We start from the raw sequence: 68,696 nt of genomic DNA, 5'->3' as shown, positions 1-68,696 counted from the left end.
CCCCAGGCCCTGCCCCTCCCCTCCAGCCTAACACCACATCCAAGGCCCCCCACAGCCCAGGAAGCCGTGCCCACCCTGCCCCCGGGCCTGAGCCCGCAGCTCGGCCTCATGAGCTGGGCAACGAGGGGCTCTCTCCCAGCTCTGAGCTTCTCATCTGTGGAAGGACCCGGGGCCACCCGCTCCCCACTCCCCCTCCCTTTTGGTCTGGGTTGGCCGGACCAAGGCCGGGTGCGTCAAGTTCAAGTGTGGGGCCCCATCACTGTGTTTGTCATCTTTCGAGAGATCACTTGCCTTCACCGGACACCCACGGGAGTGGGCACCCTGCGGGCTCTCCTCATAAAGAGCAGGTGCCCTCGCCCTGCCAGGCACGCACTTGCACGTACACGCTTGCACACGTAGACGTGCACACACACGCTTGTAGGGACGGGCACGCACGTGCACACACGCACAGCAGAGCTCATTAGGAGACGGGGGACAGGTCTAATCCCTGAATTTACACAAGACCGCCCCCGTTAGACTCAGGATTGGAGCCGGTGCTACTGAATGACCGGGGAAGTGGCACTCGACCCTCGGCTGGGGGCTTCCTGGGGAGTGGGCTCTGCTGTAATTGGCTCCTCCTCCCTTGCACCCGGGGCCTGCCGGGCTGCCTTCCCCTGGGGGCGGGCTGGGGTGCGTGCTCCCATCACCCCTCCCCGCACCCCCCCAGCAAGTAGGAGCGGAGCTCTCGCCTTCTCTGCACCCACCTGCGCCTGCCTGGCCTTCGCGGGGCTCGGCGAGCTGAGTGGACACTGTTCGCGGCCCCGTTACTGATGGCCCTCGCCGCCAGATCGTCCCCTCCACGGGGCCGGGACGGGTCTGCCTGGTCACGGCCATTTCCCCCGGGGCCCGGAAGGACATCTGTATTTGCCAAATGAAAGGTCACCATTGCTTAGAAGGGGAAAGCGAAGCCCAGAGACAAGAGCCAGCCTCACAGGCTACGGGCAGCAGGGGCAGCAGCGGGACAGGCCACGCAGGGACCACGCTGGACAAGACAGCGCTGGCTTCCAGCCACCCCTGTCCAGCTTTCTGTGGCCCGAGACCGTGTCCCAGCCCAGCCAGGTGTCTGGCCGGACACCCCCAGACTCTGCCCCCCGAGAACTGAGCTGGCAACTGCGCCAATGTGGCCCTCGCTGTCGCTTCAGTCCAGGGCACAGAGCTCGGGTTGTCCCACGCCTGCCCCCAGCTCCCCACAGAGCCTCGCTCCGCCCCAGGCAGGGCCACGGGACCCAGCGCTGCGGGGCTGGAGCCGCGAAGTGGCCCAGGAACCACGTGGAGAGCCAGGCCTGCCCACCCGCTGGCTCACCGCCTCCCGTCCCAGCTACACCGCACCCCACGCCGGGAGCCCTTGGCACGCGCAGGGCCGGGGCGGGGAGGGAGCGGCTGTCTCTCCCCGCCCCCGCCCCCAGCCTGGCAGCAGTACCCCATCAGCCCTAAGTCCTCGTCTGCACCTCCCTCCTCCTGTCGGTATGGACAGGGCGCTTATAGAACACCTGCAGGGAGCCGTCTCTGCCTGCCTCGGGCTCCAGCCCTCCTGGACAGCAGCAAGGTGTCCACCATCTGTCCCCTAAAGACGAATATGTGACAGAGACAGAGACAGACAGAGGGACAAGTGGGGAAACCGGGGGGAGGGCACCGGCTTCCGTGAGACCCTCCCTGGAAACGTCCCAGCAGGAGGGGAGGGTCCCCAGGCCCCAGGGACAGTCTTGCTGACCCCCACACAGGTCAGACCCCCTTCAGCTTTCCAGTGACTCCCAGCTCAGGACATCAACCGTCGCCCAGCTGGGCCTCAGGGCAGGTTTCAGAGCCGCTGCCACCACCAGGAGGCTGCAAGAGGCATGTGCCCAGAGCCGGCTTCCTCACCCATAGAACGCACAGGATCACCCCCATAAAATGGGCTCCGCGGACCACCGAGAAGTTTCACCACAGAGCGCAGAGCTCCCCACACACAGGACCGGCGCGCCCGCCATCACCTCCTGCTCTGAGAGGATGTGGGTGCCACGGTGAGTCACGGGGCCCAGGACCTTCCAGCCCCACCCCAAGGGGAAGCACATGTGGCCGGCCTTCCCCCCACGAAGGGGACGTCCCAGCTCAGGGACACTCCAGGATGCCCCACGATGGTCTGTCCTTGTTCACTGCCCCAACACACTTGGTCCAGGCACCACGGTGCCCTCCCAGGAGTGCCTCCCGGGCCCTCGGCTGAGCTGGGACCGTCTCTGGGTCCTCCTGGCCCCTGGCTTTCCTCTCTTTGGGCCACAGCACTGGACCATAATGGCCAGTGTGACCCCACAGCTTAGGGCCAAACTGGGCACGATTGTGTTGGAAGAGATAATGGGCGGGAGGAAGGGTGGATGAAAGGGGGTGGGGAGGAATAGATGGTTGGAGGACCAATGGATGGGTCAGTGGACACACGGAAGGAAAGGTAGGCTCTGGATGGATGGATGGATGAGGGAAGGAAGGAAGGATGGAAAGAAGGAAGGATGTCCAGGCGGGAGGGACAGCTGGACACACTAACCACGCAGTTCCCTCCCAGGGACAGCGTGACCGGGAGCCGTCTTCACAGGCTCCTTGCTGCTCCGGCCCCCGCGAGACAGAGCTGCAGAGGGACCCCACAATACCCCGCCCTCCTAAGCTGTCCTCTGAGGCCAGCTTCAGTGTCCCTCTCCTCCTGTCCACGGCCCCGTGGGCTGGAACAAAGGGCCCCAGGGGGAACCGCCACCCCCCACGTACCATGTCCCGGGGCCATCACCCTGACCCACTGTGGGTGGCGCAGACCCAGAGGCCCCCTAAACAGCTGAGCCTCCTGCAGCGTCCGCTCCCTCTGATTGCTTCGGCCTGAGCGTACATGGGAATTCTCAGCTGGCTGAACAAGCACCGTGGGCAGACGCAGGGGCCTGGTGCGCTGGAGCCAGGGGGTGAGGTGTGGGGAGCTGCCCAAGGGATAGAAGCCAGCAGTCTCCACTGGGAGGCCAGTGAGGGAAACGAGGGCAGGGGCGACTAGGCACGCGGCCACCTCCAAGCACCTTCCCTGATTCTCCTAGCTAAGAGTAGCCTCTCCCTCCTCTTTCTAGAACTTTCTCTGACCCCTTGATCATGCCTCACTCTCCCCTTCTGCCAGCATCATCTGTGCCTGCATCTTGTACCCCTGGAGCCCAAGCACCCCGGCTTCCTTGTCTCACAGCCGCCCCAGGGTCCAGCCGTAGGACGTCTTGCCCGTCGCCTGTCTGCAGGGGGGACAGTGCCGGTGTGTCCCAAACTGGGAGGTGTCCCTGTGCTTTCACTCAGCACACATGCACACTCCAGGCACAAATGCGTCCCCATCAAGGAATTAGCCAGACTCGAAGCGACCTCCTAAAGACTCCAACAGGCTGGTCTGACGGACACGGGAGCCGCCGAGACCCCGGCGGTCTGCCCCTTGGGGCGGGGACACCAAGCGTCCCCGGATGGCATCAGGAAGGGCCAGGCCGGCCCTGGGCCGTGGTGGATGCAAACGAGGCCCCTCTCGGTCGGGTGGGGCCCCCCAGCTGCCGTCGGTCACCTGGCTCACTGGCACCGGCCGGCGGGGGCACAGCAGGAAGGCCCCCCCCATAAATCCCACACCTGCCCAGCTGCCGTGGCCGCCGCACCTGCCGCCCGCCCGGAAGGAGCCAGCTGTGCCAACAGCCCGGCACGAGGCAGCGGGCGGGCGGGGCAGGCACACGTCTCAGCCTCAGGGGTCCTGCGGAGGTCGCCAAGTGAGGGTCCAAGAAGGCTGTCTCCTGCCAGCCCCCGTGCGGCCCAGGGCTCCCGGAGAACACTCTAAGTCAGCCTGCAGCCGCCGGCGGTGGGGTGCAGCGGAGGAAGCCGGCTTCGAGGACAAACCCCAGCCACAGCCGGCTCCTGGCTCTTCCTGGGGAAGAAGGTAGGAATGACTCAGGCACCTCCAGGGCGGAGCGGGGCTGGAGGCCAAGGCGGCCGGGGCCGGCGCTGAGGCCGGGCACGCTCCAGTGGGGACCTGTGTCCGGTGAGGAGACCACCAAGCCCGGCGAGCAGCGCCAGGCCTGCTCCCCCTCGATACGTTCCTGCACAGCGCAAGCCCCGGCCTTCCTCGACACTCACGTCCTGGGGGCCCACAGCGCCCAGCCGCCCAGGTGAAGGGGCTCAGGCCTCCTGCTTCTCCGAGGGCGGCCCCACTCCAGAGGGTCAGTGTTTCCGGGCCCCCCCAGAAACACCGTGCGCTTGGGGTGCAGCAGCTGAGGCACGGGGAGGGGGCTCCTGAGACGTGGCTCAGGGGCAGCGGGGTGCAGGGCCCCATGGCCAGAGGGGGGCCCTCCCGCCACACCTACCCAGCTTCCCAGCCCTCGGTGCCCGTCTACGTAGCACAGCTTGGCGGGGGGGGGGGGGGCGAGCCCGGACCCACCTCTGGGGTCTGCAGGGGAGGGGGCCGGGCCAGGACCCGGACGGCCCCTCCTGCCTTTAGCACCTATAGCCACAGCCTCGGCAGCCCCCCGCTGGACCACTCAGGTTCCCAAACGCCATGGGAGAAACCGCAGCCCTGGCACATCCAGGTGGAGGTCGTGGTCCCTCAAGTGCCCAGCTTCTGCCCAGGCCTCCTGGCGCCTCAGGGACCCCCAAGCCCTGGCCACGCCTATGCTGCACGGTGGTGGTTTCGTGGCTGCCCAGGGCGGCGCTTGGGCTCAGGCTCAGGCTGGAGGCGTAGCCGAGGAGCCTGGGGGACTCTTCCGAGGGCAAAGGCCCAGGAACCCCACACACCCCGCTGCCGCCTTCCCAAGGGGGGCTGTAATTGGAGGCTCCAAGGACAGACAGACCCTGCTGCCGGGACACAAAGCAACCGCCGGCTGATCCCCCCACAAAGATCAGGTGCGGCTTGGGCGCCCTAATCCTCGTCCCTTTCCCCAGAGGGTGCCCAGGTGCCCGGGCCAGGCCAGGCCTCCACTAAGAGGCTCTAATTGGTAGGCCCAGAACACGGCCCGTCTCCAGGGCCGCTCACACGGGCGCAGGTGGACGGGGGAGTGTGAGTCGGGGACCAGGGCTTCCCGCCCCTGCCCTGAAGCAGGAGGGTCTGCATGGGCGCTCGGGGCCCTCAAGTCCACCTGTGCACTCAGACCCTGACAGCCTCACCCTCGGTTCCAGAGTGGGGGGCAGTCAGCAGCCCATGGGGCCCCACGGGGGGTTCATGAGTCTCCTGTCTCCCCAGGGCAGGCGTGGGTGTTGGCAGCTCAGCAGACGCCCTGAGCACTGGGCGTCCACCGAGGCCCCCTCCTGCCCTGGGGCGGCTGCACGAGACTGCAGAAGGGTCTCTGTCCCAGACTCCACTGGGGGGAAGCAGGAGAGGACGGGGCACCCAAAAAGAGAGGCCCCAGCCCAGGCTCCGAGGGGCGCCTGCCCCCTGCTTCTCCCGCCCCAGCTCCCCAAGGGGCACCCAGCCCTCAGTTTCCCAGGCAGAAGCCCAGGACGCCCAGACCCCCTCTTCCCACAGGGCCCAGCCACCTCGATAAGGGTCCCCAGTCTGTCCCTCAACCTCATGCTCCGTCTAGGGCCCCGGCCACGCGTCCCTGCTGCCTCCACGCCGCACTGTGACCCCCAAGCCCTTCCTCCTGAGGCTGTAGTTCATATTCTTTTTGTTTTTGTTTTTGTTTTTGCGGTACGCGGGCCTCTCACTGCTGCGGCCCCTCCCGCCACGGAGCACAGGCTCCGGACGCGCAGGCTCAGCGGCCATGGCTCACGGGCCCAGCCGCTCCGCGGCATGTGGGATCTTCCCGGACCGGGGCACGAACCCGTGTCCCCTGCATCGGCAGGCGGACTCTCAACCACTGCGCCACCAGGGAAGCCCAATATTCTTGAAGGTGATCTGAGCCGTTCCCCGAATCTCCATCCTCACCACGGCCCCGCTCAGTTCTCCCACTTGGATCCACTGCTGCCCCACTGGAGCACCCAGCCTCCTCCACTGTCCCGGGGGACACCCCCCCACCTCCTCACAGCATCAGCACCAGCGGCCACGCTGCAGGCCCCAGCAGGGCCACCCACCCAGCTCAACAGCACGCAGGACCTCTCGCAGCACACGTGGCTGCACTCCCGGCTCAGGTACCCTGCTTGCCAGGGTGCACCAGGGGCAGAGCCCTGGATGGGTGCTCAGGGCCAGCCCTGACCCCAACCCTTCGTGTGAGCCGCACGAGTCCCCTCCCTCGAGGGTCTCCACACGGGACGGGGGCTGATGGCTAAACACGCCCAAGCGCCCACGGGCTCGTGGGCAGCGCCGCTGGCGCTCCTCCCAGTAAGGTGCCCCCAGAGGTAACTGATGGCCCTGGTGCAGACGGAGGGGGCCGGGTGGAGCGTGAGGTAGTTCACTATCCATCACGCCCCTCGCTAACCCCAGACAGCCCCCGACTCAGCCAGACAAAGGCGACACGTTCCCTCCACACGTGTAATTTATCCTCCATTAACGCTCGCGACAACCTGACAAATTAAATCTCTTTTAAATGTAATCTGTCTCTAATAGTTAGCAGAAGGGGGAAAGCCCTACCTGGTTTTGAATATTTAAACCTCCATATAAAATTTTAAACCCCAGGAGCGCGCGTGCATTAAGGAACCTGATGTTATCTTTAGGGAAGAGGGCTGCCCGCCCCACACGCTCCCCGATGCAAATGTCCCATTTTTATCTGTGGCTTACAGGCATGTCACAAATAGGATTAGAAAACCATTTTGCGAAATGGAAACGAACAGGATTTAATGGAAAAACCAAAAGATGGTCCAAGACCATTTTTCCTTGATGTTATTTCTGGCCAGGAGATTCCCCCAAATAACCTCCCAGGTTGCACCCCCAGGACACCCAGTAGAACAAAAGCCAGACAGAGCTAAAGGACCCGTAAGAGGGGGCGCGGTGAAGGGCAGGCCACCAGCCAGCCCGGAAGCCCTCACGGGAGGCCTCCCCCAGCGAAATTCACTTACCGGCCTCGCTGCCGCTTGATTGCCTGAAACGAGCTAATCCTCACCCTGGAAGTCCATCCTGGGGTCGTCTGGGGACCGTCCTCCGAGCCCCAGGCCCAGGAATGACCCAGCTGGGCATGCTGACCTGCAGGCTGGCCACTCGCCGAGCGGGGCTTCTGGCATGGGGGCCGCCCTGTCTGCCCGGCCCTCTGCCCACCTCCCTGGCACCCCGCAGGCCGGTCACACCCGACAGATGGTCCACTGGTCCCTCGCCCCCTTCCTCCTAAAGGAGACAGGGAGTTCTGGAGTCTTTGTTATGGCTCCACGGGAACCCACGGCCTGGCTCTCCCAGGCCCACCACCCCCGCCGCCCCTCGTCCTGACCCCCAGACCCTTGCTCCACAGGCCTGCTGCCTGGGGCCGTCCACCTCCACAAGGGATGGAGGTGGAGCTGGGAAGGAGGGGTTAGAGCATAAGGCGGGCGGGGTGGGGATGTGTCACAGGCTCTCAGGGGCTGCTTCACCCAGTCTACCCCCAGCCCCCCCACAATGGCTCAGGCTGGGACAATAAATTCCTGCTGTTTAAGCCCCCCAGGCCCTGGTACGGAGTGCCGTGCAGCAGCTAAGCAACTCCAAGGTCGGGGAAGGACGGGGAATGGTGGGAGAGCAGGCTGGGTGGCCGAAGTGGTAGGGAGCTACGGAAGGTGTGTGAGCAGCGCAGGCCACGATCAGAGCGGTGCCTCGGGGAGCTCATTCTGAAGGAGCAGAACAGACAGAGGGCTGGGGGATGGCCCCCCGCTCTGCCTGCCCCCCACATACCCACCGCGCAGGCCCGTGGGGTTCGGGTTCTGCTCAGATATGTAGCCCAAGGCCATCCCCTGGGAGCAAGTGGCCACTCTCCAGAAGGCCCTCCCCCTGCCCACAGCCAGAGGGGCAGGGCCAGCTGAGTCCCTCTGGGCGGCCTGGGAGGCAAGAAGCTTCCGAGTCCAGGTGGCCTTTGCACACCTAAAATGAACTCTTCCTCAAGTACCGGTATTTGTCCCCCACCCAACAACAGACGGAGGCAGAGGGTGGGACCATTGGAGGGTTCCCCCCTCCCCAATCCCAGGCCATCGCTGGGCAGCCTGAGCCTTGTTCCCCTGCCACCTCCCTTCATGAGGGGAGACAGGACATTTTCGCCCTTAGGACAAGGCGGGCACATGCTGAACCCCAGCCCACGTGGGCTGTTGTTCGCTGAGTGATTCAATCAGTGGAGGAAAGCTGGAGTTGTGGAGCACACCCCTCCCTCCCTCTGGCAACCGCGCACAGATGCGCTCCAAATGCAAATGTTCCGGTTAGGTGCCAGGGCTTCGCTGTAGGGTTTCAAGTCTCTTGGTTGGAAATAAGGACTGTGTGTGCCCACCGTTCAGCTTAAACACAGCCAGGGACACACCTTTTGTGCAATGTCCTTGCAGTGACCTTCAGCATTCGGGGGCCTGGGATGCCCTGATGAGCGGATGTGCCAGGCTCCTGCCAGCTGTCCCCCCAACCCAGTCACCACACCTGCCCCTAGCAGCGCCCCTCCCCCGCACCGTGTGCCCACCTGCTGCGTCAGGGGTTTGCCGGAACTGGGCTTAAACTGCGAGTCTCAGGGCTGAGCCGGTCCAGCTTCCTCTGCTCAGGCCCGGGATAAGTGAAAATGTTACTGGGTATGAGAAAGGAAACCTTATTCTTCAAGTCACATTTTTAGGTGCAATCCCTTCACTTTCTTACATTTTTTTCATGTTTCAAAACAGCTCAAGGTCATCGTAGAAAATCCGAACAACACAGAAAAGGCCAGATGTGCTGTCCCAGGATAAACCTGCAGGTCTAAACCAGCGTCATCCCCCCAGCCGGCCCCCGCGGTCATTGCTCCCCTGGGACTCAGAGTTTGGGGCAGCCAGAGCCCCCCCTCCCGGCACCTTGCTCCTGTCCCCTTCTGTCGCTCTTCTATGAACAACTCCTAAAGGGTACGTGCCAGGGCACCGTAAACACAGACAGGACACGAGTTCCCTACAGCCGCCGTGCGGGCGGAGGGCCGGGCCCGGCTCCGTCCCGGGCTGACTCCGCGGGGTGACCCTGCCCTGGGTCCGCACACCGCCAGCCCCGAAGCCAGAGGCCGCAGAGACCGCTCGCCCAGTGCTGAGGCTGGCGACACAGAGGGCAGTGGGGGACCCCTCCGTGTCCCCACCACACCAGGCCACCAGACCAGGGCCTCACGCAGCGGCGGCTGAAGCAGAGGTGGAGGAAGGCCACGCCCATGCCCCGGCGCAGCACATCCCCAAAGCCCCCTGCACACCTCCCCTCGGGTCGGCACCGCTGGTGGCCAGCGTGTCCCCACCCGGAGCTGACTCTGCCCGGGAATGACGCTGGTCCGAGCCGCCGGCAGTGGGGCGCAGACGGCCAGGAGCCCACACTCCCCACCTCGGGGCTCCACTCCAGCCCCCGCCCGCGGTTGCTGATCTGGAAAAGCGTGGCTCTGTCGGGCCCAGTGTTTATATACTTAGCGTTGCACACACAGTTCTCAGCCTGGGTGGCTTATGGCGTGCCGCTCACGGGACCCCCAGGACGCCCACCCGGGCCCCCGGCCCCACAGAGGCCTGAGCTCCCCGCCCGCCCTCCAGGAGGAGTGGCCCCTTCCTCCACCATCCAGCAGCTTCCACAGCCCGAGTGTCCCAGACCCCTGGCTTTCACCGTGAGTTCAGGGTCCAGCGTTCTCTGTGCCCCTGTGCTTGACGTGTCCCGGGCAAAGTTCAGAGACTGGAGAAGTGCGGGCGCTTCCTCTGCCCCAGGACCCCGTGGACCTTCCCCACAGTTCAGGCCGTCATCACTCACTCGCTCACCCATCCACTCACTCACCCCACAGCAGCAACAGGGACCCACCCCAAGGATGCCCCTCCCCATGAGGGTTCTGGGGGGCAGGGTGAGCCCTAGCCTCCCCTCGGCTCCGCCCACCGAGGGCCCGCTCATCAGGCTGTCTCCAGCGAGGGCCCCCGCCTGTGCGGGAGGGTGCAGAGGAGGGCTCCCCAGGAAAGCCCGCAGCCTAAGAGCCCTGCCAACTGCAGCTCATTATCGATTTGATGAGTGCTAACAGCTTTCCCGGGCAGCCTCTGCAGGGCCAGATCCAGGAGCAATTAACTGTAATTATCCCCGGTCCCCGCGCCCCCAGCCCGCCCCCAGCCCACCCCCAGGCCCATGAAGGAGAAGTCGAGGCTGGGCTGCGTCACGTCCCCCAGGCAGCAGCAGGGGCCTGGTCCGCAGCCTGGCTCCCTCGGCAGCCCAGCCGGTCTGTGGGGGGGACAGGGGGGAGGGAGCCAGCTTCTAGAAGGCTCAGGCTAGCTCCCCCCTCCGCCCTTCGCACAGCCCCCTGCCGGCTCCACCCAGACCCCACCCACGGAGCACACGCGGTGCCGGCTCCTGCCCCACGCCCACCAGCGCTTCCTGTGTCTCAGGGTCCTTCCACGCCCTCCATGACCTCGCACTACCTGGAGGGAGGGGGACCTGTTCGCCTCTCAAGGAGAATCTGAGGTTGAGGGGCAGCTCCAGGGTGGGGTGGAGCTGGAAGCCGAGCCCTGGCCAAGGTGGCATCAGGCCCGGCCAGGGCTGACCTAGAGGTAGGTCTCTGACTCCCACCCTGCCCCGACCCAAGCGAGAGCTTCTGCCGCCCTGGCACCGCTCGGGGGCCGTGGGGGTGGAGGGGGGTCAAGAAGAGAGGCGCCCGGTGACCCCGGCTTCCCGGCCTGGACCACGGGTAAACGGTGACCACTCCACTGGCACCGGGATCCCAGGAAAGGGGGGGGCAGGCCGGGGGGAGCAATGGTCTTCTTTGGGGTGTGTCGAAACAGATGGGTGTCCAGGGGACACAGGCAAAGGGCAGCTGGACACCTGACCTGGAGTTTAAACAGCAGGACCAGCTGGAGGTGGAGGTGTGGACAGAGGGCACGGCTGAGGCTGTCCTGGCCATGGCGGGCCACAGCGCTGTGTGGGGCCGCACAGGTGGGTGAGGGCAGCAGCAGGGACAGCCAAGGGGACAGTCCGGGGCTGGCCGTACGGGGCTGCGGAAGCTGCTTCCCAGGCAGCCCAGGGCCCGCCCGCCTGTGCTGTCCGCAGAGTGCCCAGGGGTGTGCGGAGATGCCCCCACGTGTCCTGCTTCCCCTCAGACTGAGGGCCGAGGGCAGGGACGCAGGAGACACTGGGGTGGGGCACAGGCTGAGTGAGTGGTGGGGTGGGCAGCCAGGCCCCTGGGGACGGGGTGGGACCGTCCCCTTGGTCTCCTGTGCAGAAGCAGCTGACGAGGCTGGAGGCTGGGAGAAGCCGGCTGGACCCAGACACCAAGGCTGGTCAGAGGACCAAGCTGGCCACAAGGATACTGGCATGAGCTGAACTGTGTCCCCCAAGCTCCCATGCAAAGCCGACCCCCGGCACCCCAGAATGTGACGGCATTTGGAGACAGGGCCTTGAAAGGGGGATTAGGTGAAAACGAGGCCCTTAGGGCAGGGCCTAAACCAGTCTGACTGGTTATAAGAGGAGATTGGATGCACGGGGAAACGCCGGGGGTTCGCAGGCGCACGGACGGGACGTGAGGACAAAGCAGGAAGACAGCCATCTGCAAGCCACAGAGACAGGCCTCGGGAGAAGCCAGCCCTGCCGACACCTTGATCTCACACTTCCAGCCTCCAGGACTGCGAGAGGATGAATGTCTGTTACCCAAGTCACCCGGGCTGGGTACTTGGTTCCAGCGGCCCTGAGAAGGCGAACACAGATGTTTTATACTGAGACACAAAGCTGAGGCCGAGGCGGGGCAGAGGGCAGACAGGTGACCGCTCTCAGCCCCTCTCCAGGGCCACCGGGACCCCAGCCCCAGGCCCTGAGCCTGAATGGCCCCCTCCCTTCCCTCACCTCCTGAAAGCCACCCAGGTCCAGCCCTCCTCCTCAGAGTCTCCCCAAGGACCTCACTGTCACTGCTCTGTGTCCCGCCCACCCCACAGCCCCAGAGCCCCTCGGGGAGGAGAAGGTAACCCCTGGAGCCCCCAGCCCAGACCGGCCTCCACAAGCTGGGGACCAAATCCCCTCCGTTCCCTGACCCACCCCGAAGCAGACTTTTACCAAAGACAGTCAATAAATTATTCAGTTTGCAAAATGCCATTATGTGTGAGTTTACTTAATTGAATAGAATAATTTATGGCAAAACCTGGGGAAAGAAAGATCAATGAGGAATGGCACGGAAGAACGATTGAGTTTCAGGGAAGGCAATTTGATTTTTATCCCTCATTATAATAATGTTAAGGGTCAGAATCAATATTTGCCCGTGGCCAGACCATGAGTTTTCCCTGGAGGTGGCGAGAAGGTGGGCCGGTGCCTCAGTGATTAACACCTCCTCGTCTGCGCCACAAATAACGGCGGGCTTTGGGTCCAGACGCCTGCTGCCCGCAGATTCGCGGGTGCTCGTAAAAGACAATTTAGGAGCCAGTCTGTTCGCGATACGTGTGTAACACCCCCCGACATGATTCAGGACGCAGCTCCTCGCCGGCTTCACAGCAAATCACCCAGAGGTGGATGGCGTGAAGTTTCAGCGCTTTTCCTCGGTGCCCCGCCTCGGTCGTCACGATGCCCTCAGCCAGGGCCAGGACGGGCTCAGCCTGCGTCTGGGCCACGACCGCCCGAGCGCCTGCACCCCTGCACTAGGCCAACCCGTCCTGGAGGGCAGCTCAGGGGGACCCTCGTGCCGGCCACGAGAGGCACAGGCCAGAGGCTCTGCCACCTGCCCCCTGTGGGAACCCCAAGGGCGTCACCTCTGCTGGGAACCTAAGTGCCCTCTCCTGGAAAGCAGAAACGGGCATCCCTGGGTCTGCACAAATGATTGTTCCTGATGCTGCTTCCCCCCGCACTGAAAAGGGGTTCCTGATCTGACGTATTGAACCCAGACACCTGCCCCATGCCTGTCCACAGGCGCGTGTGTCGACGCACACACGGCCCACGCCCTCTGCAGGAAACCTCTGGCTTCAGTCCTGCAGGTCCAGGGAGCAGCAGCGAGTTCCGAGGCCTACAGGAGTGGCTCCCTGAGCCACAGACCCCAGGGCTTCCTGCCTCTTGGCTCTGGAGGCCCCCGAGCCCCCAGTGGCCCTTCTGTGGCACCCCCACCACACACACCCATGCGGTCAGCTCCAGGGAGCCCGGGCCGGTGTGCGCAGAGGTCCTGGATTGCTTTCCCCAGTTTATAGAGGAGAAAACTGAAGCTCAGGGGGGTCGAGGGACTTGCCAGGGGCTTGCCACACCCGGGTGGCAGAGCCCTCCCTCTTCAGACCATCTGACCACTTCTAGGGACTGGCCTCGCACAGGGCTCCGCAGCGGGGACAGGGTGAGACAGACCCGGCACCACGGCCCAGCATGACGACATACATGCTTCACAAATGGCTCATGAAAGTCCTGAAAACCTAGCAGCTCTCGCTGGCCAAGAGGAGCCGGCTCCCAGCATGGTCCCTGCCTCCATACCTGCCTGACATAAATGAATGAATGAATGAATGAACGGACGAATTCTGTGTCTCAGCCCAAAGCTTCCTTCTGGAGCTGCCTGTGGGTTCCCTGGACTGTCTAAAGCATTTCAGACTAAACAGGTTCCCAAAGCAATGTGGGCAACCCTGTAGTCCCGGGGCTCCCACCTCACCAGCCTCCTAAACCAGAAGGACTGCGGATGAGGCCGTGGCCAGAGGCCCAGCACGCCAAACACCAGCAGTGTGCTGGGTCCAGCTCCCCATCCGCTGGTGGAGGGTCTACGGAGAGACCTGGAGCTGCAGGGCAGGGATGCTGCGAGGCTGAACGAGGTCTCGGGTGCTCAGTGGACCGCAGGGAGGTGGACAGCACTTTGCTTTCCTCCCGAGGCCCCATCTCAGCCTGGCCACCCCGGATGGGCCTCCCCTCCCCCGGCAGCCAAGACAGCAGTGGAACTGAACTGCCCGCCTCACCATAAACATCCTCTGCAATTACACCTAGCATCCTTTCTGCCAGGAGGACACTCACCCCTGCCTGTCTAGTCCTCTCTGCCTTCCAGGATCTCACTAAGTGTCTCCTCTTCCAGGAAGCCTTCCCTGACTACCCCTGCCCCAGGACCTCCCTTCATCTGAGCCCCCCCACATACGTTCTCTGACTTCTCTCCTGGCCTAGATCGCCTCCCAGACTGTAGGTCGCTTGCTGGACCGTATGTCCTGCTTCTAGGACCTACGGGAGCTCAGCCTGAGCGCGGTGGGACAGGCGCCTCTCCCCAAAGGCACAGCATCACTCCCGTGTTGATTGGGTTTGTGGGGCGGAAGCTGGGTCTCTGTGGAAGGTGCCCCCACCACCCTAGCCTTAGCCCGACCTTGACCGCTCACCGTACAGGGTATGGCGTCCCCCTCGGCCACAGAGCTCCCTGGGGCTGAGCTGAGCAACAGAGGACTCCATGCAAATATTTGTTTCGAGAAAGAGCAGGAGAGCCTCAGGTGCGTCCATGAGGAGCACATCAGACGGGCGGCGAAATCCACTGCGGGACTGCTCGGCTCGACCACGCTGGGAAGCAACTCGGCAAACAAAGCAATGAGCAAAAGCAGACTAGAAAGAGCAGCCCAGATTTCACGGGAGATACGTTGTCCTTGTGAGTGAGATGCTGAGTTGCGAGTACAGAGTACCTTCTGGCCTGTCACCGGGAGACCCCCCGCCCTTCCTCCCTCCCCAGGATGGAGACACCTGGGTCTCTCCCGGTCATGCCTGAGAGCCGAGGGTCAGGACGGGTGTGGCCATGGGGTTGGGTTGGAGGCCTCAGGGGGCAGTGGGGAGCCCAGGTCACCCCAGGTTCTGGGAGGAGAATGGAGTTCCCACAGTGGGGCGGAGGGCAGGGTGAGGGGTGGGTTTGAGGGAAGAGAAAGCACTGGTTTGGATCCCGCAGGTCTGGGGAGTCCAAGGGGCACAGGGCAGAGGCCAGGGGTGGGGGTAGGGGCGACAGAGTCACAGATCTGGGGACATGAAGCCACAGGGCGGAGCAAGGTGGTCCTGGGGGAGAGGGGAGAGGGAGGAGGGCCACCAAAAGGACAGAGCAAGGACACCCACAGGGTGGGGCGGCTGAGGAGCATCCCGGGAGGAGGCAAAGCACGGAGGGGAGGGGCCCAGATGCCAGGAGTGACACCATGGGGCACCTTCCTCTGCAGCCCGTCTGGGACCTCGGCTGGGGAAGGGGAGGCTGGCCGGCCCTGAGCAAGGGGCCCAACCCCTCCTGCCTTGCCCTGGGGTGACATCTGCTAGCAGGGCTGGGTCTCACCCTAGGCCCCGCTCCTGGGCTGTGGGTCCATTTGCAAGTCTAATTGCCCCACTCCGCTCTGCCTTTCACACCCCATATATTGGCACTGGAGCCAGAGCCGAGATGCCTGCCTGGGTGAGCTGTGTCTCTAAGCTCACAAGTATGGCGGCCCCTCCTCACCCGGCTTACAGCACAGGAGCCAGGAGGGAGAGCCCCCAAGGGGCAGGCAGGAAGGTGTGGGGAGAGCGCCTAGGCCAGGCTGGGGCCCAGGGGCCTTCCTGGAGGAGGGGGCTGGGAACACGCAAGGACAGGGCTCTCTCCCCACTCTGCTTCCCCACCTCCCGCAGCTCACGTTGGGGCCAACCTCCACCCTGCCTCCCCCCTTCCCCGTCACAGCGCCCCCGCAGAGCGGGGAGCAGGTGGGGCCTCACTCCCCCAGGGCTAGGAATTGAGAACTTCAAGGTGGCCACAGCTGGACATGAGCACAGTGGGGACCCCGAGAGTGGCTCTGGGACTGCATAGGTCTCAGCCCTGCCCCCTCCCCTCCATCCTGCCCGCTCCATCCTGACTCCAGCCCCAGAAGCTTCCCGGCCCCTCCCTCACTGCCCCCTTCCGAGCCCCACACCTGCTGCCTCCATGGGGACCCCTGGCCCACTGCCTTTGGGGATGCCCTTGGGGTCTGGGTCAGTCTGCCCAGGACTCTAGACTGGGAGGCCAGGGGCCCCTGGAGGCCCACCTGCCCCTTGTATGGCCAGCTGGGGCCAACAGAAGCTTCAAACAGAAAATCCTTGTACCAAACTCCAGCTTCCTTCAAGGGAAACTCCAAAGCAGCCCAAAGACCTGAGCTAGACCCTCAGATCCCCAGACCCTCAGATTCCTAAATCGTCCCACCCTCAGATCACAGACCCTGAGACACCTAGAGCCTCATTGCCCTAGAGCCCCAGACCCCCAGGCCCCCAGGCCCCCAGGCCCCATACCTGCAGGCCCTGAGACCCTCAGACCCTCAGACCCCCAGACCCCCAGGCCCCCAGGCCCCCAGTCCCCCATACCTGTGGGCCCTGAGACCCTCAGACCCCAGACCCCAGACCCCCAGGCCCCCAGGCCCCCAGGCCCCCATACCTGCGGGCCCTGAGACCCTCAGACCCCAGACCCCAGACCCCAGACCGTCACAGGCACAGAGTGCCCCCACAGCCAGAGGCAGGAAGGTCTCACTACCCCAGGCGCCACTGAGGAGCAGCTGGAACTGGAGTTGACAGTTTGAGCAGAGGTCACAGTGAAGGCCTGGAGTAGATGAAAACCTTCAGGAAGTTTCCATCAGCCACCCAAAGGGACGGCCCTCACCTGTGCCTCACTCAGATCTCACATACACCTTCCTCCCTGCAAGGCAGGCTGTCCTCCCTGCAAGGCAGCACTGGGCGAGGGGACACAGGGCGCCTGCCAGTTGGGGGGCAGAAGACACTGCCCTGCTGCCCAAGGCCCTGTTTCAGGAGGGGGTGCTGATGGGGGCTGAGAGGGAGGCATGGAGGCCAGAGCCTCTCAGAGAGCATGGCCGGTGGAGCCTGGCTCTGAGGTGGGGGGGGGGCAGCCTGAGCCAGCAGCCCCCAGACCCACCCCCTCCTCCCGCTGCCCCATTTCTGGTGCCTGGGGACAGAAAGGGGGCCTCCTGGGGAGAAGCCACCTTGTGATCTAAGTGCCAGGACCGGGCCTGGAAGCCAGACACATGGGTCCTGACTCACGGCACCCAGGGAGGGCCGGCCAGGGAGGACTGGGGCCGGTGACCATGGCTTGTGACGACACTAAATGGGCCGGGGACAGAGCCCACCATGAGGGACAGAGGGAGGGCAAGAGGAAGCCGACAAGGGCAGGGGGACAGACAGGACAGGAAAGGGAGCTGATGGAGACCTTCGGCCTGGGCCCAGTCCTGGCCCCTCTAACTGCCCGGGAGACCTTGGCACGAGCCCACGCCCCTCGCCTCAGTTGTCCTCCCCTTGCTGAATGAGGCTGTCCAGACTCTGCCGTTTGGAGCTGACAGCTGGCCCCCCGCCTCCACCAGACCCCGGGAAAAGAGCAGGAACTACAGGAACTGGGGGGCAGCCCTCTCTGGAGCCAGACCCCTCTCTGCCGTGGAGCCACAGGGGCTCTGGAGATGAACATTTCTGGAGAAACAAACCCAGAGAAAGGATGAGGAAGTAATCATTTTTTAAAGGTGCGTGCCCCGCAAACGGCATCTACCCGACCCGCCAGGTGGCCGCCCTCACCCTGGACGGTCCCGGGGCCCAAGCACCACCACCCACACCCATCTCCTGCAGCCTCCCGGACCCCCGCTCCTCCCAGCCCCGCGGCCCCAGCCCCTGGGGGGCTCCAAAAGGGAGGGGTTCCCCTACAGAGCTTCATCACCTCAGCTTTGACTGCCAGGAGCCTGGACCCCCGCCTGCCCCCAGGGGAGACGGAGGGAGGGCTTCTCATCCCACCTGGCCCAGGACCAGCTCAGCTGCTGTCAGCCAGCGTGGCTAACTGGGTGGGGTTCTTAAATGACACTTAAAGACCCCTATGCAACCCAGCGGGGAGGCTGATGAGGGGGCAGCTGGTCCACTGGCCTCCGCAGACCAAGGTGCGCACTGGGCCCTGCTCTCTCAACCCCAGCGTCAGCCAACGGCACCTGCCCAGCCCGGCTGCAGCACAGAGCCCCGCCCTCCTCCCGGCAGCAGCTCAGGGGCCCTCCTGCTGCCCTGTTGGTCCAGAATCTGGACTCTTCACCCCAACAGCCCCAGGCAACACCCAGCCTGCCCATCCTCCGCCCGAGTGTCACATGCTCACTGCTTGGAAGGTCACCACTCCTGCCACTGAGCCCCTGAGCCGGCCGGCCGGCTGGCCCTCCAGGACCGGGGCAGGTGGGGAAAGGGGCCGAGAGCAGGGCTCCTGGTGGGAAAGACGCCCCCAGCATCGGGATTCCAAGAACTTTGACGTGACAAGCACAGAGCATTGGGGCCAAACTCCCACGCGTGTGTGCGCTCCTGCGTGTGTGTGTGTGCGTGTACGTGTGCCCGTGGCGCCGAGTAATAACTCTGTCCTTCCGGGGGAGGCGTGCTTCCCACCAAACTCATGCTCTTCCTCAGCTTATTAACAAATCGCATGGCCTGACACGCGTTTCCCCCGGGACTAAATCTCGCCATCCGATCAGCATAATGTGAAATAAGTGAACCCGCGATGCTCCAGCCGCGCTCGGCCAGCGGCCGCCTCCCCGCCTGCCACCCGCCCGCCCCGGCCCTGGGCCCTGCCCAGGACTGGCTGAGTCTGGACCTTCCCCCGAGGGCTCAGAGCCGTGCCAGATTCCCAGCCCTCACTGCCTGTCACGGCCCATGGAGGGGCCTGGGGTCCCCGGGACTGTGCCCAGGACCTCCCGGTTCCCCTCACACATCTGCCAGCCCTGGGAAACTGCCCCCCACCCCGGCCCCTGCGTGAAGCTAACTGGGGGTCTTCAGGGCAGGCCCTCGGGGTCACCGTGGTGTTTATAGGGAAACAGTGAACTGTGGGTAGAAGGGCCCCCCTCGGCTCACACAGGGATGGAACATGAGGCCAGCCTTGCCCTCCCAGGCCAGGCAGGGGCACCAGCCCGCTTGTCCCCCTGCCACCGCTTCCCGGATTCCCGATTCCCTTCTGGCTGATGGAGGAGAAGATGCTTTTCTCTCCAAGGAGAGAGAGAAGAGCACGGCAGGGGGCCAGCAGGGAGATGGGACCGTGAGATGCACCCCCCGCCCCGGTGCCTGGGTCTCAGAGGAGGGGTCACCTGCCAGGCCGCCCAGCTCACAGCCATCTGCTTTGCTGCTCTGAGACAACCCCACCCCAGACCTGGGGACCAGGAGGCGTGATTTCGGGGCCTCCGTCAGGCTGGGGTTTCCAGGCCCAAAGGACTCGAGAACAGGAGTCCCCAGCCGGAGCTCACCAGGCCCTGGGGCACCTCAGCATCCCCCCAGCGTGACACAGCCGAGGTCAGTCCATCCTTGGGAGATCCCAGGCCTCCCACTGCCCGGTGCACCCCTCTGAGTGGACCAGTGCAGGGTCCGGAGGCTTGAGAGACACGTGAACATCTAGGCTCACGTCCCTGAAAGGGTCGGTCCTGCCCAGCCTCCAGAAAAGCCGGGAAACCGCCAGAAGGCCCCAGAAACCCGAGCCCAGAAGCGGATGCAGGGAGCAGAGATGCCAGCCCACAGCTGCTGAGTGTGGCCCTGAAGCCCAGGCAGGGCCGGGAGGTGCCTGACCTCGAAGGATAGGCCCTGGGTCACCGAATGCTCCCTCGGTCCCCCGCACTGCCACCCCGAGGGACGGTCTGCTTATCCTCTGCACTTTCCCAGTGGCGAGACTGAGGCTCAGAGAGGTGAGGTCACTCCCCGGCCCAGCATCACACAGCAGGAAGTGCAGGAACCAGGCCACAGACCTGGCTCTGTCCTGCTCCAGAAACGGAACTGGGGCAACACTGCGCTTCCTGGCTGTGGGAGGGATGCCCGCCAGCATGTGCGTGAGACCAGCCTTCTGTGACAGGCTCAGCAGATGAGTGGATGAGCCCGGATCCCCGCCGAGGAAAGTCAGCAGATGAGTGTGCTGGCTGAGCCCGGATCCCTGCCCAGGAAAGTCAGCAGATGAGTATGTTGGCTGAGCCCGGATCCCCGCCCAGGAAAGTCGGGCTCAGCCAGAGAGCCACCGGCAGACCATCCCTTACAGAGGCAAGAGCAGGGTCCCCCTGTCTGCAGGGCGGTTTAGGGACCAGGACCCCAGAAATGGGCCCCACATGTAGGCAGCAGGTGGTCTTGAAGTCAGGAGTGGCCAGCAGGCCTGGGAGTCAGCGATCGTCCCTGCAGCCCGTCCAGGCAACGGCCACCCAGGTACCCAGAGAGGCCGAGGTTCTTGTCGGGGTTGGAGGCTGGGGGCTTGGTGGGAGCTCAAGGAGGGGTGGGTGAGACAGGCATGGAGATCCAAACGCGTCCTGCTAGGACAGTCACTGACGCGTGGTGACCAGCAGGGACCGGCAGGTGACGTTCACAGCTCAGCGGGCCCCCAGGCGGGTCAGTGTCCCATCCCAGGGCTGCCGCTGCACACGCCCTCGGGAGACCCGCAGGGCCCTCATCAGAGGCTGACCCTTACGCTGGACCCCCACCCTGCTTCTGGAGCGGCCCCCTCGCTCCATGGGCTGCCCCTCCCCCTCCGCTCCACTCATCCCGTAGGAGCCCCAGAGCTCGGCGGGTCACTTCTGGGCAAATGGAATCACCCGAAGATGAGTGGCGAGAAGTGGAGCCGGGACCTTTGCTCCTGGGAAGGAGGCAGCAGGTTCCCCGGGGGCTGGAGCGATGCGGGAACCCCCTGGGGGAGCCTGGCTTCCGGGGCGTGCTGCGCACCCTGGGTGGAGGGGGGCGGGACCGTGAGTCAGCCCTGCACCGATGTTAGAACAACAGAGGCGGGCGCTTGCTGACACGGGCGAAGAATTGTGCACGTGGAGCCCCCGTGACCCTCACTATGGCCTTGTTGCCCTGTTTGGGAGACGGTGAAGCCCCAGGTGCAGAGCTGGGATTCGCACCCAGGCTTGGTGCCTTGGGAAGCGCAGTGCAGGACGGCCTCCTCACGTCTCCAGGCTCCAGGCCACCACCCACAGACCCCTCCTGCCCCCGCGCCCAGAAAGCCCCGGTTCCCTGCGGCAGGACCTGGGTCTCCACCTTCTGTCCCCCTTGGCTCGGCCCAGCCCAGGGCTGGGCGCACAGGGCGTGGGAAGTCCCCACAAGATTCCTTCCTGAAGCCAAACTGCAAGGACGTGGAGCGAGCACCAGCCTCTTCTCGACCTCAGTCTGGGGCCCAGATGGTGGCTGAGCCGGGCCCGGCTCAGGGGACACAGTGTGGCTGGTGGATGGGCAGGCGAGGCCGGCTCAGCTGTAGGTCCTCCCCGTCCAGTCCCGAGTTCTCAGCCGGGGCTCATCCTGCCTCGTAAAGATGCCGGCGAGCCCTGGGCAGCACAGCTCAGCCCCGGGCACTGGGCTTAGAGCGTCACCCCTCTGCCAGGCAGATCAGCCTCCCCAGGTGGCCACCGAGGCTGCAAGAAATACGGCCCCATGTCTCAGGTGCTGGAGAAACGGGAGAGATTTATTCCAAACCAAAGAGGTCTGTGTCCGCTGTCTGGGCGTCTCAGACACAGCCTGGCAGTGGCTCCTTCCACTGGAGGGGAAATCAAGGCACAGGAGGGGGACCTGCCTGGGACCCACAGTGCCACATCTGTCTCAGGCCCCATACCCAGGGGTCCATTCTGGGGGTGCTCGGGGCACCAGCTGCCCCCAGGTTGGGAGTTTTCTCTCAGTGGAGCATCTAGGTCGTCTTCAGAGGACATTTGAAACCATTTATTAACCTGGACCATGTTTTCCCAAATAGCTGAGAAAAGCAGGAGCCAGTGGGGGAGAGGCTGCCTTTCTCCAGATTGGGGGTGTGGGCAAACGGCTGTCCCTGGAGATGGCTGGAGGCGGTGGGCAGACCAGATGGCCAATGGCAGGAGGCCTGGCTGCCCAGGGGGTGGGCGGCACGTCCCAGCTGACCTCACATTCCCCAAGTGATGAGAGCGTGAAGTCGGGTATAGGGTGACCTCACCCTGGAGCCACCCTATGGGTTCTCAGGGACGTCACTGCCCCTTCTCCAGCCCCGGGGCCGGGCCGGGTGGCCAGGTCACACCAGCTATTAGACCAGCATCGTCGGCACTGAGGCTGCAGCCCCAAGCCCTCCAGCCAGCAGGCCGCCTCCTGCGTCAGCCACTGAGTCCACTGTGAGGCCCAGAGCCTGGCACCTGGCCTTGGAGGAGACGGACCCCACCTTGGGCAACCCCCAAGGATGCCATCACCACTCCCAGATCTCCAGGGTTGCTCAAAGGTGGGGCCTGGGTGCCTCCCCGGCACAGTCCCTGTCCCCTGGAGCTCCCCTCCGCTCAGGAAGCCCCAGGAGGGGACCTAGGCTAACTGCTCTCCCAACCTGGGCACTCAGAGACTGCAGCGCCCCCAGGGCCTCAGCCCTCACAGCTGTCATCTCAGGGGCTCGGGGTCTCCCAGTGCTGGAGAGCCAGGCCCACAGGCACAGAATGTTCAGTGGGCGGCTGGTGAGGATGCTGTGGCCACCGACACAGAGTCAGCAGAAAGGCCAAGCCGGCGGGCCGGGGCGGGGAGGGGGCCCCGAATTCGCCACGGGATGGCTGGTGGGCTGCCCATTCCAGACTGGGCCACCTGGGGAGGGCACAAGGGCCTCCATGCAACCATCGAGGACTTTAAAAATGACTCCGGCCAAATGCAAGGGCTCCCAGTGGATTTGAGTAACAAAATTAAGTAGTATTGGATTATAACCCAAAGTATAAAATAGATACCCGCAAGTCCACACCAGTAGACGCGAGTGATGGTGCAATAACAGCTCGCGTGTGTAGGATAATTAACAGCTCGCTTGTGTAGGATAATTCCAAGTCGTTTGCGTAGGTGCCACCGCCCTTTCACAGTGTTACCCTGGGTGGGACCCGGGACCAGAAAAAGGACATTAGGGAAAATCTGAACAAAGAATGGACTTCAGTTAATAATAATTATCATTATAACAAATGTACAACACCACACTAACGTAAGATGTTAATATTAGAGGAACCTGGGTATGGGGTATACGGGAACTCTCTGTACTATCTTCTGAGTTTTTCTATAAATCTAAGATAAAGTTTATTTTCGAAAGGTGATTCTGAAACAAATACAAGATAGCAGGAGGCTAAGGTTTGGTGCAGCTGGGTGGTGGGTACATAATGAAACTCTGTGCTTGTCTCTGTGGGGGTTGTTTCTCCAGGTAAAGGGGGGGAGGGGAGGGTGGGGAGGGGAGGGGAGGGGAAGGAGGAAGACATACATTCATGAAGGCCTCCAGGCCTGGCTACCAGGCCCGCCTTTGTTTGGAAGGCTGAGCAGAGCATCGGTGGTTTTTAATCTGAGATGAAGTAACCTGGTCAGAGGAAGTTTGAGAAGGACCCTCTGGCTGCCCAAGGCTGGAGTGGGGCGCAGAGGCGGGTGGCCCCCGGGCAGGGCGGCAGGCACAGAGGGAGCGCCCACAGGGCAGGCTCCAGGTACAGCGCCTGCGGAGGCCCCGCCCCAGCTCCCACCCCCTCCCAGAAGACCCCTCCCCGAGACCTCCAACGTCCCTGTGAGCCCACCTGCCCCTGTGCCAGGCCACGCAGGACTCGGGAGGGGGAGAGGCAATGCCCCTTGGCCCTTTGCCCGTCTGGTAGGGAGATAGGCCCTGGGCCTGGGCCTTCCTGTCCCCAGCCTCAAGGGGCTGGGGGGCACAGGCCTTCCAGGGTCCCCAGCCCTGAGTTCCGAGTGGGGAGGGGCCTCCCTGAGCTCTTGGCGGCTCCATCCCCACCCCCACCCCCCACTCTACAGACCTGACCACAGGAAGCCTGGCTTCTTGGCCAGCCCAGGGAATTCCTTCCCGGCCCCCTCCCAGCCTCCTGGGCTTCCTGTGTGGAAACGGACCCTGGATCCCGCCTTGGTAAACACAATATCATCGGGGAGAAGTCACCCTCCGCGCTTCCTGTTTGCTGGGCGCAGACTCCAGGGCTGAGCCCCGGCCCCCGGGGGCTCCGGGCACCCTGCTGGGGCAAGTAGCGGGGTCTCCACCCGTGAGACAAACCCTCCCCCACCCAGGGCTGCAGGGAGATCCACTGGAGGCCTCGAACTCCCCCGGGACCATGGGGCCAGGGACCCCAAGACAGGCGGTGCATGCACCCGTGGATGGTACCGTGCACCAGGAGGCCGGCCAGGGCTTTGGGCACTGGGGGGAGACCCAGGGGTGGGACAGACGCCCAGCCATGAGCACCCAAACGGTGGCATAAACAGAGGCGGGAACCAAGGCCGCTACCCTCCGCTGCCCCTGCCCTAGACCTCAGGAGAGCGCCAGGTGCCCCCCAAGGGGCAGGCAGGCGGCAGGTCACTGCTATTTATTTAGGACCCACCACTCCACCCCTGCCAGGCCACAGGGCTCAGGCCCAGTGGGAGCCCCACGGGGGCGGCTGACGTGACCTCACCCCCATTTCCCAGGGAGGACACGGGTCAGGAGGGGACAAGGCCGCACACCTGGCGTCACTGGGGCCGGAGCTCAGGAGACAGATGGCCTCACGGGCAGAGAAGGGCCCGAGGCAGGCAAGAAGCCTGCTGCAGCCCGGGCTCCAGAAGGCCTTGGGCAGTCTGCCAGGCTCCCACACCTCTGCTGCCACTGCTCTGATCCCTCCCGCCACCGTCCCCACTGCTGTCACCCTCCCCAGGGCCACGGCTTGGGCGACCACAGGAGGAGGCCCAGAGGACTGAACGCTCGCTCTCGAAGATCCAGACTCTTCTCCTGTCACCTGAAGCCCTGGGCGGGGGTCAGCACGCCCCCTGGTCCAGATGAGGCCCAGGAAGGAGTGGGCAAATCTCCCCCGGGGGCCGCGGGCCAGGTGCTCAGTTCCCGCCCCGCCATTCCACCCACCCTCCCTGGCTCAGGCCTTTTCCCAGCCACCGCTGGGCCTGGTAAGCCCCCCACCCCTGGCCACCCAGCCCAGCCCGACCCCCCCCACAAGCCCCACCTCCCCTCGTGGCCTCCTGGTGCCCAGGGCTGGGGCGGGGGGCGGGCGGAGCAGGCCTGAACTCTGAACTCACAGAGTGAGTCAGGCGGGCACCTCGGAGGCCGCAAAGGACCTCATCTGGGTGGGCTCACTCCCCTGTCCCAAGCGGCCCAGGCAGCCCTCTGCTTCCACCCCAGACCCGGCTGATCCCGGGCCTCCACCGGGAGCGCCCCTCCTCCTCCCCTCTCAGGAGGAGGGACCTGCCCACTCTGGGTGTCGGCTTCCGCAGATGTTGAATGAGAAGGACGCCCACAGACCCCTGCCCACAGCATGACAGGGGGCGGCCCGGGCTTTGCTCACAGAGCTGGGTCCCGCGCCGCTGCAGCTTTCCCATCCGTAAAATGGGCATTCTCGTCCTCACAGCTGCTCCCCTGCTGGCTTCCCAGCCTGTAATGACAGGGCCGAGGGCTTTAATGGTCCCGATGAAACGCCGCCCAGGCTCCCAGGCTAGCCCCAGGACAGGGGCTCCCGTCCAACAGAGCAGGCGCTGCCCTCCCGAGCCTACCCTGGCCTGTGGGAAGAGGGCTCCGCTGGCCCCAAAGGTCAACTGCCCCCGGCTGGGCCCGCTCCACAGAGACCCCCCACCCAGGACAGGTGCCGGGGTGGGGGCCCAGGAGGATCAAGGGCAGGAGGGGCCTCCTCGGTGAGAAGCAGGCTCTGGGCCCCTCAGTGACTGGGGGTCAGGTAGGGGAGCAGGGGTTTCTGCGCGGCACAAAGGGACCCACCCAGCGTGCCCCACGCACCATCCCATCCCCCACACAGCCCAGGTGAGATGCTGCAGGGCATGCTGGGAGCAAGAGCACAGCCCTCAGAATGGATCCCGGGCTCACAGGCCAGCCCTGGTCCCTGAGCATGGAGCCCTGACCCACCCAGACCCCAGCCACGCCCTGGTCCCTCAGGATGGAAGGGCCACCGGGCCGGCACCTCCACACAAGAAGGTCAGACCCTGGATCACCGGATCCACAGACCAGGGGGTCTTCTCAGCCCCTCCCTTCAGACAACAGGTCCTGAAAGGATGTACCTCCCCATCCCCCCCCCAAGTCCCACCACACCTGTCCCAACCCCCCAGAACCCCCCAAATTCAGTGACAGAGAAGAAGCCTTGGGAGGCATCAGGCTGGCCTCAGAACAGAGAGGGAGAGCCTGCAGGGTGGGGTGGGGGGTCCAGGGTCCCGGTGCCTCTCGGCCGACGTGCAACCCCGATCCCAGGGGCCCCAAACGCCATCGACAGCAGCGAGCAAGGAGGCAACCCCGGGGCGGGGCCCCGGGGGCCACACGGCCACACAAAGCACCGGCCCGGGGAGGGTTCAGGGACGCAGCTTGCAGACTGTTAGGTGCTCTCGCTCTCGGAGCTGCTCTATCCCAGAGGGACGCTCCCTGAGGCGAGCCCTCGTTCACGTGTCCGCTCGTTCGTTCATCCAGCATGGGCCGCCGGGGCCCCACTGGGGTTCAGCCCTGTGCCCGACGAGGGGGTGCAGCCATGACTCAGACCCCACCACGCCCCCAAGGGGCCCCGTCGAGGCCGGGAGACGGGCGTGACGTGCCGGGTGGATGCAGCCCCGGGCAGCCAGGCCACCAAACAGGGGCCCCGACACTCGCAGCCCGGAGGAGAAGTCCCAGGCGTCCGTAGGGGTTTGCGAGAGGCCCGGCTGGCTGGGAGGGGCCTCGAGGTGCCCGCGTGGCTGCCTGCAGTGGGGACACCCAGATGGGGCGGGGGCGGCAGCCAGGGGGCAGCCAGGGCCATCGGGTAGGGCGGCCTGAGCACAGCAGAGAGGGGCAGAGTGGGGAGGGCGGCTGTGCTGGGCGGGGACCCCCTCCAGCTCAGGGGGTCCCGAACCTTGACGTGCCCGTGGAGTGTCTGCTCGTCTACCTCCTGGAAAGGCAGGTGGGGTCTCCCGCGGGGTCACCATGGCCGCTGCCAGGATTTCCCCAGCTAACATAAGCTCTGGGAAGGGGGCCAGGAGCCCACCAGAAAATGCTGCTTCCCATCAGCCCAGCCCCTGCCCCTGGCTCCCTGCCTCAGGGCCCCGAGAGCCGGGCAACTCAAGACGGAGTGGCTGGGGAGGGGGACAGAGAGGAGATGGGGGCTTGCATCCCAGCCTGCAGGAGAACCTCCTCCCGGCCAGTGCCTTCTCGCCTACAACGCTGGTCCCTGCATGGGGATGCTGTAGGGTTTGTGGGCAGAGGGAGGGTCTTCTGCTGACCCCGAAGCCCTCTGATCCCGTGGACACATCCCTCCAACGTTCCGCAGCCCCCTCGCCCCAGGACCCTCAGAGGACTGCACGCCCAGTGAACTCAGGAGCTGCGTGAACAATGGGTGCATCTTTTATTCACAAATAAAAGCTGTAGCAAGATATTATCTACACATTTGTACAAAGGTTTGGACAACCCTAGAAAACACATGACGATCAGAAAACAGAACCCGCAGTGACGGGAGCGTCCCACTCGCCGGCGGGCTCACCCCTGGTCTACATTTGGCAAGAAGTGGCTCTGAGGACCCCCGCCCTGCTTGGGGACCCCCAGAAAGAGCCCGGCCGGAGTGACACCTTCCATAGAAAACCAAAAAAAATAGACCATTTGTCTTCAAATTCCAACTGCAAATACCTCAGTTATAGGCAAAACGATATAAAAATACGAACCTAACAGAACCTTTACAAAACCCTCCCCCTCCCCCTCCCATTTTTGTGTGTGTTGGTTTGTTTTTTGCTTGTGGTTTTGGTAAGAATTCCTGCCGTGGAAGAAGGCGCCAGGTGCCTTCAGCTCAACCCTTGGGCGCCGCCCTCCCGGTGACCTCAGAACAGAGCAGGTCCTGGGGAGAGGAGGGTCGGCCATCCCCGCCTGGAAGACCCCACCGGCTCGATTTGCGCAGAGAACACACGCAGGCCGAGGGTCTGGAGACCACCAAGGCGGGCTCTGCTGAGAGGAAACAGCTAGGAAAGAAAAGCAACCCTGAATCCTAACCCGGAGCCCGGCGAGCCCGGGGCTGTCTTGCTACATGGAACTGCCTGGCTGTAAAGAAGGCGCGATCAGATCAGTCGGGCCGGCGGCCCCAGCGCACCGTCTGCTGGTGTCTCGAGTCCTTAGCACCAAACGCGAAAAGGAGAGAAATCCAGTCCAAGGTTAAAGGCACTTGCGTTGCTGTCTGGGGGCGATAGTCTTCCCGTGTCCTGCTCACTCGCTCCTCCGTCCACGTGCTCGGCCGGCCCCTCCCCTGCCTCACGCTCCATCGCCTCCAAGACCCGCGGGTCCCCACTGGACCCTCCGCATCCTCGTCCCTCCAACCCCCGCCACATCCTCGCTCCGTCCCACGTCCCGTCCTCGAGCCCCCGACACCCCCACCCCCTCCCCCGTGTCCCAGTGCCCAGCCTCAGACGTCCACCTCCTGCGGCCCCGGGGCAGCGGTGGCGGCGGCGACGCTGATGTCGAAGCAGGTGACCATCATGACGCGGGCCTTGCACAGGTTCACGCACTGCTCCAGGGCGGCCGTGGCGCGCTCCAGGGCCGCCAGGTACTCGGCCGACTCGGGCTCCAGCTCCGGGTCCACCTCGACTAGGGATGGACGGCAGACCGCAGGTCAGGCCGGGGTCCCCGCAAGGCCCAGGAAATGCTTCTCTCCCTCCCAGCCTCTGGGTCCCCACCTGGGACGGGGTGAAGTGGCTGGACTGGGGGTGCAGGGGGGGCGCAGAGCCTGGGGTCCTGCACCTGCGCCCCCCGGGGTGTGGGGGGATGAACGGGGAGACTCACACTGCTCCAGCCAGCGGCCGGGCTCCACCATCAGCCGGCCCTGGGTCTCAGCCAGCTCCTCGCGGAGCGCCTCACGCTTCGCCCACACCTCCTGCAGCCGCTGCTGCCGACGCTCGGCCAGCCGCAACTTCGCACTGACGCACACCGGGCCCTGGGCGGCGGGGACGGCGGCGGGTGGGCTCAGGCACGGAGGACGGCCTGCTCCCAGGGGCTCCGTGAGCCTCGTTCCACCCCCCGGGCCCGAGCAGGCAGACAGCAGGGCCTCAAAGGCAGGCAGAGGGTAGGACCTGGGCCCCTCCTGCCCGAGGGAGCTCACGCCACGTGCTCCCAAAGCAGCCCGTGCCTGTCTGGAACCCGGGCCCAGGACGAGCGGGCACGGCGGTGGGAAGCACGCCCACACCTCGGCGTAATTCCAGGGCACGAGAGCGGTGGCCTCAGGACCCCTCCAGCCCCCCACTCGGCCCACAAGGGCCATCGGGAGATGCCAGGGGTTCAGGGGCGAGCGGGGCCTTTCCTACCTTCTCTGCATTCTGGGAGGGCTGTGGACAAGAGAGCAAGATGAGGTCAGTGGGCTGCCCTGTCACACCCCAGGGGCCCACCCTGCCCTCCCAGGACCGCCTGCCCCCGGACTGCCCCAGCCCCGACCTCGGCCGGGTCCTCCCTCGGGGGCAGGCAGTGCCGCTGCAGGCGCTCCACGTCATCAATCTCGTACACCTTGATCTCAAAGGGTTCCTTCAGCGAGCCAGCCAGGGGCAGTGGCAGGTCCACCCACTGGCCGGGGAGGCTGGGCTTGCGGCCCAGGGCAGCAGCGTCGGGCAGTGGGGCCGGGATCAGCCGTCGCCGCTGCAGACCTGCAACAGAGAGCCGGGCGCTGGGTGAGCAGAGGCCGGACCCCAGCCCTCAGCCCAGGACCAAGAGGGGCGCCTGGCTGTGGTTCTGACAGGCAGAGCCCACGGGGGCCCTCCCAGTCCTGAAATGCTCAGCCTACACCGGCCGGAAACCCGGCTGCCCCTGCCTGCCCGGTGGGAGAGATGGGCTCCTGTCCCCCAGGCCCCCCCAGCCGGCCTGGGACGGCCACACCCTCCCTGCTGGACAGCAGCCTCAGGGTCACACCCGCCAGCCCTGGAGGCAGCTCTCTGACAGCCTAAGGGGCCACGCTGCTTCCTAATGGCAACCGTCTCTACCACACCGCCTCCGGACAGGCTCCCAAGCCAGGCCCATGCTTGTGGCACCAGCCACATCTCCCAGCACACCCCTCCCTGCTCCCCACACCGGCCTCCTGCTTTCCCAGCCCACCTTCAGCCAGGGCGTGCCTCCCCTGCCCTCCCGGAGGACAGCAGCCAGTGGCCAAACCCCCCAGCCACACACAGCATGAGAAACAGGCCCACACTCCCCAGGTCCCCAGAGACAGAAGGGCCAGGGGCTGGAGGCAGGAACAGCACAGCAGGGGGCGCCCAGGCAGCTGGGCACCAGCCCCGGGGGGGAACACCAGGCTTGGAGCCCCAGACCCAAGTCCTCTCCCGGCTCCCCCGCCTCAGCAGGGTGCCCCGTGTGGGCCCACCCCTGCCAGCCCGCTCTGAGGGCATGGGGACCAGCCTCAGAGGCAGCATAGGGACCGCACACACCTACAGCCTGAACAGCCCCAGGCACGTCTGTGAAACCGTCGAGGGCCGCCTGCACTGGGATCCACGAAGGTGGTGCCCAGCTGTCAAGTGCGGCCAGGCCCGGGCCCTGCAGGGGCTGGGCCACACCCACCTGTGGCCCTCTTCTTGGGGGACTTGAGGCTGCGGGAGCGGGCGCCCGGGGATGCGGCCCCACTGTCGCTCATTGAGTCAGGGGCCGAGGAGGCGCTGCCAGTGGCCTCGCTGTCGCGCATCATGCTCTCGTAGCCGCTGCTGCCGCCGCTGTGGTAGAAGAGGGCCGTGCGGCCCATGGCGGGCGGCAGCTCCCCGCTCAGCACGCTGCTGTTGTCGCTGCCGTGGCCGCTGCTGTAGCGCTGCGGCCGCCGCGGGGCCGTCACCTTGCTGTACGGGGAGGGCAGCACCGGGCCCGCGGGCGGCCGCTCCTCGGACACGTTCACACCGCTGTCGTTGCCGCTGTCCGAGTCGGCCGAGCCCCACAAGGGGCCACTTCGGCCGTGGCCTCCGGCGGCCGCCAGCTCGTTGACACGGCTGTGGGCGGCCCGGAGCGCCTGCTTGGTGCCCATGATGGTGCCCCGGCTGGCCTTGGCCCCAACGCAAGGCACCACTCGCGGGGCGACCCTGGGGCCCGTCACTGGGCCCCCAGGGGTCCTGCCCGCCACAGGGGCCAGCGGCTTCACCGAAGCACCCAGAGCCCTGGACCCGCCTGCCGCCGGGCTGCGGCCCTTGCCCCCGCTGGTGGGGGGCTTGGGGGCCCCCACGCCCTTGGCCGGGCTGCTCCTACAGGCAGGAGCGGGCCCAGGCGTGGGGCTGGCAGGCGGCACACCCAACCTGGGCATGGCCCGGGCCGGCCTCCCGGGGCCTTCCCTGGCCTTGCTGCTGCCGTGCGCCAGGCCCTCCTCGCACCGCTCCAGAGACCCGTGAGTGGCAGGACGGCACCCTGCCTCTGCCTTGCCAGCCCGGGCCTTCAGGCTGGATGTGGCCCTGGGGATGGAGTGGTCAGCCCGGCCGCCAGGCCTGGCCTCCCCCTCCCCTCGGAGGCAGGTGGCAGCCCCGGCCCAAGCCAGGCTCCCGGCCTGGGGAGCGGCCGGCGCCGGGCTGTTCTTGTGCTCCAGGCTGGACTTGCGCACCGGCGGGGCCGGGGGGGCCACCCCCCCGCCAGGCCGCGGGCAGAGGTCCCCTTTGGAGGCCACACCCTTCTTGCTGCTGGACGTGGCCTTTGGGCTGCCCAGGCAGGCCGCTGCCTCGGCCGAGGCGTCCCCGAAGGATGTGGAGGGCGTGGTCACACCCAGCGTGGTGGCTCCCCTCCGCAGCGGTGGGATCTGAGCCACGGCCTCTGGCCTGTGGGCTGCCCTGCCCACCTCACAGCCGTCCACCACCCTCCGGGCACAAGCCAGCATTGGGGCCAGGCCGGGGGCCCTGCTGGCAGAGGCCAGGGGCAACAGGCCACATTCGTCCGCCCGGAGAAGCCAAGGGTCCTCGAAGAGGCCTCCGGGGCCAGGCGGGCCCGGGGCCAGGCGGGGGCAGCCCACACGACTGGCCGCTGAGGTAGTCCTCGGTCTGCGGGGAAGGCTGGAGTGGATGGTTGGTGCTGGGGCGGCCCGCCGTGGGGACGCGGCGTGGGGCTCCCGGCCAGGTCGGCTGGCAGCTGCCGTGGCCTCCTCCGTGGGACGAGGACTCTGGGCGGGGCCAGGACTGTCCGGTCTGTCCTGCTCTGAGAACTGAAAGCTGCTGCCCTCCAAGGAGCCATCCAGGATCGGGGAGCCCAGAGGCTCAGGCCCCGCTGGCGAGCCGGGGCTCAAGGGGTCTGGGCTGGCCCGCGAGGGAGGCCGCGGGGCGGGGCCGAGGCTGTCGGCCGTGCACACGCTGACCTCGCTGAGCCACGAGCTGACGGAGGAGCCGTGGCTGCCGCCAGCCTCGGCCGCCCCGTCCGGGGCCCCACCGGGCGCCTGCGAGGTGTACGCGTCAAACTCGTCGTTAATGCTGCTGATGATGCTGACGGGCCTCGAACCCGAGGCCAGGGCCTGCAGGGAGCAGTCGCTGCTGAGGCTGGCCAGGCTGGAGGGGCGCCCGGGGCCGGCCAGCCCCCCCAGGGACAGCTCCTCCACCAGTGTGAACACCAGCTCGTCCTCGCCGTTGAGCTCCACGGGCTGCTGCAAGGTCACTGTGGTGGTCAGCAGGCCCCGCTCCAGACACTGGCCGCGTGCGGAGGGGCGGGGGCAGCCCTCCTGCCCGCTCATGCCCACAGGGGGTGTCCGTACCACACCCACACCGTCGGCTCCCCCAGGCTCCTCTGGGGCCCCGCCAGCTTCCAGCTGCCGAGGCAGTAGGGGGGCCAGGCTGGGCAGCAGCCTCCTGCCTCTGCCCCCCGTGGCCTTATCCGGCACAGGCAGCTCGGGCCTGGCACTGCCGTCCTCTCTCTGGTCACCACCAGCCTTGGAGGACTCTGGGGCACCCCGGTGGGTATGTGGGCCGGGGCTGCCGCGAGGCGTGCTGGCGGCCAGTGGGGAGCCCACGGCTTTCCTGGGGGCCGCGGCCTCGGGCAGTGAGGGCTTCCTGCCCCCGCGGGCCGGGCTAGCCTGGGCTCCGCTGGTGCCACCCAGGCCTCCTGGGGGGCCCTCGCTGCCGTGGATGCACTCCAGCCGCTCCTGCAGCTCCGCGAAGGTGCTGCAGCGGAAGTGGTCAGCGTCACGCGGGCCCCGGAAGGGCTGGCGGCGGCTCAGTGCGGGGATGATGGGCACAAAGTCGGGGGGGCCCTCGCTGTCCGTGAGCTCGCGGTCCGACAGCGCCGCCCCCCCCGGCCCCACGTAGATGACGGTGTCGCAGGACTGCTCGCTGCTGGATGAGTAGTCGGGGTCGCCGGGCGAGCTGGGGGCCAGGCGGTCGGGGTCTGGGGCTGCAGAGCGCGGGTGGAAGGGTCGCAGGTGCGGGGGGCGGCGGGCACGGCCTTCCTCGCAGGAGCTGTCCCCACCCGAGGAGCTGGACGCGTACTGGGAACAGAGCAGGCCCACCTGAGCGGCCTCCCCGCCTGCCCCCCTTCCCCCGCACCCCAGCCGCACACACCACGCTCCAGTGAAGGAAGTGACAGCGCAGCCACCAACCGTGTCCCATCAAGCGCTGGACCGGCACGAGAGGTCTCAGCCGCGAACGTAACCGGACCCCCAAGGAAGCGCTAAGCCGAGTCACAGGGGGGTGAGACCACGTGCCCTCAGCACATGGCACGTAAGTGCAAACCCCGGAGTCAGACCCAGCGCACCCCGGGGCGCCCCTAACTCCACCCTCCGGCCCGACGGAGGGCTGCCTGGGGCGTGCCCTGCTGGACCAGGCCTGGGACGGGTACAGGCAACGGCCATCCCACCAGGCTGCCCTGAGCACACACCTACCCCTGAGCCAGGCAGATAGAGGCCAGACAACCACAGCCCCCAGCGCGAGCAGGTCCGGTTCTGCTTGGGGCGACCTCGAGCCTGGGCCCCGCCGCCTCTGGGCAAGGCCGTGTGGGCACAGCCCTGTGACCCCAGGACACGGGGCCCCGGCACCCCCACCATGCAGGCAGGGGCCCTGGGGAGAGGGAGGGGCAGGCGGGAGGCGGAGCCAACCTTGACCTTCTTCCTGCGCAGGCGGTGGAGGTGGGCGGCCAGCTGCACGGTGCTGAGCGTCTCGGCGTGGCGGGCGGGTGCATCGGAGACGTGGGCGATCATGGTGGTGCGGCAGTTGGCGGTGGCCAGGGTCTCCCGCAGCAGCATGGTGAGCCTGTGCTCCCTGGGGGCCGGGGAGGGGCGGGGGTCAGGGGCTGAGGGCCCAGGAGGGATGCCGGGTGGGAGGCTGGGCGCGTGGGCTGCCGCAGGGCCTCTCGCTGGACCAGGGCCAGGCCTGGAGTCTCGGGGTCAGGGCTGACCCCCACCTCTGTTCCCCACGCCCTGGGCGCCAGGACCCCCCCCCCACCGCAGCCCTCGGGCAGCAAGGCCCGTCAGGTGATGGAGGAGCAAAGAACTGAGGGGCTCAGGGACCACAGACAAGCTGGACACGCCTGACGTGGGCTGGGCTGGGCTGGGTCCCCAGGGCCCCGGCCAGGAGCCCACCACTCACCTGTAGGGCACGTGCTTGGCTCCACTGACCAGGGCCAAGATGACGCTGCCCAAAGCCGACAAGGACAGATGTGGCGGGCCCCCGGGGGCCTCCCCACCCCTGCCAGGTGCCCCCTCACAGCTGCCAAAGTCGATGAGGTGCAGGCGGCTGCGGCCTCCAGACACTGCAACCACAGGGCAGGAGGGTGAAGGCTCGGCCGCAGGGCACCCAGACCCTGCCCCGCAGCCCACACCCGGGACAGTCCTGCCGAGAGGGAGGGCGGCCGGACCCACACCACGCAGGTGCCACGGCCACCTACTTCCGCCCCTGCCGCACTTCTCCACACGGTACTGGTACACGTGCAGCGTGAAGAGCATGTGCGAGCCACCCAGGGCGTCCTCGCCACCGCCGGCCTGGCTGGCGCTGCGCGCAGCCAGTGCCGCGTCCAGGTAGAAGGCCGCCTTCTCAGCCGTGGGCGCCCGCAGCTCGCTCTGGTTCTGGAGCTGCAGACAGACGGACAGCGGGGATGGCGCCTGAGTGGCTCGGGGCCGAGCCGCCACCCCCACGCGGCCCCCAAGCCCGCGGCCCTGCCCCCCGCGCGGCGGCCTCGGCGTACCTGCGCCCCGCAGATGGGGTCCTCCTGCAGGTACACCCCCGGGGACTGGGCGTCCTGCAGGCTGCTGGAGGCCACCTCGGCCAGCAGGTCCCGCAGGCTCTGGTCCCGGCCGCACACCTCCACGGCCGAGACGCGGACGGAGAAGCGGGCGCCCACCCTCTCCTTGCGCTCGTCAATGAGCCGGAAGAGCCAGGAGATGGCGCAGGGCGCGACGCCCAGGCTCTGGGGCGAGCTGTCCTTCCCGATCATGGTGTAGGACTTGCCTGGGGCCAGCGTGACAAGCCCTCAGAGCCCAGCCAGACCCGGCAGCTGCTTCCCGGGCCCTGCCCGGGGCCCTCAGGCCAACCTGGGGCCGCTCAGACCCCGGGGGCCTCTTCTGACCCACTCCACAGCTCTACCTTCTAGGCCTACAGGGTTTCAGCTTCCTCTCCACAGCCCCCCGCCCCAGGTGCCCACCTGCTGCCCATATGGGATATGCCCACCCCCCACCCCACCCAGAAATGGCGCCCAGCGACTGCAGAGAGGGGATGGTAAGGGGCATTTACCAAGGCTCACGTGGCCAAAGGAGAAAATGCAGCCATCGGCCCCACTGACCACCGACTGAAGCACGTCGGCCACTGTCCCCGAGCAGACCTCGGCCTGGGGGACAGGCACAGAGTCAGGCAGCCACCGGCCTCCCGCCACTTCTGTCTCATCACGTACAGACGGTGAGTCCACGAGGTGGCCGGGAGGGCGCCCAAGACCAAGGACACAAAATCTCCACGTGGACACACGACACACACGGACCGGACATGGACACACACACACTCACAGCATGAACCAGCCAGACACAGCTGACAGGCACACGCAGTGTGCACGCACACACACAGAAGTCACAGTGCCCTTGCGGCCACGCCGGGCACACACCATGCTGCACGCACGCACGGCACACACGGGACACGTGGAGGAGCACCTCTGGGAAACAAAGCACCACTCGGAAAGCTTCCCTGGGGCTTGGGCTCCGAAAAACTTGGCCTGAGAACCAGGCCAGGAGCTGGGTGGACACACCACGAGGGCTGGGGAGGCCAGCGAGGAAGGGGAAACACAGCCGGCCTCCCCACGACCCCCACCACCCCCCCACCCCCGCCCAGCCCCGGCTCTGCACCAGAAGGCCCCGCCCCCACCCGAGGCCGCCACTGTCACCCTCACCTGCTCCGAGTCCTGGGGGAAGACGGCATCGAAGGCAAACATCTTGGGAACGGCAGCCGTGGTGGCGTGTCGGGGGCCCGCGCAGCCTGGGGGCCCCGTGGCCGGGTCATAGAGGGTCACCTGCTTCTTCCTCGGGTCCACCTTCAGGAAGGACATGGACTCGGCCAAGCGCTGGGCCCCCTGAGCAGGCCAGATCCGCAGCATGACCTTCACCTGGGGAGGTGGGCAGGGCGGGCATCTGAGCAGCTGCTAAGTACACGGCAGGAGGGGCTTCACGCGAGTCAGGACAGTGGGCCAGGCCCCGGCGTGGGGTCCCCACCGCAGGAACGCGGCGCCGGCACCCCAGCTCCAGGCCAGAGCGCCTCCCACATGAGGTCAGCCATGCAGGGAGAAAACGAGGGCCAGCGAGAGGAGAGGCTGGCCGGGAACAGAGCGCGTCAGCACAGCGCGGGGGGCACAGGGCGGAGGGAGGGCAGGACAGAGGGAGCAGACTCCAGCTGCCCCAGCGAGCAGAGAGACAGAAGGACGAGGACGGGACCCAGAACACACCCCACCTCGATCTGGGGCTCCTCCGCACCCTCTCGCTGACTCCGAGGCAGAGCCAGCACCAAGGGAGCTGAACCCAAAGGCAGGCCTCTGAGAGCAGGGTCACCCCACACAGGCCCACCCCAGGCCCGCCAGCTCCCCGCTGGACCAGCCGCCATGGCGACCCACCCCCGGGCCCGCACAGGCTTCAGAAGGGGGAGGGAACACACTCAGAGAGGTCGACCGTCTCACCCGTGTCACACAGCCTGCCAGGGGGTCTCCTGAAATCCCAAACCCCAAATCTGAGGGCGGAGAGAGAGGGGCACGCAGATCGGGGCGGCAAGACCCGGCCCAACCAGACAGGAAGGCACAGGCCCCGGCCCCACCCACAGGGTCCCCTCAGAGCCCCACGCACGCTCCTCTGAAGGCGTGTCCTCCACCCCTGATGCGGAGGACAGGGCCTGCCTCACAGCCGGGGCCTCCCCACACCCCCCAGCTCCCGACCTCGGGCTCCACGCACAGCAAGGTGCAGCCCCGAGGAAAGACAGCCGTGCGCCGTGGCCAGGCAGGCGAGGGGCGCGCGGGCCGCACGAGCAGCTGCCTCCCTGCTGAGGGGAGGGACAAGTGCCCCACACCCCGGCCCCCCACGTGTCTGTCCAGCCTCACCTCCTCCAGGGAGCCCTTTCTCCCAGCTCCCAGCCCCAAGCCAGAGGCCTTCAGAGCCCTGGGCACATCCTCCCGTGTCTGCACCTCAGGCGGTGGGTGGGCAGGAGTGTGTGGAGTGAAGGAAGGACAAACACGCGGAGGGGGACGGGCCTGACGCCTGCGGCGCCCTCGGGGAGAAACGGGATCTGGTGCTTCTGACCCCAGAGCCGCTCGGAACCCCAAGGACACCTGGGGAGACTCAAACCCCTTGGACACCTGTGGCAGGACTCCGGGTCAGCAGGACGCCAGAGGCAATCCCACTGGCACAGAACCCGGAAGGAAGAGGGCGGGATGATCCCAGAGGAGACAGGAATCCTGAATCCCCAGGCCAGGGGAGATGGTGGAGAGACAAAGGCTGGGGTGGGGGCCCGCGGTGGGGACACAGCAGAGCTGGACAGGGCTCGGCTCAGCTCAGGGCCCAACAGGCCACCAGGCAGCCTCTGCCACTGTGAGTCCCCCGAACACAAAAGCAGATATAAGGCTTGCCCGTGCTCCCTACCCACGTTCATGCCAGCTCCTGGGGCTGGACTACCAGCCCCAAGGCCCTCAAGGGAACAGAAAGCTCAGAGGGGAGGGAAGCCAGGAACCAAGATGCAGGAGCCCAGAACAAGTGACACTGCAAACACCCCCAAACCCGCGTGGAGAACAATCACCCTGGGCTGCGCATCTTGGGTGTGGCCAAGGGGGCCCGAGTGCTGACAGGGCAAGCCACCCTGGGGGGGGCCCTCCCAGGAGAAGGCACCAGACTCCGGTTTCCGCTGGAGGACACCGCCCTCCGCTCTCCGGTGAAATCTCCGATTTCTCCAGTACAGTGTAAATCAAATTACCAGCCTCATCTCAGAGCCAATATTTTTCACGGGTTTAATTGTAACTGACAGATACATAACTCCGGCGAAATTGGTTTACCGTGGGTAGTTCGCACGAGGCACCATCTCCGTCCCTTCGGCATGTGGCAAATTGACATGCAAACTCGCGCCGCCGTAAGGAGAGGGGGTCCTCCGGGGAGACGCGGAAAGACATACTTTTCTATTGAGCTCCTCCGAACCTGGGCTCCATTAGCCGAGAATCGATTCTCTTATTCCCCGACGACATGAACAAAACTATTTCATTTCCAAACGCCACTGCCAAGCAGATGAAAACGTGCATTTCCCAGTAATTTTGGGCAATTTTTTTTCAGCGTGAACTCCTGGCCGCTTCAGGAGCCAAATGGGTTCTGCGGATTGGAGAGCGTTCCCGGCGGGGAGGGGACATCGCATGCGCCAGCCCCACGCCACGCGCCACCGTCCCAGCTAAATGCCTGGGTCACTGTCTGCGAGAATCCTTTCATTACCGCGGGGAAATGACAGGGTCTTTGCGCCACACAAGCACGTCTCCCCCCTAAATGTTCAGATATTGCAGAGCCCCGCTGAATAGCAGCTAGGTAGGGAAAAAATACATTTTGCATAAAAAGGGGCTTCCACTCCTAAGAGACGGCCCAGGCAGCCCTGGGGGGAGGGGCTGTCTTCTTTAATCCCGCAGGATGATGAATTACCTTAAGTGGTACATTAATGTCAGGAATCGAGTGTAATCTAACTTTCTTTCCTCTGACAATATTAAATGCCTTTCAGGAGGCATTTCTAACTATGTGCTCTTCATGCAGATAACATCCAGGGAGCTGGGGAGGGGGCTCTGGGGGGCACGGTGAGAGGACCAGGACGGGCGGCCACGGGCTCCCTGCCGCAGGGGACCAGGGCACAGCGGTGGTCTGCCGGAGAGAGGGGAGGAGCCCCCGCCCTGGAATACTTGGGTGGGGGGCCTGGCCCCAGGGGGACGGGGAGGCCTGCTGGAGCCCCAAGTAACACGGCGGCGGTAAGAAAGCAGGGTCCGCACCACGAGCCCCCCCAACCCTCCAGCCACCCAGCCCCCACCCCAGATGGGCCGAGTGACCAGGCCCAGAGCTGCTTAGAGCCCCCTCCCCACGGCCAGCTCGCGGTGTCCTCCCTCTGGCCCCGGCACTCCCACCGCCCAAGCAGGGCCCAGATTCCCCACTTCAGCAAGCTCCCGGGGGACACGTCTACCTCCGTCTCAGGGCGTGGTGGTGATGGGGTGAGGGAAGGCTTCCTGGACGTCCGGACACGGGGACTGACCTCCGGGAGGCCGAGCACAGAGGCTACAGCAGGAGGGCCAGGGGGACGGTGGGGTGGGGGCCTGGGGAGCAGCTCGGGCCCGGGCAGGGTGACCCCTGCAGATGCATCAGACCCCTCTGCAGACCCGTCACTAGGAGCAGAAGCCCCCTGGGGCGTGTCCTAGGCGGCAGGACAGACTGAGTCCAGGGGTGTGTGGAACCCACCCCCCCAGCTCTGCAGGGGTTGGGCCTCTGGGCACTGGAAAGGCCAGACCCAGTGCCCGGTGGGCAGCCGCCACTCTCGGGGAGGGGCAGAGCGGGCAGAAGGCCAGGGAAACGCGATGGGGTGCACGCTCAGGGTTGGGGTCCTGTCCTCACCCCACAGCCGTGTGGCCCTGGTGACAGGCCCCACTCTGCTGTGCCTCCAGAGGCACAGAATCCCCCACTAATGCACGCACGCAGAGCCGCACAGGCAGCCCCGACCCAGACCTGGGGGGCCGTCATGGGCAGCCCAGATGGGACCAGGACAGAAACTGTCTCAGCCAAAGGCCACAGGAGCCGGGAGGCAGCCAGCCTGTGCCCGGGCGAGGCCTTCTCCACTCGGGGCCTGCATCCCCACCTGAAGCCAAAGGCCACAGGAGCCAGGGGGCAGCCAGCCTGCGACCGGGCGAGGCCTTCTCCACTCCGGGTCTGCGCCCCCACCTGAAGCTGGGACGTCCTGACTCAACTGCTCCCCCACTTCTCAGGTCAGGCTGCGGCTGGGCTTTGCCGGGACTCTGGATAGCTGAGGGGTCCCACCCCTGCCCTCCGGACCCCCTGAGGGCAGCACACCAACAAAGACGAGGCAAGGGGGCTCTTGGGGCCAGACCCCACCCCTGAGTCCGGGAAGCCCTGGCCGTCCCGCCCCACACTGAGACCAGCCCGTGCCCCTGGGACCCTCCCACCCACTCCCTGGAGGCCCACCACAGTCTGCCAGGCTCCCTGCCACCACCTGGAGCCGTCAAGGTGGGCCTGGGCCTCCGTCGCCCCATCTGTACGCTCACCAGCCTGGTCCAGCCCAGGAGAAGGAAGCATCCCCTCCACCTCCCGCACCCCATCCCGCAGCTGCCCAGACACCCCAGCCTCGTGCCACCCCCCAGGGTCACCCCCAAGTCAGGGCAGGGCCTACCTTTCCGACACTGCTGGGGTTGTGCTTGGCCTTGGAGGCGGCCCTGAGCAGGCAGGGGGGCACGGGCGGCGGCCACAGCTGCAGGGCCCCACTGAAGTCCGTGGGGTAGGTGGGGGCTCCTCGGGCGGCGGGGGCCGGCGGCGGGCAGGGCTTCTTGCGCTTGGAGGCCAGGCTGAGCTTCTGGGCAGCCCTGGGGAGGGGAGGGGTGGAGAGGGCAGGGGCGGGAGGCGTGGGGAGGGGAGGGGAAGGGAGGAGAGGCGGGTGCGGGTCCTCAGAGCTGTCCTGCCACCCGCCCCACCCTAAATGCGGCTACACGGCCACAGGTCATTCCCCCCCAGCCAAGCAGGGGCCCCCGGGGCTGGGGCCACCATGCCAGTACAGGCCAGGCGACAGAGGCCCCAGGCAGACACGGGACCCCGGCCCCCCTCCACACCCCGCACTGAGGGCATCCCCTTCCCCCCACCCTCTGCCGCCCCAAGTCCCCAACTCAGCAGCTGGGGCGGGACGGCACATGCTGGGGTCAGCCACTCACAGGCTGTGTGACCCACACGTGGTGACTTAGCCTCTCTGTGCCTCGATTTCCCCATCTCTAACATGGGATGACATGACCACCAGAGGCCCTCGTGTATAGCCCTGAGGAGCGAACGCATTCAAGGCACCCAGCACAGGTGACACAGACGGGCCTGGGTCCAGGCGGCCCTGGTTCCAGATGGCCCAGGCCTCTGTCAGCCCCCCCACCCCGCCCGCCTTCCCGGCGAAAGGGGCTGGAGGTCAGAGTAGGGCCAACTCAGGGCTGAAAGAAGCTGCCCACCAGGCCTGCAGGCAGCCCCCCGCCGCCCCGCCCAGCTGCCCCTCTCCCGGTCCTGCTGCGCCCGCCCTCCTTCTCCCAAAGCCCCCAGGCCCCTGAGTCTCACCTGTGCCCCTCAAAGGGGCCCGACAGGAGGGCCTGCACCCTCTGGGCACACGGCCCCCAGCCCGCCTCCCACTCGGAGCAGCGACCGGTGTTTTGCTTAACTCCTCTCATCTTTCACAGGAGCTGTCTTTTAAGAGACCCCAGGGACGGCTTTCCTCCTAGCGAGGTGTCATCAAGGAAAATAAAAGTAATCTACGGTGCGGGGCGGACCCTTCCTAACTCAGTGGGGCGGCCGGTGCATGCCTGGCGGGGGCGGGGGCCTGTGAGCGGAACCCACGAGCTGCCCGGACAACTCGGGCCGGGGCCCTCAGCCGGAGACGTGGCCCCGATTCCTGCCTGAGCGCATGTGCCCTAAACCCAAAACCGCCTGAACAGAAGTCCCCAAGACGTGGGGGAAGGGCAGCACAGGGACTGCCCGGCACCGGCCTGTCCTGGGAGGCACCGGCTGGGCCCTCGAGGAGACTGGACAGGTCAGCAGACCACCACGGCCGAGGTGTGTCCCCCGCTCCCGTCACAGCTGGCTCCCTGCTCCTCCCTAGGTCAGGCAGGGCCACCCAGGGTCCCCGAGGCTGGGGTGGGGCCACCCTAAACCCCCCAAGGCTCAAGGGGACGTGAAGGCCAGGAGGACGGGTAAGGCGCTGGGGGAGACAGGACATCAGGCTGCAGAGGCCACACCAGAAGGCAGTGCTTTGCCTGCTGCTCAAGGCCACAGACGGCTCTGCACCCTCTGTGACCCTCTCAGGAACCAGGGTGTCCGGCACAGACCTCAGCCCCCTCCGTCACCCTCAGGTCCCAGCAGCAGAGCACAGGGAGGTGTCCTTCCCCGCTGGACACGCCCAGGTCTCGCCTGGACAGAGGCTGGGCCCGGAGCCATCTGAAGTCCCGCCAGCCCCACGAGGCTGGAACGGTACTGGCTGGGCGTCTCTGCCCCGTGGTCTGACCTAACTCGGGGCACCCCCTCCTCCCTCCCTGGCCCTGGGTCAGCCCCCGCGGGGCTGGGAGCTGAGAAGCTGTGCCCAGCCTGCCCAGCCCTCCAGGTCTCTGTTCTTACAGGCTTGCCTCACCGGGCATGACTCAGAGGCCTCGGGACAGCACTGTCTCCTGTGATGAAATCCAGCTCCCTTCAAAACCGGGACAAGCCCGTCAGCCACTGAGCAACTGCACCTCAGCTCACACGGTCTGGGGGTGGTCTCGGGAGGGTCCCAGCCTTCTGGGTGCACAGACCTGGTTTCCAGGCAGTGAGGGTGGGGGAGGAAGTGATGCCAGGCTTCACAGAGGCTAAGAGAACACACAGGCACCACACTCAGGACCCTGAACACCCACTGCATTGTTGGGGAGCAGGGTTGGGGTGCGGGGTGCTCAAGGCAGAACCTGCAGGGGGCGGGTGGGCACGTCTGAGTGGTCTGGCTCTAGAGAGGAGACTTGGAAAAGCAGGAACTTCACCTGCACGCACAGCTCTCCTCGTCCTCAGAGGACACCTCCCCCGGGAAGCCTTCCCTGATGCCCCCACACTGGGCTTCCCCAAACCCTGTGCCTGCTGCTACCACGGGAACCATTCCACGCCCTGAGCCACAAGTTCACACGGCTGTGTCCCATCAGGTGGGGGCTCTGGAGGGCAGGGGTTTGCCAAGCCCAGGCCTAGAACACAGGGAAGCTCAGGATGGGGCCCGGAGGGAGGGAAGGAGGGAGGGAGTGAACTCATGAATGAGGGAGGGACCGAGCTCCTCCAACCTCCCTCTGAGCCCCCAGCCCTCTCACCTAATCCCAGAGGCCTTTCCCCAGGCTCACTGGCCCGGGTCATTAATTCACATAAACAGAAAAGAAAATATTTGCCTTTTTACAAAGAAAAATTGCCTCTTCCAAACAAGAAGGTAATTTCACAGGCAGTTGGCCTTGACGGTGAGGTCCTTAATCACCCTGAGGAGACACACGGGCCTGTTTGGATGTGTGTGGGGGTCAGTTACGGCCAACCCAGGGCTTCCTGCCTGGGCCGCCTGGAGGCCGGCGGACCAAGCCACATGCCACATGCCACGCCCCACGCCTGCATCCCCCCCTCAGAGCTGCCTGCTAAGGGGGCCTACGCCTCCGAGGCCGAGGCCCAAGGTCCTAGCAGCCCTGACCTGGACCGCTTGCCTTTTGCACGTCACCTGGGAACTTCACGCTGAGGCTACGAAGCTGCCTCACGCACCCTGCCGGTGACGGACACCTCTCCGCGGGGCCCTCCTGCCCATGCACCTCTGGGCAGCACCCGCTCTGGTTCTGGGCCTCTGCCAGGTGCCACACCTGACGTTCCGTGGCCTGGGCACCCGGGCTGACATTCCGTGGCCTGGGCACCCGGGCTGACGTGGGGAAGGGGGCTCCGCTGAGGCTGCAATGGGGCGGCGGGGGTGCCTACGAGTGCAGGGGGCTCCTGTCGCCGAAGGAACCCACCACTCGCCCTGCCCTGCACCTGCCCAGAAGACCCCCAGCAGTTCTTCCCACGCCATCTAGATTCAGGGGTCCAGGAGGTGAGGCCCGGAAAGGCCCAGAAGCGCGGGTAGGAGAGAGCGCTAACGGACGCATCTCGGGGGAGGAGAGGCTGCAGAGACAGGAAGGACGGGGACATCACACAGCGTCCCGAGGACTCGGGAAGGGGGAGTCAAGGTCACCAGAGCCTCCGGAGAAAATGTAATTACTGGCGGCCCAGCCTTTTCAGGACTCTGGTGGGGGCTGGCACGCTGAGCTCTCGGTCACAGCTGTGGCTGCAATGCCCGAGCGACCCACCCAGCCCAGCTGAGGGCCTCACCCCTGTGCCCTACGCCCTGTAACAAGACCCTGGGCACCAAGCCACCCACAGAATCACCCCCACCTTGGCTCGCCCACAGCAGGGTGAGGGGCTCGGAGGTGGTCGGGAAGGCCCGCGGCTAGAATGCCCGCAGGGAGTGCTCAGGGCCGGTGGAGAACCCAGATCCTGACCCCACCCTATCCCGTCTCCACTTGGCAAACACCGGACTCCTACTCAACCCTCAAAGCCTGTGTCCTGCGACACTGCTCGGCTCCTTCAAAGGCTCCGTGCTGCTGTCAAAGGCTGACAGACCCCACCCCGACTACCAGAAACTTCCGAGGGGCAGGGCATGGGCTGGGTGTCAGCTTTGCCCCCCAGATGCCCAGTGAGGGATGCAGGTGGGAGCACGGAACACGCGCTCAGCTCGTGCCCAAGGCCCCCCGGGGTCCAGCAGCTCCTGGTCTTTGGGGACTCTGGACAAGCCCCTTTCCCCTCTGAGCCACAGCCCCACAAAGCAAAGAAGGGCACATACAGCAGAGAGCACCCCCCTCACCCCAACAGTGAAGGGTGCCACAGCCCCAAAGGGCAGAGGGTCTCGGGCCCAAATCAGGCACGAGCTGGAGACGGTGTTCCCATCAGGAACACCCACCCCACAACGTGGCCCAGGACCCTCCGGAAGCCGCTGTGACTGGGGGGATCCAACAGGCTGGAAGTAATGGCAGCCGGCAGTGTCCCCCCCACCCCACCCCCGCCCCATGCCTTGTAAACCAGCCCCCAGTGCTTGTTTCTATGGTAACTTCCCAAGGTCAGTGGAGGCAGCCTAGCTCAGCTGGAGACAAAAGGCACACCCCTCCTGCGGGCCCTAGGCTGCTAAGGAGCCAGTGTGGCCCCCAGACCCCCGGAGCTGGTCTCCGTCCTCAGAGGGTCTCAGGCTTGAAATCCCACAGCAAGCATGGCCTGATGGAGCGCGGCCGCTGCCCAAAGCCCAGGGGCAGAGCCTACCCGGGCCAGGACACCTCCCGAGGCCCGCTTTGCCCCTCTCGTCCCCTCCACAGGGCTCCCGGGCCCTCCAGGCAGGCCCCACCTGCCCCGTAGCCAGAGTCCCAGCCGGGCTCTCTGCACCTAGCTGGGGTGGTGAGCCCGCACAGGGCCACGATGCTGTGCTCACCAGCCTGGCGCCCCCCAACACCCCACCGTGTGCCCGCCACTGGGCCAAGCTGACGCGGCGCAGGCTCCTGGGATCAGGGGACCAGATTAGCGCCCGCAGGGGCTGCTAATGGGACAGTGACCCGTGCCGGGCCAGCCATCACCGCTCATTACCACCGGCACATCCTGCGTTCCCCACGCCACAGGGGGAAGCTCGGAACCCAAGGGCATCGCCGGGGGGCGCACAAGTGGGAGAAGGGACCCCCTGCTCCCACACACCACTCCCCCGCACCCTGCACCTTGCTGACGCAGCGCCCCGGCCTGCCAGGCTTCGTCCACGCTAACCGACGGCCCAGGACCTGGTGTCTGCGGGGCCACGCAAGGCATCCCGGGGACGCGGACGGCCCGGTCGGCCCTGCGCACTGGAGCTCGGGGCTGGGGCGGGGACCCACGTGGTTCCTGCTGCCGGTGGAGCCAGATCTGACAGCAGAGCCGTGAGGGGGTGTGCCAGCAGCCCCCCAGGAAGGGGAGCCCGGTAGGTGGGGTGTGGGTACAGCCGGCCCCCAGGACAGCCTCCTAGGTCACCCAGGGATGCTCCCCCGGGCCCGTTCCACCCCTGTGCTCCCCGACTGCTGGGACAGCTGCCCTGAGACCTGCCTCATCTGCCTCCCCTCCACGGCCACCCTCCCCCTCCCGCCAGCCCTGGCTCAGGGCCGCCCGAGGACATCCACCACCCACAGCTGAGCGTCCTCCCGCTGGGCCAGCGTCCTCTCAGGGCCTCACAGACATCAGCTCGCTGCACCTCTGAGGAAACTGAGGCACAGAGAGGTTACGTGACCTGCCCAGGGTTGCACAGCTCGGAGCGGCAGAGTTCGAACCCTGTCCTTGGCTGTACCCCACCCCCAGGGCGAGAGGCCTCCACTCACACTGCCGTCGATGTGGCGCCCTGAGAGGCCGGACGGACGGAAGGACGGCTGCGAGCTCCCCTTCTGCTCGACTGCCAGCAGCGCAAGGCCACAGATCTCCCCGGGAAGGCCCGCAGGCTGCCAGGCCAGAGGCTGAGGTCCCCAGGCCCCCTCACACTGTCCGCGCCCAAGCTGCCCCCAAGCCAGGCCCCAGGCCTGCCCCAGGAGAACGTACCTGAGGAAGAAGGAGGCTGCGGCTGATGGGCCCGTGGAGGCTCCCGCTGGGATGCCTGGGGCTGGGGTGACCAGGGCCGTGGTGCAGGCCCCGCCGCGGCTCCACGTCTTCGACGCGCCATCAGGGCCCACGGACGGAGGGCCGTCCCGGACCGTGTCTGCCACCGCCACCGCAGCCACCGCTGCTTCAGCCTGGAGGGAAGCAGGGAGCCCGCATGAGGGACAGGCACCCGTCCCTCACCGGGGAGCTGGGGAAGCAGGCCCGTGCACCCCGGAGCCCAGCAAGCTCCCTGGGCCCTGCACGCATGGGACCAGCCGGCTTGGGGAGTGGCTGGAGCAGAGGCGGGCACAGACGCCCGCCCAGGGACTGGACTTTCCAGCCCCTCCCCCTTCCAGTTCCACAAACACAGTGACCACAGTGGTCAGGACCGATGGACAGGGACCACCCCCTCACCCCTGGGCCATCTGTCTGGGAGCACCCAGAGGCACGACTGAGAAGGAACCACAATAAATATTTGTCATGAGCGCTAATTGCCCCATGTGTGATAATGCATTGTCTTCCCATCACCTGAAATACTACTCTGGCATTTCCAACTCATTAGCTAAAATAAATTCCGGAAAGGGAGACAGGCTCGGAGCGAAGCACAAAGGTAATTAAGCGCGCCCCAGGACGGCGCTGGCAGACTTGAGATCCGCCCGCTGTATATTACATTTATGCGCACGTGTCGGGCCCTGGACCCCCAGGCCAGACCTGGCCCTGGAGGAGGATGGACGTCGGCCACCCCAGCCCCATCCCCTTCCCCAAGGCTCCCCAGGCACCACAGCCCGGTCCCTGGGGCTTCTGGCTTCACTTGGCCCTGAGCCCTGTCCAGGGAGTCCTCTGTACCTGGATGAAAGGACAGGGGCCTGTCTGGTGAGCCTGCCTGTGAGGAAGCCAGGGGGCAGCCACACTCCAGGGGGCCTAGCGTCCTCGGGGTCTCCCAAGTGACACGGCCACAAGCCACGTCAGGTGGCACTTCAGCAGAATAAGCCATCATGGGCCCCAGGAGGAATGTTCTGGCAGGAGGTCCCGCCACCTCACAGCAGCATCCCTCCTCACCACGGCAGAGGGTCTCACCCCACCCAGCCCGTGGTCAGCACCAGCTCCCAAAACCCCCCTAGGGACACAGCAAAAACATGTCTGCAAAGGAAGTTCAAAGGGAGCCCCAAACCTTAAGCTGGATGGACGCCAAGCACCCCCACCTGGCCCCCCTGCAGCACCCCCAAGGCTGCAAGGACAGGTCAGTGGCAGAGAAGGGCCAACCTGGAATAGTCCAGGCCCTCGCCAGGCACTGTGCTAGCGCACCACACCCTGCCACCTGCCTCGCATCTGCCTATAGGGCAGGAACTCCTATGCATCCCTCAGAACCCAGTCCGGCCAGCCCTCTCCTTCTCCAGGCCACTCCCTGTGCCTTCCCTGGCCTCCCCCAGCCCTCAGACCTCCCCCAGCTTCCCCCAGTCTACGTAGTGCTGCCAAGTCACAGAGAAACAAGGCCAGGCTCAACTGCCCAGCACCCTATTCTCCGATCCCCCAAGCTTGCATGAGCACCTAGTGCATGCCAGGAATCAGGAGGCCCCGGAGGGAGCCTCTCCACTTGCCCGGTCTCCTCCACATCCATGGCACCTTGCCTGGCACGTAGCAGGTGTTCAATAAATCTGTCCTCCAGGAGCACAAAGCGTGGCAGGGACACGCGGAGCTCACGGCCAGGAGGTGGGCCCTGTGCCCCAGGGCAAGGGGGGCGCTGCAGGAGCAGAGAGGCACCCGCTCACAGGGAACATTCCACAAGGTGGGGGGGTCAGCCAGGCCTGGACCTGGATAACGGGAACCGGACGCTGCTTCTCCTCCAGGCAGCTGTGGAGCTCAAGGCAAATGTGAGTGACGCGGGGCAGCCAAGGTCCCCGACAGCCTGGACGCTGCCCACTTCCCCTGCGGCCTTACACGCACGTGACATGCGATGCTCCCTCACCTCAAACGTCAGTCCCTTTTCTGTCACTTCACATACGTGCTCCCCGTGAGAGATCTAAACTCCTTTGTCGAGCAGAGCGGTGGAGGACAGGACTGATGTTAAAAGCTGCGTCACCCACAGGGCCTGGCCTGGGTCTGGCTGAGCAACCCGCTGCGAGCAGCGCACGGCCGGGGGCTCCTGGGGGCCGCGGCAGGGCTCACCCCCGCAACACCCCGGGTGCCCACTGCCCCAGCTGGCCCGAGGCGGGGCCCACGTCCAGCAGCCCAGGCTGGCCCGGCTACGCTGGCCAGCAAGGCCGCCTGGATGGCAGGGGACAGGGCTGTGAGGTCACGGCCCCACACGGCCCTCCACCCACTCCCGCGGGGCCCAAGCACCCCACCTCCCATGCCGGCATCTCTGCCTTCAGCCAGGACGTCCGGCCCCACCAGCAACGGTGCAGGCCACCCAGCCTGCCTACGGCCGGCCGAGCCCCACACTGACCTGTCGGGGGTCCCGCACGCGCCTCGGCTCCGTCAGCCCACTGGGAGGCCGCTGCCGACTCCTGCCGGAAGCAGAGCCCAGACGCACCCAAAGAAGCCGAGGGGGCGGGGGAGGGAAGACACGACACGACACAACACGGGGACAGCAGATGGGGGGGGGGGGCGGCCAAACGGAAAACGTGATGGAGGTGCCACAGCAGCAAGGAAAGAAAAGCATGAGGAGAGGAGCGTAAGGAGGGCCCGCCGTCCCAGGAGGCCCCCGCGGCAGCCTCCAGGCCTCTCTGCAGGGCGCCCACGACGGGGCGCCGGGGTGCCAAGGAGCACGGCCTGGGAAACACCAAGCTAACCCATTCCTTAGGAGCCCTCTGCGCCTGCATTCCACATCTGCAAGATTGTGGCCCGTGAAGGACAGCGCTCCCCAGCTCCTCAGGACAAATACCTCTCCGGGGGCCACTTTGTGCCCAGAGGAAAGGTGGGGAGGCAGAGGAGGAGGTGGCTAAGGGGCGGCCAGAGCTGAATCTTGCCCTGCAGGGGGCACGGGTGGCATCGTCCACTGGGCATGTGCCAGGCCCCCTCAAAGCTCTGCCCGGTCACCCAGAGGGCCCTGGGCTGGGACGGTCCTAGCCTCTGCAGGTGCCTTGTCCTGCCCCCGTGTCACAGAAGCACCTCACATGGAAGTGGGGGCCCATCTGTCCAACTTCCACTCCACGGGTGGGTAAACTGAGGCCCAGAGGGGGTACCAGCAACGGGTTAGCCAGGTCAGAGGGACAAAGCTCCCTCCATCCCACGCCGTTTCGGCCTTGTCCCCAAGGACAGGTGAGCACCCACCAGGGACCCCCGCCAGGGTTCACAGGAAGTGGGGGGAGGCAAGCAGGCTGGCACACAGGCAGCAGGAGTCAGGTCCCCAAGCTGGGGCCACCCAGCCTCCATGGACAGAGGGAAATCCTGGCTCCACCAAAAATGACCTCACCTCCCACTCAAAGCAGCGTGCAGCACCTCCTCCAGGAAGCCCTCCATCCTCCCTGTCCAGGCCGAGCCTCCGCTGTCCCAGCCCCTGCGGCAGGCTGGGAACCCTCTGCTCCAGGTCCTCCTCCACGAACTGTGGGGCCCTGGGTAGGGCCCAGCCTGTGTCTACAAGACTAGGGAAGGTTCGCACAGGCTCTGCTAGCCTGGACCCAAGGTAGCTGCACCCTTCACCCAGTTACTCAGTCCCACCCTCAGCCGCCCCAGGCGGTGCTACCTTTAGCCTACCGTGGGGTCAGGAGACCAAAGCCTCAATCTCTTGGCATCGGCTGTAAAATGAGTGCAGATGTCCTGTGAACATCTGACGGGGCCCTGCCAACATGGGGGAGACATCACGGTTCACAGCCGTGTCCCCGTGGAGCAGGCCAGGGCAGAGCACCTGGGGTGGCCCACGGGCACCTCATCCCCCACAGTGGCAGAAATGCCTCTGCCTGACACAGTCTGGAAAGCAACTGCCCGACTGTCCCGCTGGGCGGCTCCCACTGCCGGGAATCATCACTGGACACTCGGGAGGTGAATGACCCGGAAAGGGCCAAGCTCTGTGCTCTGGACGGGGAAACGGGCTGCAGTCTCGACAACAGCGTGGCTGGCTGAGGGCTGCTCCTTCCGGACGGTAGACAGCCATGCGCACAGAACGACCCCCGGCAGCCCACGGGGCAGGCTCCCAGCCACGGCGCCTAGAACACACCAGGCCTTCCACCCACCTCGCCCGCCCAGATCCAAGTCTGCCTAGAGACTGTGGCGCCCAGGGCCGCTGATGGGCTGTGCTGGAGGTTCACAGCACGTCTCTCCAGAGGTATTTAATTCTAGAGCCCAACATGCAGTACTTTAACATTCCAGGGCTGCCTCTAACGATCAATGCCCCGGTTCAGGGGAAATTACCTCATCTGAGTCCAAAAGTTCTATTTATGGTTCTAATAATCTCTCTATTGATCGCCAGGACTGTTGTCTAATTATAAATCCACTCCCACCCACCCTGAACGCAATCAATGCACACATAAAACCAACAGGGAGCCTTAAATGTTCACGTTTTACAGTGTGCAGGCCACCGGCGGGGCTGCCCAGCTAGAGGCCAGTGACCCCACCACAGCGCAGGGAGGCTGCACTGGGGCGCTGTGCCATCCCGCCCTCTCCCACCTCCGCTCACCCCACCCCTCCGCCTCCTGGAGCCCTCAGAGCCGCGGCCAAGCCCTCTCTCCACCGGCAAGACTGCGCTCAGCTCCCTCCCAGGTAAGGAGCCCCCTGTCTCTTCCCAGCAGCCTCCTCTGCCCCCATATACTTCTCGCTGGGCCCACCATCTCTGACACTTCCCTCCAGGCCCAGCTCAATGCCACCTCCTACAGGAAGCCGCCCGGCTCTCTCGAGCCCCTCGGCACATTCCTCCCGGGCAGCCCAGCTCTCGGGCCAGGAGGCACCATGGGACTGGCACGGCAGAGGCTGGCCTCGCTCTTCTTGACCTCACTCAGGACTTAACAAATGCAGGAGTCGGAAACAGTGAGGCCACACCCAACTGGAGGCTAGTTCAGACCCAGAAGTTCTTCCTGGGAGCCCCCTGTGCACCCCAGGCTACTGAGGGCCAGGGAGGCCCCAAGGACAGGGCAGCCTCAGGCGGACCAGCTCCAGCAGCGAGTCACAGGGGGCCAGCTCCCAGCAAGGGCAGGGTCTTGCCAAGGGCCACCCTGGAGGCAGCAACGTCCAGCCAGCACATCTCGGTGCCGTTGGAGGGGCCAGCAAGCCCAGAGGCGGGGGCAGGGCGGGGGTCAGTCCCGCCCAGGGGCTGTACGGACTTTGCCCCAAGAGCTGGGGGCCCTCCTCGTGCCTCCATGTCCCACAGCCCCAGGGGGCACGGAGACCCCAGGAGACGTCTGCCTCGGGCTCTATTTCAGAGACACTTGCTGGGCGAGTTGGTGCGGCTGGCGCTGTGGTGACTGGAAAGGCTTTTACAGCCACGCACCCGTCTCCCTGCCCCTGGGGCTCCACGGGGGGCGGACGATACAGCCACACTTGTGCCGCACCGCCACCTGCTCCCCCCCGGCCGCGACCCCACCCCCAGCTCTGTCTCCCAGTAAGGCCTCCCCACCTCCATGCACACAGACCAGTCCCTCTGCTTACAGGGTCCCTTCTACTTTGTCACCTGGTGAGCCCCTATTCCGGGCACGGCTGGGACCCCAGGATAAGGCACCCCACCCCCCCCATGTCGTGCAGGGCTTGGGCCTCCTGGGGAAAGGCCCTCCCGGCGCCCAGCACACCTAGTCCCATGTACCACCAAACCCAAAGCAACTCCCTCCAGCGTCCCAGGAGACCCCTGATCCAATAACCCACCCTCTCCCGACCCCCCCCCACCCTGGTACGCCTTCTCTTAGAAGGAAGACTGGGGGGACACAGAGGACACTTGGGAGAAACTCCCACCAGAGAAGCCCTGTGACCAAGGCGGGGCCGGGCCCCCAGCTCCACCCTCCGGAGCTGGGGTCATCTCAGGCCACGGGGCCCTCCCTGGGCACACCCAGCCCAGGTCTGGGGCACCCCCGGCACCCCTGGTGCCCAGAGCTGGTTCCACGGAAGCTATGCCACTGCTGTGGGTGACAATCTGGTGGGCCTGAGGAGGGGAGCCCCGGAGCGGGGAGGGGGGTATCCCGCAGTCACCCAAAAAGAGGCGGCTCCTGAGAGGCCAGGCCCCGTGTAAGCGGGAACGGGGTCCCCACCACCTGCAGGCCCCCCGCTACCCTCCAGGCTCTGTCACCTGTCCAGGGGGCAGAGCTGTGTCACCCAGGGCTGCTGCGCTCCAGGCAGGAGAGCCTGGACAGGGAGTCACCAGGAGGAGATGTTGGATGACGTTCTGATCTTGCCCCAGCAGCCCACAGGGCCCTTCCATCAGCCCACGGCGCCACGCATGCTCTCAGAGTGGCCAAACCGTCCCCAACCACAGGCCTGTGCCAGGTGGAAGCGATGTTCCCTGCCCCCCAGTGACCTCGTAGGCTGACTTGACGAGGGCCTTGGGAATGTCTGGGGCCTCCTCCAAAAGGCACAGCCCCCCTGCTCTAGGGGGAGCCGTGCTGCAGGGCACCCACTGAGCTGGGCGCTCAGCCCCGGAGAGCGCCCAGCCCTGACCGGCTGTAAGCGTCCTGCCTGGTGTCCCAGGGGGCCCACAGCCCACTGCGCCCCGGGCACTCACCAGGCACGTCGGTGGCAGGAAGCTGTTGACCCTCGAGACGCTCCACATGCCCTCTAGGCACTGCTGGGCCTGGATGGTGACCGTGCTCAGTGCCCCGCCCAGGCCGGCAGGTGCCACTGACACCTGGACGCTGGGCCCGGACGGCCAGCCCAGCCCCTTCCTCCTGCCTGGCCCCACTCGGCCCAGCTGCCGCCCCACCGGGCCCACCGGCGCCGGTCCATCCCTCGGGCCAGTGGCGGCACCGGGGCTGGGGGGCATGAGTCCGGGGCCTCCATGGGGGGCGTCAGGGTCCTCGCGGCTGGCGGGCGCCTGAAGCAGCCGCAGAGCCTCCCGTGTGAGCTGGGTCAGGTGCGTGGTACAGACGTCACAGCGGCGCTCAGCCTCCGGGCGACACGCAGGCAGCTCGTCAAGAAGCAGAGCGGAGAGGCACGGGTCCTGGGGGAACAGGGGACAAAGGGACAAAGGGATCAGTGCCTGGGTGCCAGGACTCACCGCCTGGCCCTCACGTCCACGGCGCCAGGCCAGCGTGCGTGGCGGCCGCCGCACCATCCGTAGCTGACTAATAAGCCCCGAGCTGTGTCGTCAGCACACACCCAGCAGGAAATATCATCGGGGCTTGAGGGTGAGACTCGCGGCGCCCTTGACAACTGCCCAGCTCCTCCTGCCGTCACCACCACGCTCGCTCACAGCTAAGGAGGCGTTTGCACGCTCCCGACGTGCAGCCAGCAGCCAAGGCCGCCCGGCCGAGGAGCAGCCAGGGGGCCGGCAGAGCAAGGCATCCACGGCCGGCTGGGGGCGGCCAGCACCAGGGCCCCGGCTGGAAGCAACGTGTATTCCAGAGCCAGTGGAGGTGGGGCTGAGGGGCTGGAGACCCTCCCCCTGCCTTTGCGGCATCTCTAGCCCTGCTCCACAGGGCCGAGCTGGTGATTCCAAGTCCACGGGAAGACAGAGGCTGAGCGCGGCCAGCAGAGACAGGAGGCAAGGCTCGATGGCCTCCACGCTCCGTCCCGGGCATGGACTTGGTCCCTGCAGCCCACCCCCTGGCCTGCACTGAGGGGGACACACGGGTCTAACTGCAAGCCTGGTAACCAGAGAGGGCTAAGAACAGGAGCCAGGGGAGCCCAGAAGAGGTCGTCGCCTAGCCTGGAGGTCAGGGAGGGCTTCCTGGAGGAGGTGACATCTCTGGAAGAAAGAAGAGGAGGGAGCCAATCCTCAGAAGGAAACTCACTGGAGGGAAGCTATTAAGAGTCCCATTCCCGGGGCCCAGCCCCTGCACCTCGACCCCCCATCAGGCTCTGCCTCAGCCTCTCCCCGGGGCAGCCCCGCAGGGCTCTGGGTCTATGCTGGGACCAGCCCCTCAGCATCCTTGCCCCTTCCCCGAGGGGCAAGCCCCAACCACAGGTGCCTGGCTGGGACATCCCCTCAGCAGAGCACGAGCCCAGCCCAGCCGTGGCTGTGACCACCCAGGACTTCCCCAGTGTCACCTGACAGAGCAAACCCCAAATGCGGGCCTGGGTCTCCAATTCGGCCAGCTGGGGGACTCAGCCGGCCCCATCCCTCCCCATCACCACAGCCTGGACCCGCTGCAAATCTGCAGAGCCGGGGCCCTCCCCCCCTCCCTGGCCACACTTCTCCCAAAAGGTTCTAGGCAAGGCCTGGCTCCATTCCAGCGGCCCTCTTGGCCAAAAAAGGACTACGACCTCCCCAAACCCTCAGGTGCAGAAGCCGTAAGCACCGTGCAGAAGGGGGTGCCTCATTCATCCCAGCAGGGTTCCCCAAGCCTGAGCTGTGGCCAGCCTGACCAGTGTCCACAGACGCCTGGGAGGGCTCCAGAGGGTGACAGCTGGGACAGGGTGGCTTGCCGTGAAAGTCCACTCTGCCGGTCCAGCATCAGAGGGCATCGCTCTGCTTCTGTGTCCCCAGGACAGGCAGACCTCGGAGATATTTCAGTTTCGGTCCAAATCACCGCAATAAAGGGAGTATTGAAACAAAGCTAGTCACGTGAGGTTTTGGTTTCCCAATTATAAGAGCGATGTTTACACCACGCTGTAATCTTCAGCGTGCAGTAGCATTGTGTCTAAACAAAACAATTTAATCTTAAAAAAGAGCACGGATTAAAAAATGACGCCGTCAGAAAAACGGCGCTGACAGACTCGCTGGACACGGGGTTGCCACGAGGCCTCGGCTCGCAGAAAACAGCGCACCTGTGAAGCGCAGCAAGGCAAAGCGCGTCCAGCCGGGTGAGCCTGCGCCGCCCCGCGCTCCCGCAGGCCCGGCCATAGAGCTGCCCCTCACGTGCCCCCGGGCAGGCCCGGTCGAACGACAGTGTGACCCCAGCCAGGCCAGGCCTTGCCAGCCACCTGACTTACGGGCCGCTCCGGAAGGCCTGGCTTTTCTCCAGCAGGGGCTGGCGGGCCCGAGCCTCGGAAGCGCCCAGCGTGTCGGGTCCCAATCAGCGACACCACCCCCGCCTGCTGCTCCCCCGTGGGGCCCCGGGGAGGCCCGGAAACGCCGCGGGGACCCCACTCGTGTTGCCCGTGGGCCACAGATGGAATCCAGACGGCAGCCCAGCCACGCCTGGCTCCCACGGGCCGGCTGTCACTCCATCCCCCACCCCCAACCCCGCCAGTTTTCCAGGCCCAGCCCTGATGACTCTGGTTTTTCCACTCAGCGGGAGGCAGCTAATGGTGGGCTGGTGAGAGGGCGAGGGAGGGCGGCCGCTAGAGCCATTAACCAACTTGAAAGGCGGCCCAGACCCCGCCCAGCCCAGGCCCAGCTGCCCATTGTTCTAGGGCCTCTGCTTCCGGGGAGCCCTGGCATCCCCTCCACGGCCTGCACAAGAGGAGGCGGAAGGAAAGTGGGAAGCGCAGGGCATGGGGGGCTGCTAACAGCCCTGGGCCCCCACCAGACCCCCACCGCGCGGCCACGGCAGCCCCCCGCCCAAGCCCCGCCCCCAGCCGGTCCCGAGGAATTCAGGTGGGGCGCCAGGGAGGCCCCAGCGGCCCCAGGCCTCAGGCTCTGAGCATCAAAGCCCTACGTGGGAACCACAGGGGTCTGCTCTGGGGGGAGAGAGCCCCCCTAGCTCAAGCACACCCCGCACAGGGAGACACGCCCAGGGCTGCCCGGCCACCTGCTCGGTGAGCCAACTGAGGGGGTTTCTGCGCTCGTGGCCCCCCAGGTCTCCCGAGTCCTGCCTCACAAGTTCCCAGGAGGGCCAGGCCCAACACACCCTGGCCCACCCCATGGCCAAAGCCCCCTTGAGGGGCCAAGTACCCCCTTGCAGCAATGGCAGCCGAGCCCACCCCTTGGGGGACCCTCCCATCATCACTGCCGAAGGCTGGCTGATCCCCCGGGCCTCGAGGGGCTCCCGGCGTGGGGCAGGCCCGTCTCTCCAACCCGTCTCCTGTCACACACGTGAGATGGCAAAGGCCAACAGGGGGAGGGACCCGCCTGGGGTGACCGCACGGAGAGCCCAGCGGACCCTGAGCCCCTCAGACAGGCCAGGCAGCAGCGGCTGGGCCGCCACAGGGGCCAAAGCGGCGCTCGGGCAGCAGCTGGGCCACTGAGCAGCCGGGACAGTCCCTGCACGCTGGTCACTCAGAACCACAGCCCTCGCTGGAGGGACCAGCCGGGGGACCGCAAGCTTTGGGCAGGACAGGCCTAGAGCCAGGATCCCCGCCCCCAGCTGCTGGCCCAGCACTCGGGGCTCCAGGGATGGGGCTTCTCCTGGGAGCTGGCACGGGCCACTCCCAGGAAGGGCACCCTGGGCCCCAGAAGGTGAGGGGTGACGGCACCTTCCACACCACCTGCCGACCCCTGGGCAGCCCTCAGGGAGACAAAGGCCCCTCCCCACTCCTCAGCCACCCCTTCCCCCCAGTGCAGCCCACAGTCCTCAGACCCCAGCACAGGGCGGGGAGCTGGGGGACGCCTGGGAGGAGCAGCCCTCCCTCCCCCGGGCCTGGTCTCCTCTCCCAGCCCTGGAGCAGCTCCTGGCAGCTCCAGGGCCCACAGGCCCAAGTTCCAGAATTTTAACCCCTGAAAGCCCCAGCCACCGTGCAGGCTGGCACCCACCCCTCCCCTCCAGAGCCCAGCACCTTCAGAAAAAACAGTAGTTTTCCTGTTGCAAAATATTACTTTTAGTTTCCTCTTTGTGGTCTAATCAGACAGATGTTTCACTTGCGTTTGGAAATTGTTTTTCTTAATTTGATTCAACTTAGCATCGTGTACCACCTACCCTGCACGCTGCCTGGCTTTCAGGGAGCCTCCCCGCACTTAAAAATGATGACTTCTCACTCTTCGCTTTGTTTCTGGGTCTCCAAGTTGCTTTAAGTAATCCTTCCATTTGCTCCTGTGAGGGAGCCCTGGAGGGGGCCGCGCTGCCCCACCATCACCACCAGGAGAGGCCTCCCCAGCCCGGTTGGTCAGGCCCCCGTGTAGGGCAGGAGGGGAGCTGACCAGAAGCCCCCCACCCCACCACCACGGATGCCCCCCTGGGAGGGGGTGGGGAGGGGCTCTATTCCCCAATTCAGAAAAGCCCCCAGGCCGCAGGGCTATGAGGCGACCCTCTCTGAGCCCCCATCACCCCGTCTTTTAAAAGGGGGCCTGGGCACCCACTGGCAGGGCGGCTAGGAGAGCACATGGGCCCAGAGGCCAGCCACACGGTCAGGCTCGACAAGCAGGCACTGAGCAAGGTCCCACCAGCCACAGCTCCCTCCGCCCCATCCTCCCTTCTCTCCACAAACAAAGCAGCTGGGCCGTGACCCCGCGCGGCCCCCTTTTCCGGAGTTGACAACAGGTCCAGGAAGGGACCCCTGGCTGCCGGGCCGGGCGCTGCCCTCCCGGGCTCTGCTGTCGAGGACATTCCCAGGTCGCGTGCAGCGGGCTCGGTTTCCAGCCACACCACAGCCATCCCAGGCCCTCCCTCCCTCCCATCCAGCCAGGGCCTCACCAGGGGCCCGGCCCCCAGCCCCAGGCCCCACCACCTGCTGGGTCCAGTGGGATGCCTGGAGACCCAAACCCAACCCTCCCTCTGCCAGCCAGGCCGCCAGAGACCACCCCGGCCTGCAGGCCTGCAGCTCTGAGGCCCCAAGCTGACACAGGGGGAGGGGAGGGGGGCCGTAGCCTGGCCCACCCAGCGCTGCCCAGCACCCATCCCCAAGACCCTGTGCCAGGCACCGGCCAGCTGGGCAGCTCGGGGCACACACTAGCTCATTGAGACCTCCTCCCCTCAACGGCCTCTCTATCCTCCACACGAGGCCACACAGGGTGGCGGGGGCCCGGGGGGCTAAAGGCCAGACAGGCAGGACGGCCTCAGCGGGTGAGGGTGGTGGAGAATCAGCTCCACCAGGACACCCGCCGCAGGGTGCGGGGGGGGGGGCCTGGCACCCAGCCGGACACAGCCTTCAGTCTGACCACCTCTGGATGCGAGCACAGCCTGTGGACCTCAGTTTCCTCTTCTGGACAACGGGCCGTGGCAGATCGCACCCCGCAAGCCCAGCCACGGCCAGGGCCCCCAATGCCCCGTGGGAGGCTCTGAGTCCCGGCAAAAGGGGCAGGTGCAGAAGCTGAATGGGGCCCCTGCCCCCAGGTGGCCCCAGATACCATGTTCTCCTGCACACAGGGCCACCCCCGCCCACCAGCCCCTCCGACAAGACTGCCAGAAGAGCCCGGAACTACGGCTCTTTATCGGAGGGCTTCCCAGGACCCCCCAGGCCCCACTTCTACCCCTGGGCTGGAGCGCAACTGCACTCCACCCCACCTCCCTACCTTCGACCTCATCCTGCTTTCCCCTTGTCACCCTACAGGGCACCCAAGACACAGTCTCCGCATGTGCTCCGGGCAACCCCACCCTCGAGCTCTTGATGCTCCGCCCCTGGAGACCCTCACCCCACCTCTGGGCTAATTCCAGCCCATATCAAATACCACCTCCTCCAGGAGGTCCTCCTGGGTGCCCCTTTCCAGAGCCCTCCCTCCCAGGGCACTTTGGTTAAGAGCACAGACTTCAGAGGTGGAGAAGCCAGGGTGCGTGGCCTCGGGCAAGTCACTCACACCCGTGTGTCCGCTACTTCCTCCCCTGGCACGTGGGGTGGTGGAGCTAAGCACATAATTCCCAGAGGCCGGCTCACTGGTGACGGGTTTTGAACAGGCCAAGTATGTGGGGCTGGCGGGGATTCCAGGAAGCAAAACTGGGCTGTGGCCTCGCACCAAGGCTGTGTGGGGGAGGATGGTGACGGGGAGCCTAGGATGGGGCAATTCGGAAGGAGCCGACTCTGCAGCCCACACCCCCGAGCAGGGCACGGGGCAGGGCCAGCGCCCGGCACGCTCCACCCGGAAACGGAGGCAGTTGCGCAGGCCAGCATCCATCACACGGGATCAGAGGTGAACGCACACGGCGGTGTAAGGACGTCCACCCAAGGCGGACACAGCAGCCTGTCACAGGGCCGTGTAGGGCCGTAAATCCACCAGCCCCAGGCACCCAGCTGAGTCCACCCACCCCTGCCCCAGCCCAGCGCCCACAGCCGAAGCCTGGGATGCTGCCCAGGGGGGCAGGGACCAGACCAGATGAGTCCGGGGAGCCCTCCCAGGAGCCCTGCAGTCCACATTGGTCCCTCGGCCACAAAACGTAGCACCAGAAGCGAAAGCGCCCCTTCACCCAGAGGGGGCCAGAGAGTCTACTCAGCCCAAGGACGCTGTTCCCAGACAGGGCAGCTGAGGCCCTGCCAAGAAGCGACCACACCACAGGAGCTGGGGGCCACAGGAGCTGGGGAGAGAGGCTTGTCCGCCACGCGTCCACCCAGCGGGAATGAAGATCACGGGGCTCAGAGGTCAGGGCTCAGGGGTGCATGACCAGAGAGCAGCTCCCAGAGGGTCCCAGACAGCCCAGACTGGCTGCTTCCAGAAACCTGACAGGGGACAGCCTGGCCCTGAATGCCACCCCCCACCGCACGGGTTCCCCGTCCCCAGGAAGCAGACGAGTGGACGGAGGCCAGACGCACTGAGGGACACTCGATCCACTTCCATCCTGTTTGTTTATTCATACCCCGCACCTTCTTGCACAAAAACTGCAGTGGCTTCCAGGAATTACTCGGCATAAATTGGAAGTGAAACCACGTGGCTAGAGACAGTCATGTTAGAGCAGCTAGGAACGATCAGTTCCCACAGATGTGTGAGAAAGGGCCCATGCGGTTGGCGGAAGCTGAAGACTGCATTTGCTGTGAGCTTCCTGGCAGGCAAAGGAAAAAGGAAACTAGACTTTCCTTGCCATTCAAGACGACAACCAGCTCTTCCAACTGCCAAGTAAAAGATCCCTTCAGGACACTCGAGGGAGCCTTGAGAAGGCCCCAGACCCCCTCCCTTAAGTCATGCCAGACCAAGACAAGCCCCCGGAAAGGCACTGAGCAGCCCGAGGTACAGGGGTGACACCCTGACCCTCCCCCTTTCAGCAGAGAGGCAGTGAGGAAAGTCACCACAACTCACTCCCCTGCTCAGCCCCAGTGCTGACTGCAACTGGACTCCCCTCAAGAAGCTCCCTACCCCAGACCCCAGCCGGCCCCCAAAGCACCATCTCCGCCTCCGGCTGACGTTCAGAGGACAGGTGCTCAGGACCCGAAGCTCAGTCCCGCCCCCACTGCCCACCCTCACTCCCCGAAGCCCCAGACCAGCAAGGACCCAAGACGGGCACACGGATGGGACCAGAGGAAGTTCCCAGGGACAGCAGGGGACACCAGCTAGACCACCGCCCACCTAGGGAAGAGGGGGCCAGGGCAGGGTGTGGAGGGGCCGGCCGAGGTCTCGCAGAGGCCAGGTGGCAAGGCCAGGCCTGACCGGCCTCCTCCCTCCTCCCGCCCAGGCTTGGTCCCCACGGCCTGATCCCTCCCCGGCTGAGTCATCAGTCCCCTACCAGCTGGGAGAGTGCCCAGCAGCCAGCCCCAGGGAGCACCGGCCCCTCTCACACCTCCCAGCTGCCTCTGGGGCTTGCCAACACCTGGCTCAGCTGGAGAATGCTGTTGACACCAGGCGCCGCGCCCCGGGGAGCCCCCGCAGAAGCTGGCGGAGCTCAGGCCAGGCTCCAAACAGCATGGGGGACACGGGCCCAGGGACTGTGACCCCAGGTGGCAAATGTCCAGCACCAGCTGGGCCAAGCCCCTGCCGCCCCGGGACCCCACCGTGGCATACCAGTGCGGTCAGAGCTGGGGGCGGTGGGGACAGACCACGCAGGCGTGCTGGGGGTGGTGACAGAGGCCCACCACTCCTGAGCCAGGCCCCAGAGAGAGATGGGAGGGTCTCCAGGCCTCTAGCCTTAGAAGCCTGGTCACTCACCCCGAGCTGTGCCTGGGGTGAGCCCACGGCCTCCCGGCAGCCTTCAGACTCGCTGTCCAGCTTGGCGAAAAACACGAACCAGTGCTGGGGCTGCATGGGTGGGCAGTGGTTCTGGAATTCGCAGGGTGAGGGAGGACGAGACCCCCCTGTTCGGGTGAGCGAGAGATTCCCAAGATCGAAAGGAGAACTGATCACTTCCCCCATCTGAGCACTAATCAATTCAGTGCCGTGTTGACACGTGGACGTCACGGGTTCCAGAAGAGTCACCACCTCCACGCGACGCGTCTGGGCGGCAGCTGGAGCAGATCCCCAAGCAGGATCCCTGCCCCCCACAGCTGCAAGGGGCTGGGGACCGCCATCCTCCACAAGGGCCTCATATGGGGCGGCGGGGAGAGCCAAGATCCAGTCCAGCAGCCCTCGGGGTGAACACAGCAGGGTGTGGGAGGCAAGATCTGGTCACTCAGTCGTTCAACAAACGTTTCTGGGTGACCCAGACCCCATGCCTGCCCTGACAGAGCTCCTGGCCTGGGGGTAGCACACTGGCCACAGAGACCACACAGTGGCGGTGGAGTGTGGGAAGGGCTGAGAAAAGGCAGGGCCAGGTGGCAGCAGGGGTAGCCTCTGGGAGGACGGTGGAGATGTGGGGGAGGGAAAGCTCGGGGGAGGGGAGGGGAGGAGAGGTTCACTGCACATGGAGGGCCACCAGGCTCTGTGCCAGGAGCTCAAAGTGAGGCCACTCAGTGAGGTCCGAGTCCCCCACCACCGTCAGCTGCCCAAGCAGGGCTCAGGGCAACTCAGGCTGTACGGTTCCACCAAATGAGTATGGGGTGGGGGTGGGGGGGTAAGTCTGTCAAAGGGGCACGGCGAGGGGGGGGGAGTCTGTCAAAGGGGAACGGGGGGGGGTCTGCCAAAGGGGCGCTGTGGCAGACCACCATGCAATGAAGAGGGGGCCCCGTGCCCAGGGGCTGTGCCTTTCGGGGGGCCTCGGTCTGGGCTCAGTCTGGCAGGGCCCAGGTGGACAGCAGGACCCAGGACTGGCCAGGGACCCTCCTGAGGGCTCCACAGTTCAGAGAGTCCCCTCTGGCTGCCCTGAGGGCGGGCAGCTGTGGGTGGGCTGGGCCGGGGGACAATGACAGGGGCCTGCAGGAACTTGGTGACCAGTTTGCCAGGGAAGGCTGGGGCCTCAGGTTCTGACTCGGGGGATAGAGTGGCCAGTACTAAGCTGGAGGGCGCTCAGTCGTGGAGGAGAGGAAGGCCTGGCTTTGGTCCCTGGGTGGGGGGTTCTGGGAGCTCCCAGCAGAGGCCTCTCAGAGGCAGGGGCAGGGAGAGCAGAGCAGGGAACTGGCAGGACCACCTGGGGAGGCTGGGGCAGGGGGAGGGGGTCTGGGGAGAAGCAGGGCATCTGCAGCGGGGCCCACGGGAGGAGCGGCCCGTGGAGGCCACAGGACAGTCCGAAGGGCGTGCTCCAGGCCACGCAGGGGTCCGAAGGGGTCACTCAGAGACAAGGCCTTGGACCCTGGTGAGAGCAGAGGTGGCTCCGTGGAGGCCCAGAGGCCCCAGCCTGGCATCCCCTCCACAACCAGCCTCACCGCCCCTCTCAGTTCAGGCAGGACGGTCTCTGGGCTCCCAGCTGGGCAGGCAGAGCATGTTCCCTCCCCCACGGCCCCCAGGGACACTGGGGCTCAAAAGCAGGGGGCACAGTCCTATCTGCTCCGCATGGATGAGGTCCCTGGGCGGGAACCACGGTCATCCTCACTGCCCAGGTGCGGAAACTGAGGCAGGCGCAGGGAGAAGGGAGCAGAGGCAGCAAGGGGGAGGCGGGCCCTCCACCCAGGCCGCCTGCCCACCTCCCATGGGCACCAAAGACCTGGGCACAGCATGACCCCCGAGCCTACATCCCAGCAAAAGCAACAAGGGCTGAGGTATACGGGCCAGCCCGTGCCAGACGTGGCCCAACACACCTGTGAAAGGGGTGCGAAGGCGGTCCCAGGTACAGAGAGGGACACCGAGGCCACGAGCTCTCAGCGAACCTGCCCAAGGCCCCACAGCCTGGAGCTGTCAGCTGGCAGGAGGGTGGGCAAGAAGCCAGCGGGGACTCGAGCCCCGGCAGGGATGCCTCAGGCAGAGGATGGGGTGGCCGTCCCTCGACCCTTGCAAGGCTCCCTCCCACCTGAGACCAGGCAGGGACCGCAGGGGCAAGGGCCTCTCAGCCAGCCTGGGGTCCCAGCTCCACCCTCATCCCAGGCCAGGGGAGCCCAGCAAGCCACCTCCGGACCGGGGCCTCCCCAGATGCCCCAAGCATGGGACTAAGTGAGATGACAGCCAGCAAAGTTCTCTGTAAACTGAAGTACCGTTCTCACAAAGCTCACCTCCTCACGATGAGAAACAAGAAAGGGCCCTAGGGAAAATTCTAGACCACAAACTACATTCCAGTGCCTTGTCAGCCTCAGAGCAGAGCCCAGTGCCCCTGGACCATCGGGCCAGACTCCTGGGAGGCCCCCCTGGGGCTCACCCAGAGCCGGGCACACGCGGGTCCCCCCGGCTGCCCCAGCCTCCTTCGCAAACCAAAAGCAGAAGCAGCTGCACAAGCCCATCCCGGGCACCGTCTCCCCAGCCTGCCTGCAGGAAGCTCTGGGGCAGGCCGGGTGAGGCTGCAGGCTATGCACACATCAGCCTGGGTCACACAGGACAATGACACCCGCCAAGGCCCCAGCCACCTTGTCCCATGTCCCACGGCCCGGGTGGCTCAGCCCAAGGGCCTGAAGCCCCCTTGGGCCCATTCCCACCCTCTCTGGAGAAACAGTGGATGACGGGGCCCTCCCTTCCTCAGGCACAGCACCCTACAGGTTGGACAGCACCCCAGAAGGGCCCCTGGAGGCTACCCCCATCTGACAAAGGAGGAAATGCAGCGGGGGAAGGGGCCAAAGAGATCAACAAAGCCAGAGACCCTGGTCTGCGTGAACAGGCCGCTGGGTGCCAGGGACAGCTGGGGAAGGGGGTGAGCCCTCACCTGGCACTGAGGGGTACCCAGTGTCAAACGCCAAACTCGGGGAGGCCAGGGGAGGTGGAAGGTGAGCACTATGGGTGGTCCAGGGCCTTCCCTGATGAGCTGTCTGCAGGAAACGACCACTGAGACATCCAGATGAGGGACCCCGAATCCACCGGCGACTGGTGTGACCTGCAGCTCTCTCCACCAGGATCCCCTGCCCACCTGCGACCCACCGGCCACATGTCCAGCACCACCAGGCAAAGCCCAGTTCAGTCACTAAAGCCTCTCCTCTCTCTGGCCTCAATTTCCCCTAACAGGGTAGTAAGATGGCCCTGTGGCCCCGTCAGGCCCCCAGGAGTCTAGCCCAGAACACCCTCTCCTGGGGCCGTGAAGGTCTTCTCACGTCTTTTCAACCAGATTCAGGCCATGTGGGGCACAGAGCGTGGCAAGGCTGCACCCTGCTCAGGGCAGCAGATGCGGGAGCGTGCAGCCCCACCCCAGGACGGGCCACAGGCCCCCTCCCCTGACCGCAGAGCGAGGGTGCCCAGGACACAAACCAGACTCACATCCCCACTCCCAGTGCCGCGGGGAACACCGCTGGACCCCAGGAGGCCGGGGTCTCGCCCAGACAACAGGGCCTCCTCGGAGAACTATATTTAGATTCAATGGGGATTATGCAGGCTTACTTCCCAGGACAGCTTTCAGAAAGGCTGCAGGTCGGGCGGGAAGGGCTTCCTCTGGAGAACCCCCCCCACCCAGCCCCCAGCTTCCCAGGCTGTGCAAACTTCCAGAGCGCATTGTTCCTGGAACAATGGTCCCTGCTCCTTCCAAGACCAGGGCAAGCCCGTTGGCTACAGAAGTCGGCAGAGCGCCCTCCCCTGGCCAACACCTTGGCAGCTGGGTCTGGAGCCTGGGGGGCCAGATGGGTGGCCACTGCCTAAAGTGGCAGAGCCCCAGGCTGTGGGCCACATGCAACTCTTAGCCATGGTCCTGGGAGGGGACAGGGAGGGGGGCCCCCCTCACAGCAGCTGGCCCACCCTCTGGCCCTCCAAGCCCTCCTGCCCCAGGTGTGCAGTTTCCAGACACCTGGCTGGGGGCCCAGGTGCTCCAAGGGCGACAACACACCAAATAACCTCTTGCCGCTGGCAAGGCAGGAGCTGTCCCGCCCGGGGTGGAGGCCCCGCCGTCTCCCCCTCTTCTCCCTCTCCCAAACACACACTCGGCTTCCAGCTGTGGGACATCTGCAGCAGAAACGCCCACCCAGCCCCTCCCATCAGACAGTGGGACCCTCTTAGGATGAAATGCCCCAACTCACACACAAGGTGTTAACAGACGGGAAACCGAGGCCCAGAGAAGGGAAGGGACTGGCCCCAAATCCACGGTGGAACCTCGCCTCCCTCCGGGCCCCGAAGACTCCCAAGTGTCAGCATAGAACCCGTCCCAGGGGCCGGCCTGAGGAAGGGTCACTTACCCGGAGGGGTGTCCCGGGCCCGCCGACCAGCTTCCACGCCTGTCGCTTGAGCTCGGCGAGCTTCGTGTGGCAGTGGCGGCACCAGCCGCCTCCACCAGCCGAGTGGCCCTGCTCCGCGCCCGCCCCGGCGCCCTCGGGCGCAGGGCGGCTGCCGCATGGATCCTGCTCGGGCCCGGCGGTCAGCCTCTTGCGGGGGGGCACCTCCAGCAGCTGCAACGTCTCGCGGGCCGGGCCGCCCCCTGGCCCCTGGGGGGGGGGGGGGGCAGAAGGGGACAGTGAGCTTGGGCCGCTGGGCGGCGCCACCCCGGTACCCAGCACCGGAGACTCCCGACCTCAGAGCGACCCAGGCCGAGTGACTCACTCGACAAAGTTACGAGCGCTGGGCACGAACCTGCAGCGCAACGTGTTCTTCCATCCCGGGAGGGCTTCATTGCCCGCCACCCCCCCCAGCAGGAGGCCCGTCGCCACCCGCGCTCCGCTCCAGGCCCGGCCCCCAGGGGCCGCCGCGCACCCTGCCAGTGTCCTCTGCGTCCCGGGCTCGGTCCCGGGCCGTCCGCCGGCCCCCCGTCGCCCGCCTCCCTCTCGTGCCCCGCTGCGCGTACCGCGGGCTGCGCCGCACACAGGGGGGCGCCGCGGCTGCCCATGGCCGGGACGCAGGAAGGGCTGGGCCGTCGCTTCGGGGCCACGAGGGCTCTCCGGGGTCGCCGCGGCTACGTGATCCGGCCTGAGGACGCCCCCATGGCGAGGCCGGCCGCTCCGAAGTTCGCGGAACAGGCAAGTGGCGGAGAGCGCGATGGCTGTGGCGGCGAGCGCGCTCGGAAACGAGGGCGGGGCCGGGGACTCCGGGGGCGGGGAGGGGCGGGGCTCCGGGAGAGCTGTCCCGCCCCGCCCAAGCCCTCGCTCTGCAGTGTGTGGGGGAGGGGGTCCCGCAGCGCCACGCGGCCGCACCCACTCCGAGGCCCCCAACCTGTTAGGCGAGTCCCAGCCCGAGGGAGGGGCGCTGGGGGCCGCGGTGAGATACCCCGTACACGCGCGCGTATGCGCCTTCCTGCTCCTCTCCTGGGACACTGGGGTCTCCTGGGAGGCCCCAACCCACTCGTCACTTTACAGGCGAGAAAACTGAGGCCGCGGAGGGGAAGGTCTTGCCCAAGGTCACACAACAAAGTGGAAGGGAACCCCGGCCCCCAGGCTCCCGATCGCTTTTTCCTGAAAATCCAGCGCACTCCGCGTGTCGGTGGCCACACTTTGGGTCTAACTGTCACGCATGGGTGAGCATCGCCGGGCTCTGCGCCTCGGAACGTGCAGCGCCCATGCCAGTCTATCTGTGCCTAGGCGTGTCTGCAAACGGCACGCGAGTCTTTGCAGCCGCGCGTGTGCAAGAAGGCCGGTGTGCGCGCCGTGCGCCCGGGAAGAGGGAGGAGGTGGCCCTGGGGGTGTGCGCGGGACCTGTTGTCAGCCGGCCGGGCAGATGGGAACTTAGCTCCGGAATTAATTGCCTGTTAGTCTCCGGCTGGGAGGTCGCCCCCCTTCTCCGGCGACCAGTTGCTCCCGCTCCAGCTCAGCCCTAAGTGTCTTCGCTATCCGAGGCGGCAGGCGGATCCGGGTCCGGCTCTGGGTCAGCCAGAAATCCAGGGTCGGGCTCCGCGGGCGCGGCCACCCGGTTTCTCGCGACGCGAGCGCCCCCTGCTGGCCGCCGCGCACCCGCCGCCGCGAGGCTCGAAAGAGGCCTCGCGCCACACGTCCGGGGCGAAGAGGTACGCCGGGGGAGGGGGGCTAGAAGGAGCGGAGCCAGAGCAGAGGGCGGCTGGAAAACCGCGGCCCAGGCGGAGACCCCAACCGCAGCTCCCCGGCACGCAGTGCGACCCTCACACAGATTCGAGCCGCTCCCCGCCTCTCCTGAGCCCCTCAAAGCGACTCCTTCTTTATGTTTTGCCCACCCTCCCTTTCACTAGAAAGGTCCTCTCCACCTACGCACTCACTCCCCAGAAAAGAGTGGAGCGGGGTGATCTGCCCCTCCTGGCTCTCCCAGTTGTTCTTGGCCTGCAAAGCGGCGAGGGGAGCATAAAGTGGGCAAAGGGTCCCCACTCTCGCTCCACGGTCCCACGTCGTCCAGCCCCTTTCCACTCGGCCTGGACGCCGAAGCTCTTCTCCTTTTCTAGCTCCTCGAAGGAAAGGGGCGTCACCCCCGTCCGGATCTGGGTACAGCGGGACATCGCAGCCCCCGCCCCTCAACTGCTCTGGGACACAGACACACACATACGCAGGCCCGGGAAGCGCGACTCTATAGCACGCCGACGCACACACTCCTCACCTGCACCTCCGGAAACACATCGGCCCCAGGAGCCCTTGTCCTATGCCCGGGGCCTGCCACACCCGCAACTTCGTTTGTCCGCACGGCTGCGGCGCTTCCAGAAGCACACGCTCACACCCTACACCCGGGTTCCCGGGGACGGCCAGACACGGTCCCGCGGAACCTGGACCACCTCGGGACTCGGGATCAGCCGCGAGATCCGCGGCCCCCAGCCTTTCCCTCCCCAGCAAGGCGTGCGGTGGGACTCGGAGTCCCTGTGCTGCGCTCTCCTCCCTCGCCGACAGTCCCCCGCTCAGGACGCCTCGCTGAGGGGAGAGAGAGA

At 65.9% G+C, this 68,696-nt stretch overlaps 1 protein-coding gene across 1 annotated transcript; it reads right to left on the bottom strand.

Moving 5' to 3' along the window:
- Positions 1–27,191: 27,191 nt before the first annotated feature.
- Positions 27,192–66,826, bottom strand: KIF26A (kinesin family member 26A). The gene is made up of 16 exons (XM_027120738.1): positions 66,666–66,826; positions 66,064–66,309; positions 53,285–53,719; positions 46,606–46,796; positions 40,643–40,832; positions 36,141–36,353; positions 35,498–35,591; positions 34,953–35,215; positions 34,656–34,839; positions 34,358–34,520; positions 33,868–34,030; positions 30,387–33,261; positions 29,277–29,482; positions 29,150–29,170; positions 28,632–28,782; positions 27,192–28,436 (listed from the first exon to the last, which is right to left on the bottom strand). Exons 1-16 carry the CDS (start codon positions 66,705–66,707, stop codon positions 28,255–28,257), a joined length of 5,619 nt encoding a protein of 1,872 aa, XP_026976539.1. The 5' UTR covers positions 66,708–66,826; the 3' UTR covers positions 27,192–28,254.
- Positions 66,827–68,696: the final 1,870 nt, after the last annotated feature.

This window comes from Aethalodelphis obliquidens, unplaced genomic scaffold (assembly GCF_003676395.1).
Source record: "Aethalodelphis obliquidens isolate GAN/ISIS:26980383/991018 unplaced genomic scaffold, ASM367639v1 scaffold21, whole genome shotgun sequence".
Lineage (NCBI taxonomy): Eukaryota > Metazoa > Chordata > Mammalia > Artiodactyla > Delphinidae > Aethalodelphis > Aethalodelphis obliquidens.
Note: the sequence above shows the minus strand (reverse complement) of the source record. Positions and strands in the feature narration are given on the sequence as shown.

Excerpts from the sequence above, each read along its gene's own strand:
- KIF26A (XM_027120738.1), bottom strand. The coding sequence starts at position 66,707 with ATGGGCAGCCGCGGCGCCCCCCTGTGTGCGGCGCAGCCCGCG. Across the intron at positions 34,521-34,655 it reads GAAGTGCGGCAGGGGCGGAA|TGTCTGGAGGCCGCAGCCGC; the intron begins GTAGGTGGCCGT and ends CTGTGGTTGCAG. Across the intron at positions 34,031-34,357 it reads GCCAAGCACGTGCCCTACAG|GGAGCACAGGCTCACCATGC; the intron begins GTGAGTGGTGGG and ends CCCGGCCCCCAG.